This window comes from Pinus tabuliformis, chromosome X (genome assembly GCF_031772625.1).
Source record: "Pinus tabuliformis cultivar Carrire ecotype Pingquan chromosome X, CPIR1, whole genome shotgun sequence".
Taxonomy (NCBI): domain Eukaryota; kingdom Viridiplantae; phylum Streptophyta; class Pinopsida; order Pinales; family Pinaceae; genus Pinus; species Pinus tabuliformis.
The window spans coordinates 1,476,637,184-1,476,709,272 of NC_142308.1; the positions used below are offsets into that span (position 1 = coordinate 1,476,637,184).

Consider the following 72,089-nt stretch of genomic DNA (forward strand, 5'->3'; position numbering starts at 1 on the left):
AGACTGCAATGCTTAGAATTGAGCCTATTTTAGTGTTGACTTTTAGCTTCTCCTAAATATTTGGGAGAAATGGTAGTGCACAGGGTGAAAAATAAAATTGATAAATGCGTCATAAAACCTACAGGAGTAACAATGGAGTTACACATTTACACTAAAATTCTGATGACAATTCATGGTTATTACTCCTCATGTTGAATGCCTTCTAAACTTACTTATTAGACCTCTAGAAAAGCTTCTAAAGAATTTATTTGGGTTAATAACTCTAATGGTAAAGAATTTCATATGACTAATGGAGATCTTTGCTACACTACTTGTGAATATGGTGGCTCGAGTATGATCAAAATTAAGATACTCTATGCCGAGTGGGTGTTAGGGGCCATGAGTAAGATTGAGGCATGGAAAGTATTATTTAGACATTATATGAGTTAAAAGGTTTTGCTAGGTAAAAATTATTGGTAAATTTTATCTTTGAAAACTTTGGTTTTCATGCTAGCTCATGTTAAGATCATTGGAACCTTTATTGTCCAAAGAATTCAGAAGGTTTGGGAGGCCACTAAGCTATTCTTATCATGGAGAGATCTATTTTTGTGATCTAGCTTATCTTTTAATGGTCATTATTTTTGACAATATCCCATGGTATTGCATTAAGGGATGTAGTTTTCATTATGTTTAGCCTCATTGATCTTTAAATAAGGTATCTATATAAACAACTATATTATGGGGAACCAAACAAGGGAGTGGTTCCCTGGGTTCAAGATTAAAATGTAAATTTATACTAGTCAATACATGTAAGTTTATCCCATCCCACAATCCATGTAGAACCTAATTCAAAATATTCTTAATTCTAAGTTGGGCTCCTAAGAACCTTGGAATTTCTAGCTAGATTGGAAATGAAGGAAAGTCATAACATTTTCTAGATATAAGCACTCACTAGAGCTCGAAGTAGAGTAAGGAAAATTTTAGGGGCTAAATTTTGCTCTTGGGCTAATTTTCCATGTTCTTTTAAGATTCTTCTATTTTCCTTTTTTCTTTACATGATTTTCCCAATTGCCCAAACTTTCTAGAAGCTATATAAAATTCTTATAAATTTGAACATTTTTATTAAAAAATTGCTAAACATTTTATGGTTGACATTTGAATAATTAGTAAAATTCACTAATATTTCTACACATCAAGACTAGTATGGGTAGTGTTTGATGAGACTTGAAGATGCACCCTAGAGGATGTGCAAAAAGGGGAGAAAGAAAAATGAAATTATGAAAATGCATGGAGACATAAGCCACGTAGATGAGGAATGTGGACTTTGAGGCAAGCAATAATTTTGAAGAAATGAAATGGAATTGATGGGGAAATTATGGGAATGAAATGATGCAATGAAGAAGACAAGAGAAGACCCACTAAAATGTTTATGTGGGCTTAGAGATAAATGGAAAAGATATAAAAGAGATTCAAGGCTCTCCACTATGTGGGATGAGTGAGTGTAAGAGAGAGTTCTTACTGGCTAGTGGTGTTGGATAGATGCATAATAATAGTCTAATAGTAGTTAATGTTTAGATAGAGGTTAAGTGCCATAGAATAATATAAATAAAGAGTTTATTGATAAAGAATTGAGGCATTGAAGTGTCATTGTGTATTGTATTCCATATTAATAACGAGAAAGAAAAGTATAATTCCCATATGGTTGTATCTTGTGTTATCTATTATGGTTTTGAAAGTATGATTATTGTGGAAGGTTTTTACTGGATAGAATTTATTTTATGAGATATCATAGTGGAACATACACAGTGTATGGTTGTAGATTATGTTATCTAATACGGTTTGTAAAGAATGATTGTTGTGGAATTTGTGACTATATAGAATTGGTTTTATGAGATCTCATAGTGGAACATACATAGTGGTGTAGGTTGAAGAAACAAACACAATGGAAGAATAGTGGGCCATTACCCATGAGGCTTGGAGTGAGGGTTTCCATTGAACAACAAAATAGGTTAGTGTTGTATGTGACCACCATTATACTCGAGGGAAGTGTCATCATATGTTATGCACAATGGGATTAGTCACAAATCTTGGGCCTACCATGCCCTTTGAATCATCTCGGTTACAAATGGATTTGTGTTATACTAATTTTATAAGCCACCTAGAGTTACAAGTCCCTCTAAACAAGATTTGGTCTCTAAAATACAAATATAAGACATGGCTTCTCTGGTTATGAAGCCTTTGAAAACTAGACACAAATCCAAGACGGCTCTTTTGGCATGGTTTCTTAATGTGGGATTGTTCTGGTGTATATAAGACTAGCATACCTAGGAGTGAAAAACTTGCACTATCTCCAAAATATACATCACTAACACCTTGAAACATATTTTTTATTTTTTCCTTAGCCAACTTTGTGTGACTATGCTCTCAAATTTTGTGTTAGCAAGACCTCGCTTCCTCCATTCATAGAACATTATTTTTAGAAAACCATTTCCTTGTTCTTTTGAATTTCATTTTCCTTGGTTGATAGTTCACCTGTATTACTTTACTTCATTTCAAAGAAATATAATGATTTGATTTTCAATACTAAAGATCCTTCTCATAATTCATTTGGGAAAAACACAATAATGTACCCTCACATCACATTTTCCAATGTATACCTTTCAATTGATTTATAAATCCTAAATATTCACATGGATAATGAGCATTTATAATAGTTCTTGAAGTTTTCAGAGCTACATGGTCCACCTAAACTTCTATCATGAAAATTTTGTGGAAGTGCTAATCCCTTAATTGATACCTACCCCCATGACCATGATGATATCTAATACATTGTCATGCCAATTTTTTAATTAAGACTTGTCCACGTGACCACAATGATCCCTAGTACATTATTTGATCTAGGCGAATATCGATGGCCATCCACTTCTTCCACTAATTCAATGATTCTCTATCTTATTGGTAATTTTTCCATGGCTTTTTGGTCCCAAAATTCCAGGATCATTTTGAGGCCTGAAATCATGTTTTTTTTACAATTTGGGGGCTAAGATTTGCCATGGCATGCCATGGCCCCATTCAAAAATTGTAGTCCTTGAATATTTATTTCCAATGACCTACTGTGTGCCTCAAATGGACATTGTATGCAAAATGCGCGTACCTAAGAAGTTGATGTACTAATTAACCACATCAAGGCCCACAAACATTTTGTTGCTTCATCTTCTAGGGTTAGATTTTACACCTCTAGGGTTGACCTCTTTTAATATATTTTTGAATGTGTGTAGTTGTCATGTGTCTCTCTCTCTCTCCAAAGATTAGTTACACCATTTTAGCTAGTTTGTGTTCTACAATATTATATTATTTTATTTATTAATAGAATTTGATTTTGCAATTTATTATTGTACTCTATGTTATATTTATTTGTATATGTGTTGCATTTCCTTTCCTACTGTTAGCACCAAGTTTGTACCTTTCCTAAAGGTCCAAATGTTATTATTATCAATTCATTGTGCAAGGGGTTAGGTAATGGCATATGAATTTTTTATGTGGAAATGCAACATAAGCTTAGGAACATTTCTAAACAACTACGTCACCTAATCCTAAGTGTTCCCTAAGTTTCTGCAAGAAAATCAACCTATCGGAAGTCTACAGGTGGTGCTACGAAAATATTTTGTAGTGCCCATAACAAGTTTAAAAATATGAGTTTCCAAACAACTTTGCAAGTGCCCAAACCATTTTTCAAGAAGATTTACCTGTATTTAACCTTGATATGACATTTGGCATAGTTTTCAAGCCTAAGAGAGGGATTTTAAATTAAACCCTAAAATAGCAGTTTCCAACATTTTTCTTGTTTTAGTCATTATGTTCAAACCCAAATTTCAAACAAGTGGTGATGAATTTCAAAAAACCGAAAGAGGTCTTTGTTGGAAACAATCTGATTTAAAAAAAATTCTCTTTCATATTTTACCCAGACATCATGTTTTGGAAATTACAGACGAATCTTTAAGGCCTATTTTTCCAGATTTTGTAATTTTGTTATTTTCCTGTTTTGGTCACTATTTTCAAATGCAGTTTCCGAACATAGGTATATGAATTTGTAAAAACCAAAATATTTTTTTGTCGGTAACATACTAGTTTAAAGGATCCTTTCTCAATTTTTACCCATCTAGCATGGTTTGAAGGATATGAAGGAATATTTGCAACTTATTTTTCAGGATTTAAACAATTAATTATTTCTTGTTTTAGCCATCCACTTTGGGCGAGGATTTTGAGAATATGAAGATGAATTTTCCAAATCTAATAGAGGTTTTCACGGGGAATGAGCTGATTGAAAAAAACTCTTTCATTTTTTACACAACTATCACGGTTTGGGAGATTTGAATGCATCTTGGAAGCTTATATTTCATAAATTTACCAAATTTTTCGAAATTTTGTTTCCTATAAAAATTCCAAGTCAACAGTTGAAGGCCACCTCATCAAATTTGACTTGGGGATCAGACTAAAGATGGGTGAAGAGTTTTTTCAGATCCATTTCTTTTGGATCTTAATGGTTATTGTAATTAATACTTTCCCAAACATTGTGGATCTTAGATTTATGTATTTTTCCTATATAATGAATGAAAAATAAGGAAGAAGGGTTGGACTTTGAAACAAAGTATTATTTTGTTGTGTGTGTGATCAAATTATTCATCTTTTCAAGTGCCAAGAGGACTAGGATATTATGTTCATGATACAAATATTCTTGTGATGGTATTCTCAGTCAATTTTCTCTTGTGATAGTTTCATTTCTATCTGGTATCATTTATCTGTTATCTTCTAGTGTTTAAATGAGATTATGTGATTGAATTCATTAGTTCAATGCTTTGGTTCATATGATTTAGATATCTGCACTATTTCTCCTAAAGCTTGCAGGATTCATGTTTCATTCCCTGCTATAGTGGATTGTTTTCTCCTTCTACTACCATTCAGATGATGTTTGATATGTTTATAGTTTGCCATCTATCCTGACTCTATCCCTCTTGATTCATACATTCAAGATCTTGATAGCTACATTTGAAACTTGATTTGTTGACCCCATTTCCTAATGGATTAATTTCTTCATCCCAACCACCATACTCAAAATCCAAAATAACACTATTGAAGATCTAGCCATTGTTTGAAGACACAACTAGTCACTAAGATTAGTGATTAGGTTGTCAAAGAGAGCCCTTTATGGATTGAAGGGGATAACCTTCAATCTACAAGCTTGGTTTGAAAATGTTACCTTAGGGATTTTTATGTTACATCCAAGACAACTTGCTGAGTGATAACACCTACCTTTTATTTCATTCCTTATACAACCCAAATCAGTGGTATCAAAGCAATATGCTTCTTGTTGTTTCTTGGTGCATGTCCCCAATAAGGTCAAGGTACAAAGAATTCGGTCTCAAGCTAGTTCACTTAGGAATGATAGCTTTTGGTAACCTAAGTGACCTCCCATGGTGGAAGAAAAGAGAGATGACAATGTAGGAGATCTTGTCAATTTATTGTTTGAGGAATCACTCATGTGATAGAGGAATGAGATGATGGACAAATTTTCCCAGATACTTCAATGACTTCCAACACTGGTTGATACACGTTCAACCAGTGGAAATTTCATATGTGTGACACCCTTCAAGGTTTAAGTTAACATTAATATACCCTTATTTGAAGTCCAAATAGATGGATATGCTTTGGAGAAATGTTTAAATCTATCATAAGACTATTAGCATGTCCAAAAAATTTCAGACAATGAAAAGCACATTTGTACTTTCGAAAGCCCTTTCCCATGTCCAAAATTGGTGGGAAGGTTATTGGGAGAGACACAATGAATATGAGTCTATGATATTTAAGGCAAAACCCATTTGGGAAGCTTTTGTTGATGCCCTTAAGGAGGAATTCTACCCTGTAGGGAACTTTGATGACCAATACACGATATGGACCACCTTATGATAGGAGAGAGACTAGATAGTGTTGGAGTACACTAATATTTCCCATGCCTTTTGCTTAAAGTTGGGTATCATATAATTTGAGTGGCACCCATAGGTACATCCAAATGGATATGGATTTATTGGAAATATCTTCATTGAGAGAAGATTTATTGACATGATATAAAAATTGAGTAGAAATTGAAGCAAAGGAATAAGAAAGAGTTCAGGTCTACAAATCCGTTGTAACATAAGCCTAGAAAAGGTGGCCTAAACTCATAGAATAAGGGATAGAGCAAGGAGATACAATCTCAATACAAGCATCCCAAGTCATAGGCAAAGAAGGGTAATTGGAAGTCAAAAAAGGACCCTAGAAAGTGGCATGAGTTCAACAAAAACCCCTAACACAACACTAATGAATGTTTCTCAAAATAATCATTGTTGGAGGAAATTAAATAAAAATAAAAACACTTTGGCTCTGATTTTGATTCATAATAGAATAAAGTAAAGTGGATCATCATTGCAAACATAGTGCTACCATCAAAGCCATAAAAGATCCAACCAAAAGAGCTAGAGAGGCCTAAAGAGGGAGGGCGCATATTCCATTCATAGATGTGAGTGAAGGGGACCCCACTACATTTCATCGTGTTGACAACGATAGATAGAAGAACTTGATTTTCACCAAGATTATCAAGAGATTAAAGATATTGATAGTGTCACACCCACAAACATACACCATTGGTTGGTTAAGCCATGGAAGAGACATTTGTGTCAGTTTGCAATGATGCATGTCATCCATTCAAAGATGAGATACTATGTGATGTTTACCCACTCAAAGTTTGTGGTGTTATTTTAGGACAACCTTATAGGTTGAAACATCATGTTTTTTTATTAGTCTCATCCCCATAGTGTCATTATTACTTTAAGAGGTTAGCTCTACATGGTATTAGAGGTATTTTTGACTACTGCAATTCCATTTATCTCAGCAAAACAATGTCAAAGGAAATATCTCATACTGCAAAGTTTTTCCTCTTCATGGTTTGGTTATAATCTAAAAGGAAGTTTATTGTGACCACTGTAACCTCAACATGGGGCCTCCCTGCACAAAAGAAGTAGGTGGACAAGATTGGAGAGACTTATAAAGATATTTGTGCTCCACTTGTGGGGGTGCCTTTACTTTGTCAGGTCAAACACTCAATTGACTTTATACCTAGTGATCCTTTCCCTAATGTGCCAATATACAGATTCTCTCTCTCGGAGAATGAGGAAATAATATGCCAAATTCATGAGTTCAACTAAAATGGCCACATTTGACTAAGCTCCTCACCATGTGGAAGTTGAATTGCGTTGGTGTAGAAGAAGTATGGGACATGGAGACTCTGTATTGATTATATAGCCTTGAAAAATATCACTATTAAAGACAAATACCCAATCCCCTAGATTGGCGATCTTCTAGATTAACTTGAGGGTGCCAATTTCAAGATTGATATGAAGTAAGGCTACCACCAAGTTCCTATTGAACAATGTTATGTATGGAAGAGAACCTTCAAATCTAAAGAAGACCTTTTTGAGTGGTTGGCCATGCCCCATGGCTTGGCTAATGCTCCATCAATGTTCGTGAGGATGACAAATGATATCCTGCAATTGTGCACAATTTTTTTTTAGTTGTATAGTTTGATGACATCCTCGTCTTTGATAGAATCTAGGAAGAAAATTTGTAGCACATTCAACAGGTCATATGCACCTTTCAACAACACAATTTGTATGCTAATATGGAGAAGTGCTCATTTGGCATGCAAAGAATTCAAAATTTCTGATATATCATGGATAAACAGGGGGTGCATGTGTCCCTAGCCAATATTCTAAGTCATTTAGAATTGGTTAGCCCTAATGAATCTAGCAAAGCTCTGTAGCTTCTTAGGCCTTCCTAATTTCTATTGAAGGTTTTTGTTGGGGTTCTCTCATATCGCTTGTCCCTTAAGTCAAGTGACCAAGAGTGGAGCTAAAGCAAAGTTTTTCTAGTTTGAGTCACAATAGAAATCATTCAAGGATATAAATCATTTCCTCTAGTATACAACAATCCTCACCCTAACAAGCCTACAATAGTCATTTTATATTGAGACATATGCCTTCAAATATTCCATTGATTCAATCCTCACTTAGCTAGGACATCTGGTGGCCTATCACAATGAAACACTCTATAATACTATCCAGAGATACCCCATCTATGACAAAGAGATGCACTCCATCATGTAGGCATGTCGAAAATGGAAGAATTATATTTTGGGGAAGGAGATGATCATCCACATTGATCACAGGCCTCTACAACTCATACAGACATAAGTAAAGTTGCAAAAAGACCACCATAAAAAATGGTCCGCACACCTACAATAGTTCCACTTAAACATTAAATACAAGAAGAGAAACACCAATCATGTTACAAACTACCTCCATTGGCCCCCAGTTGTGGTGCTAACTATAGTTCTTAACTCTTGTGGGCACGAGATCTCTAAGTGGCCACAATTATACAACAACTCCAATTTTGCATCCACAAACTAGACATTGATCACAAGTAAACAAGTTCCAGAATTCCACCTCTAGTATGAACTCTTGTGTTTCCTAGGCTAACTTTGAGTTCCTTCAAGTGAGCATGCCAAGATGATACTAGAGGAATATTATAGTCAGGTGGCATGACACTTTAGTGTGGAGAAGATAGTAACAATACTTTATAAGTATTTCTATTGGAGGAAGCTTTGATATTAAGATGTTCACTGGTATATCAGATCGTGCACTACCTATGTTGTTGCTAAACTAACCATTAATAAGCAGGGGTTGTACACTCCTCTACTTACCCAAAACAAGCCCTAGGAGTTAGTCTCCATGCAATAATGTTAGGTTTGTCCTTCATCAAGCATGGTAACAATTATGTGTTTTTGGTTGTCAATCAGTTCTCTAAGATGGCCATTTTGACACCATGCAAGAAGAGTATCATAGTTGAAGCCACTGCTAAACTCTTCTTTGAGCATGTTTATGTTCATTTTGGGCTACCTCATACCATTATATTATAAATGGACAACAAGTTTCTTAGTATCTTTTAGTCAAACCTAATGGTATTTGATGGATACCAAGTTAACATAATCGACCATCTTTTATCTACAAATAGATGGAAAAACACAAGTGGTCAACATGATGATTATGTATATCTTACAATGTACAAATCTAATCATTTTCTTATATGGGGCGAAAATCTTCCATATGTTCAATATAACTATAATAGAGCCCTTTACAACTCTATTGGCCACAATCCTTTTCAGGTGTGCTCGGGGTTCCAACCATTGGCCCCAGTTGATGTAGTCATGCCCATTACATCTTCACCGACATAATCCTCCCATGCTCAGGTAAAGGAAAATAAAGAAATCAAATTTGTTGAATGAATCCAACACCTCCAACAATATGTTCATTGTATCATGAATAAAGCCAATGTCAAGTATAAGTAGCGACATGATCAACATAAGGTTCCACACAAATTTCAAGTTGGTGATAAGATGTGGTTGCATTTACAAAAAGAGAACCTGACAAGCCTGCATAGGAAGCTCAAACCACTCTGATATGGGCCTTACACAATCATAAAGTTTGTGGGTGAAAATGCTTTTTAATTGAGTATTTTCCTTTTCCGTGGCTTGCACCTAGTGTTTAATGTGAGGTTGCTTCAACCAAAATTTCTACCTATGTTGGACTACTTAGAGGCATCTCAGCAATTGTACCCAATCGAAATCAATACTAATTGCATTGAATATGCTACAATGGATCAAATCATGGACACTAAGACAAAGGATACCTACCAACAACACATACAACTCTACCCGGTTGTCAAAGTAGAGCAACTTCTTCACCAAGGCAAGTGGCTCACTAGGAGCCAAATTCAACAAAAGTTTTCCCATCTGATGAGAAAATTTGATGTAATGGATACCATTGTTTCCTAAGTGGGAAAGAATGATCTAGGTGGATATTTGTTGTGACCCGCCACTTCCAATGACTTAACATTTCTCTATCTTCTTGGCATTTTTTCCATGGTTTTTGGGTCTCAAATTTCCAAGGCCATTTTGGGGCCTTGAATATTATTTTTTAGCAATTTGGGGGGTGAAAGGTTGCCATATCATGCCCTAGCCCTCATTAAAACTTGTATTTATTTAATAGTTCTTTCCAATAAGCTATTGTGTGCCCCTAACAAAGATTGTATGAAAAATTTGTGCTCTCGGGAAGTTGATGTACCAACTAACCATTTTGGGTCCTACGAACCTTTTAACACTTCATCTTTTAGGTTTATGGTTTTAAACCTCTAAATTTCTTTCTTTATGTTAAGAGGCCATTCTTTCAATCTCTTATAATAGATTTTCAAATGCTTGTAGCCTCCATCTCTCTCTCTCTCTCTAGAGGTAGCTACCACCATTCTAGTTAGTTTGTGCTTACAATATTTTGCATTTGTTTTTGCCAGGTAATGTGAGTCCTAAGATTACTAACACACCTAATTTGTGGCTTGAGTATCCATGACCCAGGGGAATCTAAGATGTCAAAATCACTCAAGGATCATACCCGACCTAGGCCACACCATCCCTTAACATGGCTATATTTTTTCCCACAAACAAAGTTTCAAACTGGTGATCTTTTCACCACGGAGTGCCTTAAAAAAACACCCAGTCACTGTTTTATCTATGCCCCATGGGCCTACTATTTTATTTTATTAATAAAAGTTGATTTTTCACTATATTGTTATCCTCTCTATTGTACTTCTATGTGTGTGTTTTTCATTTCCTTTTCTACTTTTAATTTCATTCCTTGTACAACCTAAATCATTATCATTGTTTCTTATTATTTATGATCACTTCATATGTGTCTTAAATTTTGTTATTTTGAAAACTAAAATCCATCCTTTTTAATTTTGACCATTTTTACTTGTGCTTATGGCAATCATCTTATTATACTTAGTGATAGGTTATATTGTTTTTTATATGCCTTTAACCATATGTTAGTTGCTTGACTATAAATTTGTGCACATTGTATTACATTATTCATCTTTTAATATATATATATATATATATATATATATAGATATATTTAAAATAATTTACTCACATTTTATTAGTGATCCAATTTGAAATCTTATTTTGGAATTATTGACAACCTTCTCAAAATTGCTAAAACTAGATAAAATAATGAAAATCCCATTCTATCATTCCTCATTAAATGAATGGAGATAAAAAAATATGGAAATTGCAACCAAGAAATTATCGAGAAATGGTGACTATCTACTTTGTCAAATCATTACAAATAGCATTAAAGTCACGTTAAATGCATTTCTTACCCACGGGTGTTCCATTACTATTATCACCTACTAAACTTTATAACATTCACATTTGTTTTATTTTGAGTATGTAACAATTACTAGTCCTTGCCAAAGTAGGACTAAAGCATTCGATTTTCTTGTTGACCACTATTAGTTTAGCATTGACCAATACATGTTTTTTTTATAAGTAATCCAGAGTTATATTAAGAAATCAAAAGGATAGATTGAGATATCATTTCGTTGTTGCTACTAGCTTGCCACTGGGGAAACCATACCAATAGCACAACACGCGATTTCTAACCACTGGATATTCATGTTCTCTATAACATTGTTTACAAGCTCAAAAAATGGCCTAAATGACCCTATATTAAGCCTATGACAACTGGCTTGTAGTCGATTTGAAACTATGAAAATCGGCCTATGACAATTAACACGTGGGATAGCAAAAACTAATTGTATCCTATCCATAAACATAAGCATAACCAAAATATTGTCATAAGAACTAAGTTAAACATCATTAATTGGTGATTGAATCCACATGGATTCTTTCTGGGTGACCTACATCCTCTTGTGGGTATATAAAGGTGATATTCATGAGATGGTCGGACATAATGTTGGCCTTGTGGTCCATATTTACCAGTCGATGGTGAATGTCCTTTAATTGCACCTGATTCTCTTGTTGCACCTCCAATTTTTCTTATAGAGATATGCCCAAGACTGATTTTATATCCCAATAAATGTTGACAACCCTCAAGTATTTGGTTTTCCTGGAGCGGGTGGAACTAGTGTTGGGAATCCAAGATTTGACTTGATCCATTATCTTGATATCAAAGGTAGAGTGTCATTGAAGATGAGCTTCATCCTTAATAGACACAATGTGGCTTTAAATGTTGGCTGAAGTGCATTCAATGTACCTGCAGGTAGCCTCTTGTGTTTCCCTTTAAGCTCTGGAAGTAATGGGAGGCGACATCGAGGAGTGTTGGTTATGACAACCCTAGTATTTGTTGTTGATTGTGTCCCTTCTTATATTGTGTCTTCCTTGTGTCATAAAAATGGGCGCAAGTAAGAATGGATTGACCAAAGAAATCTTAATAGTTGAGAGACCAGCCATAAACAAGAAGGAGATTGTGAGATGAGTATTCAACCTAGATAATGAAAAGTGAGTGAATGAGTGAGGCACGTTAGAAAAGGGAAGACCCTAGAGCTAAGAAGAGACAAAAGGAAACCAAAGCATGAGAGAGCATGTAGACTCAGGATAATAGCCACAAGAATGGGGAAAACATTGAGACCACCAACTAACTAGTCAATAACGGAAAGAAAAGGAGGAGACAACATGAGAAAGCCCAGAGTTGGCCTCTTGATAAGCTACAAAAATGACTAGGGGCTCAAAGAAACTAGTCTTTCCATAGAGCTTGGACCTAAGAGAAGCTGACACCCTGGTGAGAGCACACATTCACCCAACTAACCACAAAACCATAAATAGGCCAAAAGGAATTTGCAACCAAAAATTCATAGGTGGTAAAATCATGCAACAGGTGAACTTACCCCCAGATCCTTTGCGCAGTTTGGGCAAGTTTCTAATCAACCATGCTTTTCTGGTCTCTATGATTTCCTCAATCCATGCAGGGTGGAAAAGCTTATTGCCACCTTTAACCTTGTTAATATTCGCACTACCAACCTACATTAATAGATTGTTATGACTTTCCATAATGGGCTTTGGTTTTTGCATGATGAAATTTTGATTGCATTAAGGATTGAATGGCATCAATTCCTTCCAAGAATATATTGCCCCCTGGCTTTGTTTGTTGAGAATGCAACAAGATGATGGAGCTTAGTGGAAAGGAGTCGACTTCACTAAGTGGGCCCGCAGGCTATTTTTGGCGCAAAGTCTATTTTTAGACATATGGATCATGCTCTATGAGTTGCAGGATGCTATTTGTGGATGACTGGTCATGTTGGTAAAAATAGATGGACTTCTATTTTTAGACATATGGGCGGTTTCTATTTTTAGACTGCCGAGCTAAAAATAGAATAGTCGAATATTATTAGCTCATAACACTATAAACATTATCTTATCCTCTTGGAGCACTTCAGTTTGAGCTACAGATGTGGCACATGCAGTTGTCAGAAGGAAATACGCTTTTCTTATGGGTCAGTTGAGCTATTTCATGATGGACTTCAGTTAGAACTCAATTGATTGAGTTTGGTGGAGTTGATTGAGGAGTTGATGGAGTTGTGTTTAGTTTGACTTAGTTAAACTAGTTGTATTTAGTCTAACTGCAGAATACTCTAGTGATGAGTGATGTGAATTAATTTTTAATTAATTCACTAATTATTAACTCATAAAGAAACTAAAGAATACATCAGTTAACTCAGTGCATGGACAGTTCAGTGGAGACAGGTGTTAGAGGTGAGTGAAAGGGCAAGACAACTGTCAGTTGTGACTATAGTTGTGCATGAGATTTGCACAATCAATGGATTGAGTATTGCCAATGAGGATTGTGTGGTTTAGCCAAGAGAAATACGAGTTTGGATCAGCCATTCTCATCATTCTCTTGTAGGATTGCGCAGTGGAGGCAGGCAAGCAGCGAAGGAGATTTGAACCTGTGATTGATTCAGATCTGAGCTAGTTTTGTGTGTAGCAGGTGGAGATAGTACTGAGTACTTGTGAGGAGTATTGTACTATGTATTGTTACATGTTCTCAATCATTATAATATACAAATAGTGTGGGGTTTTCAGCTGTATGCTTTCCCCGGGTTACATACTGTGTTAATGTGCGCATGCGATTGATGTTTCATTATTTTTAATGCTGCTAAATTGATGATCAATGTAGAGGAGGTTATGTATTATGCATGTATTCCACAATAGTGTATAATCGGGATAATCTCTATGAATAAGTGCCATATTATTCAAAATTTATACATGGTATTGGAGTAGGGTTGATCATCAGATCTATTATTCAGAAAGTGATTACATTTTATTTCTTCAGGCAGAGTCTGTAATCGGGCCAGGTAGCCTCTGGATGCATCCTTCCTTTGGAAGGTGAGATATCCAGTAAAAGCCCATGCAGTCAATCTCTGTACGAGAAATAATTTGTTCTCACGAATTTTAGATCAGAAGCGGTTGAGTTTTGAGTTGGTGGAATTCGAATTTGCAGCAGTGTTTTCTTGGTGTCAAAGTTGAAATGTCTTTCAACGGATTGCGATTGGAGTATGCTCTTGAGGGCAGCTCGAATTATATTGCATGGAAAGATAGGATGGAGGTGGTCTTAGATGGTAATGGGCTGAAGGAGTTCATAGAGGTTGAGGTCCCAAAGCCTACTGATGCTGCTGAAGCTGTGGCTTGGCAAAAGAAGACAACAAAGTGTCAAAGGATTCTGTTGGAGGGCGTGAAGGATCACATTGTGTCCAGCCTGCATGGAAAGGCTTCTCCATACTTGATGTGGAAAGCGTTGACAGATCTATTCCAAAGCAAGAACGACCAGAGGAAGTTGGCGCTCAAGAATAAACTCAGAAACATTAAGTGTGAGAATGGAGACAGTATGCCCAGGTATCTCACGAAGTTCACCCAATGCCGGGATGAGCTGGGAAGTGTGGGGGTGACTGTCGATGATGAGGACTTGGTGAGCTTGGCTCTCCTTGGTCTTCCGAAGAGTTGGCATTCCTATCAGGACTCTGTCAATGGTCGGGAGAAATTGCCAGGATGGGAGAGACTTTGGTCAGATCTTGTGCAAGAGGAGATCAGGCGGAATACCAGGGACGGATCTTCATCAAAGGCATCTGATGAAGAAAATTGCACTTTGGCTGCCAAAGCAAAGAAGGGGAAGGAGAAGGGTTCTCTTTCTGAATCCAGTTCTTCCAATGATGGGAAGAAGGTTGAAAAATCGAAAGTGTGATGCTTTCGTTGTCATGAGGTGGGCCATTATGCTGCAAATTGTCCACGGAGGAAATCCAAGAAGGGATCTGGGGAAGGATCTGAATGTGAGGCACTTGCTTCACAGTTCGAGTTGGATTTCACACTCTTCGCATACATGGTTTCATCCATGGTGGGAAGTGGTTGGTTTCTTGACAGCGGAGCTTCTTTCCACATGACCGATGACAAGAGTTTGTTCAGTACTTTGGAGGAGAAAGATCTCCAGATACTCATAGAGATGGGTAATGATGAGAAGTATAGTGTCTCAGGTGTAGGCACGGTTATTTTTCAGAGGGAGCATGGAGCTCGCCTTACCTTGACCGATGTCAAGTATGTACCAGGACTGGAGAGAAACTTGGTGTCGATCGCAATGCTGGAAGACAGAGGCTATGATGTAGTCTTCAGTAAGGGAAAGGTTTTCCTTAGACACATCATCACTAGACAGGTGAAGCAGATTGGTTCACAGGTCAAGAACCTGTATGCTCTTGAGGTTCAAGATGCATGCAAAGCCTTGAGCAGTGAGGCAACTGATGGAGACTTGGTGGTTGAGAGGGAGCGTATATTACCTCTCAACATGCAAAGCCAGAAGAAGTCTCAGACGATTGTGGAGGAGCCACAATTGGTGCAGCAGCTTCAGGAGGTTGTGGAGCAGCCATAACAAGGGAAGCTGAGAGGAGATCGAGTAGAGACATCTACTCATGCAGAGACCTCCAGTAGGGGGAAACTTCGAGCCAGGTGGGCTGAGGGATTCCATGCAGCCATACCTCCAGGTAGGAGGTGGGGTGATGTGGAATGATCGTCCCAAGGAGGAGGGGCAGGATTCTTGAGGTACCCAACCTCTTGGATGAGACCTTGCTACGGGAGCCCCGATGTGGAGTAGCAGGAACTGACTGATTGGGTAGAGACAAATGCGGATGGAGCAGCAGAGAGAGCGAAAGTGTAGGGAATCCCAGGACAACGCATAGCTAGCAGGCTGCAGCAATGCGAGAGGCACAAGTGTTTTGCACAGTGCTAGGTGGCACAGAGAAGTGTGCAATTGTGCGAGATGCATGGAGATGTTGCAGTAGCACATATGTCAGAGAGGGAGCACTTGTCAGCAGCAGGTAGAGCTTCAGCATCAGAGTATGTTCCTAGCCCAACGGAGTGGTCAGTTGGGAGTGTTTTTGTTCCAAGTGTTGTTGGAGCAAGCGGACCAGGCAAATGTGTTGCATGCAGAACATTCCAGAGTTGCAGGATAGGGGTTGCATATAATCCATATCTTGTTGAGAGGGAGTGTTGAGAATGCAACAAGATGATGGAGCTTAGTGGAAAGGAGTCACCCTCACTAAGTGGGCCCGCAGGCTATTTTTGGCACAAAGTCTATTTTTAGACTATGTCTATTTTTAGACTGTCTATTTTTAGACGCATGGATCATGCTCTATGAGTTGCAGGATGTTATTTTTGGATGATTGGTCATGTTGGTAAAAATAGATGGACTTCTATTTTTAGACATATGGGCGGTTCCTATTTTTAGACTGCCAGGCTAAAAATAGAACAGTCGAATATTATTAGCTCATAATAATATTTGGACTATAAACATTATCTTATCCTCTTGGAGCACTTCAGTTTGAGCTACAGATGTGGCACATGTAGCTGACAGAAGGAAATACGCTTTTCTTATGGGTCAGTTGAGATATTGCATGATGGACTTCAGTTAGAACTCAAGTGATTGAGTTTGGTGGAGTTGATTGAGGAGTTGATGGAGTTGTGTTCAATTTGACTTGGTTAAACTAGTTGTATTTAGTCTAACTGCAGAATACACTAGTGATGAGTGATGTGAATTAATTGTTAATTAATTCACTAATTATTAACTCATAAAGCAACTAAAGAATACATCAGTTAACTCAGTGCATGGACAGTTCAGTGGAGACAGGTGTTAGAGGTGAGTGAAAGGGCAAGACAACTGTCAGTTGTGACTATAGTTGTGCATGAAATTTACACAATCAATGGATTGAGTATTGCCATTGAGGATTGCGTGGTTCAGCCAAGGGTACGAGTTTGGATAAACCATTCTCATCATTCTCTTGTAGGATTGCAGTGGAGGCAGGCAAGCAGCGGAGGAGATTTGAACCCGTGATTGATTCAAATCTAAGCTAGTTTTGTGTGTAGCAGGTGGAGATAGTACTGAGTACTTGTGAGGAGTATTGTACTATGTATTGTTACATGTTCTCAATCATTATAATATACAAATAATGTGGGGTTTTCAGCTGTATGCTTTCCTCAGGTTACATATTGTGTTAATGTGCGCATGCGATTGATGTTTCATTGTTTTTAATGCTGCTAAATTGATGATCAACGTAGAGGAGGTTATGTATTATGCATGTATTCCGCAATAGTGTATAATCGGGATAATCTCTGTGAATAAGTGTCATATTATTCAAAATTTTTACATTGTTAACCTCACACACTCTCATTTGCGGAGAAATGACCTTGAATCTCATACGATAACCCTTTACATTAGAATGAGATGGATCAGACTGACCAATTGTCAGCCTCATAACCATTGATTAACACCTAGTTAATATCCACCCAATGTGGGGATTAAAATTGAAGGATACGGGGGTGGGATTTGATCCACTTATGTGTGCACGAGTCACAAGATCATTTAATATAATCTCTCTGGGTGCAACCACCTATTTAACCACTACCTCAAGATACCCCCATGGCTTTAGGTTAGGCCCTCGTGAGAATCGTACCTTGCCCAATAGTGAAAACTCCTTGCTTTCCATTATTGGGTCCAACTTCTTTGGGTAGAACTAATTAATACATGATAAATACAATGTATAATGATTATGTTTGAGAAATAAATATTTTTTTTCAATATTATTAAATACTATTTTTCAAACATTTGATTAGACCATAACTTGAAGGTCTTTGTGCAGTCTCTACACAATACAATGCCATGTAGATAAGTGCCTCATAATTTTTCTACCATAATTTTTGGATACAATTGCAATATTCTTGCCATTATTTTTAGAGACTTGTGCAATGATTTTTTATTATTAAACTTAGCAATAAAATCACTCAAAATTAAAATCATGGAAAATAACTATAAAAATAAGATATAAATAAATATACTTACCCGTGTTACCGACCATTTTTTATGTGTTCCTAAACACTTTATAAATAAAAATACAAACTAACTCTACCAAATTTCTATCCATTATAACTCAAAATAAAATTTGAAGGACTCATTAAATGATTCTAAATTAATTTATATACAATAAACTTATATACCATTTAACACTTGCTATTATTTTATTTTAAATTTTAACTTCTTTATTTATAAATATTATAAACATAATATAATCTAAAATCTTAAAAATCATTTATTAAAAATTAGATCAAATCTTTAGTCTCAAAATTCATTTATAAGACAAAATCAAAAGAATAATTGATAAAACGAAAGTAAAATGAATTTGAAGCTCATATTCTACCTTTTAGTTGTCATATTCATATATTATACACAAAAATGAATCTACAAAATACTAAAAGTGAACATGGAGTTGATATTCTACTTTCTACTGGTCATATTCATATTCTATATGTAAAAGGTTGTTTAACTTTATAAAAAGGGAAAAGTTTAAATATTGTTGATTTGAACCTTTTTATGAGCGTTAATACTTATATATATTATATTAAATTTGTATTTTTAAATATATAAATAAACTATTTTTTTCCTTTTATATTTATATAATATAAATAATTTATTTATATTATTTAGTATTGAGTGAATTAAGTTTTGCATTTCATAAGATCTGATTATTTGTAATGGGATTAATAAATGGCTTTCCTATGGTTGGATGACTTTTATTCATGGGTGTGATCGGAGAAACTCCAAAAGTTGTGTAGCAACGCTTCAATCGTGGTCCCAACAAGGTTGGCGAAGACTTAATGGCCAAATGCCGAGATCAGAGAAGATGACTTTGATACCAATGTAACGAACAAAGTTTGTATACTTGCAATTTTCAGAATACTTCGAAGACAAAGACATCCATTATAGGATATGTAATTGTATATTGAATAATGTATAAAAGAATTGATGAGATGATTTTATTACCATTGAGGGTCTTGTATATATACTCAAGCAGGTACCCTTTCACGAATGGTCATGTCTTTAGAGACATGCTTTTTCATTAACTAATCACTAGTTAATTAATCCTTAATTATGATTATTATTGTTTATATTATTTGTGATTATTTTTCTATAAATTATATTCATAACATTTCCTTCCTCTTTAAAAAGCTTTGTCCTCAAAGCTTACTCATGAAAGGGCTTGATCTTTTTTCTTGTTTCGAATATCTTCTTGTCTCGGGACTTTCATCTTCGTTGTTACAAGATGATATGATCCTCTGAGTGATAAACAAAATTGTTAGACTGAGAATGGATCTGACCATCCTAGATTAATCATTTGTGATACTTTCGAGTAACTCGAATTTTGTAGTGAATTATTATCATAGATTGGATTTTGCAAACTTCAGTGTTCCTTGGAACATAAATTTGTTGCTTTCATTCTGAATGGTTCAAATATGTAGACTGACTTAATTGCCTTCTTTTGTGATTTAGATGTCGATAAGGAGCTCTTGCAGTTTGAACTTGCCTTAATCTGTTTGTGGTTATTTCCCGATTTACTACAACCACTGTTGTTGTTGATTTGGTCACTGAAATCATCACTTGGAATTTCTATTGTTTGAACTGTAATATCTGAATTGGTTTTAACTTCTATAGGTTTCTCTTCTTCTTGAGTTATGATATTGACTGAGTCAATCTTTATTCCTTTATCATCAACTTAGACTAAAACAATTGGAGGCTTCAATACTTTTTTCTTGAAGTTGTTCTAACATGTCATTTAGTGACTTCTTATCACTTTTAAGCTTCTTTATTTGCGTAAGAATGTTTTGGTTATGATTCCTTAGACGTAAAAGTTCGTAATTTTCTGAATCGTTGACTTTGTCCTTAGTATCCTTCTCTTTATCTTTTATACTTTTGATTTGTTCTAATAACCTTTGATTAAGGTTTTTAAAATGTAAATTATCCTCTTCTTGTTCCGATAAGCGCTTCTTCAATTTATTCTTTGTGGTCTTAGCTTTCTTGACTTGTTCGAGTAGTTTTTTATTATGGTCTCTGAGGCATAAAATTTCTTTGTCTTTACTAGAGACGACTTCTTCAAGCTCTTTCTGCTTCCTTGGTATAGTTTTTTTATTATCTTGAAACATATATTCTAAAATATCCTTAAAGTCTTTTGATGAAGGCTTTATTGGCTCTGATTTCATTGTCATGTCTTGGAAGGTGATCATCTTCTTTTTATAAGGAAACATCAACATCTTTTTCTCTAAGTTTGACATGAATGTACCTAATTCTTTTAACCAAGGTTGACCAAAATTATGTCAATCTTTGGGTTAAACATAGTTACGACACAAAATTGAGAGATGCATTCATAATGGTCAATTATTACTTGTAAATCATTAATTTCATATTCTTTGTTGCCAAAAATATTTTTTCTTTCTCCTATGCTTGACTTTGGAATTAATAGTTGATTCGCCAAATTAAAATTGATGTAAATATTCTTGTCACTTGTGCTGATAATGATATTAATCTCCTTCCCTTGGGTATTCCCTTTTAATGTAATCATCCTACAATATGCAATTGGAAGACATTTATAGGAAAAATTTCCTTCCTTCATCATTTTCAAATTTCTTGTATTTGTGTTTGCCTTTAGAAATTTCGAAAGCTCTAGATACTCTATTTTTAGCAATTATAATTCAAAGAATATCTCCCTCATTACAATTTTTTTTTTTTAAATATTTCCTTTTTACTATGCTTGATATAATATCATTTGCATTTTTTTTTCTCTGAAATGTCCTCCTTATTTTTTTAAAAATCGTATATTGCAATGTGCCCCTTTTTTTCCTCTTTTTTAATACCTTAAAAAGAAGCCATGTCACCGAGAGGTCACGAATTTGGAACTTAGTTTTTAAAAGGAATTTGGAGCCTTAATTTTGATTTGTATAAACCTTAATAATGTTATTTTTATAATTGCTTTCCTGGGAAGAGACGTGACTGGACATATGGGGGGTTTCAACAATTCGTATGGATAGAAATGAATTGTAGTGAAATAACTGCAGAGTGGTGTTCGGAAATAATGTCGTCCTGAGAGCTAGCAAACAAAAGTTGGAAGAGAACAACTGACGACAGAACAGAAACATGGTACTGAACTAGGGTCGACTTCAGCTGTTGGCTTGAGGGAGGATGGTCGATGATGGGAGGTGGGTTGATGGCAGACTACAAAGCTTGTGGTGGTGTAGGTGTTGTATGAACTACTGACAACGATGGGTGTAGAGTTGGGTAGTGGCAATCAGGACCACTTCAGGAACAGGCCAATGGAGGCAGTGGCCCTAGCTGGTGAGAGATTCGATTTGGTTACATGCAGTGGAGGGCTCTGGCAATGTTGACAGTGGTGAGGCTTCGAGTGAATGAGGTGGATAGGGCTAGGATCGAGGCTCTGATGGCGGAGACTATCCGACGGCTTGGCTATAGTTGTAACGTCGATGATGGTGTGACAAAGTGAAGAGTTGAGGGAGCAGTGGTGGATATGTGGCCTGGCGATGGTGGTGACGTGCAATTTGAACATGGGTGACTGGTTGGCGATGGCGACAACAGGAGCTATGCAACCCAAGTGTTTCTTCTTGTTTTTCGTTTTGTTAGCGACAGGGTGGGAGATGATAGTCGTCGACTAGGTAAGTTGTGTTTTTTTTTATATAAATTTTAAATAATCTTCTTCTCTTTTTTTTTTAATTTTCTTTTTCATATATATATATAGACCTCTTTTTTTTAATAATTTATTTTTTTATAATGTATATATATATATATTTGGCCAAATAGTGAAATGGAGAACCTCCAATTACTTGTGTGGCTATGAGCCTTAATTGTTCGGCAACAAACTTGAATACTTGATGGCCAAAGGCTTGGTGGTGAGCCAACATGGCTCTGATACCAATGTAATGAACAAAGTTCGTATACCTACAATAAGCTTCAGAATAATTCGAAGATGAAGACAAAGACATCCATTGTAGGACAAGTAATTGTATTGAATAGTGTATAAAAGAATCGATGGGATAATTTGATTACAACTGAGGGTCCTATACATATACCCAGGCAGGTACCCTTTCACGAATGGCCATGTCTTTAGAGACGTGCCTTTTCATTAACTAATCATTAGCTAATTAATCCTTAATTATGATTATTATTTTTTTATATTATTTGTGATTATTTTTCTATAAATTATATGCATAACAAGTGTTGTGGACTATGCGATATCTGATGCCTACGTCCTCCACTGTATTGTTGATTTTCACCTCTTAAATGACCATGAGCTTGACTCTAACCATAGACCTCTCTCCTTAACCCTTAGCCTTCATATGTACATGGACCACATGCATAAGAATGGTGAGAGCCAAAGACACATGTGTTTTGACAAAAGCAAAACAAATCTCTTCTTAAAAGTTCTAACAAGGAAATTAGGTTCCTTAACATATAATGGCAACATTGGTCAGATCTATCATAATTTTACTACTATCCTCTCCACTGCCATCAACAACTTCTCTATGGATGTTTTGTATGATAAAGACAATAGGACTTCCAACCTATGGTATGACAATGATTGTAAATCTACCAGGAAAGTGATTAGAGATGTTGCTAACGAAACTATTAAGGATGAAAAAATTAGGGTGTACAAATCCCTTATCAAAAGGAAAAAAATAGCCTATATAAACAAGAGGCAAGTTCATTTGCTTAACCTCTCTAAAGCTGAGCATAAAAAGTTTTGGAGGAGCATTCTTGTCCATAAATTGAAAGAAAATAACCTGATCCCCTTAAAGGAATGGGATATCTATCTTAAGAACCTTCATGACTCCCTGAACAACATGGGAAACATTAGAGACACTCTTATAGAGGAAGATACATTTTCTTTGGAAGACGTGGAGTATGAGATTAAGAATCTTGCTAATGGGAAAGTTATGGATATTAAAGGACACCGAGCTGAAATGATCAAAATAGGAATCTAGATCCTCACCCCACACTTACACAATCTTCTCAACTTGACGGTTAAACACGACTTCCCTAAGCTGTGGATGCAAAGCTTTATTGTGCCTATCTTTAAAGGTGGCGATAAAAACGTCCCCTATAACTATAGGACTATCATGATTAGCCACATTTTAGCCAAATTGTATGGGCTCATTTTGGAAAAGAACATTAGCACCTGACTTGAAATCCATGGCAAAAGAGCCATAGGGCAAGCTAGTATTAGAAGGCACCACTCTACAATTGACCACATTGTCACTTTTAGGGCTATTGTCGAGGATTTTCATAACAATAAGACTTCTTCTACTGTTTTGTTGACTTAAAAATAAAATTCGACATTGTTCCTTGAGACAAGTTATGGAAAAGGCTCGATGAGATAATGGTTCCTCCCGAGTTAAGGGTTATAGTTATTAGATTATACAAGAATGTTATTGTCAAGCTTAAAACCACCGAGGGTTGGTCTACTGAAAATAAATGCAACATCAGTGTTAGGTAAGGGTGTCCCCTATCCCCTACCCTTTTCGCCATTTATATTGACAAGCTTGAGGAGTGCTTAGAAGTTGCTGGTTGTGAAGAACCCAAGTTTGTTGGTATAGTCATTACTCTTCTCCTTTATGCTGATGATATCGTTCTTCTTGCTAAGAGCCCTAACGATCTTGATAAGCAAATTAAAACCCTCCATGATTACTGCTCCAATATGGGTATGATTATTAATACTGACAAGACTAAAGTCATGATTATTAAATCCAAAAAGATCACCTATGATAATTTCATTTATGATAACAATTACTTAGAGAATGTTTCTTCTTACAAATATTTAGGTATTGACATTCACCATCAACTCAACTGGAACTATAACATTGAGAAAATGATTATAGGAGGTTGGAAAGCTTACTATGAGCTTGAAAACAATTGTAAGATGATTGATCTTTGGGTTTGGAGTAAAAAAAAGTTCCTCTTCGAGACTCTCGTCACCCCTGTTATTTTATATGGATGTGAGGTGTGGGTTGTAGTTTATCTAGAGATTCATGTTGAGAGATTGAAATGATCCAGAAGCAATTCATAACCTACAACCTCAAGATTAAAGGTAATACTCCCTACCCCATTCTCTTAATTGAAGCTAGCCTTTCCACCAATGAATGCACAATTATGTTTAGGTATCTGATGTATAAGAAGAAGTTATACAACATGGAATCCAAGAGACTCCCCAAAATTGCCTCTAACTCTAGGCAAAACCACCTTCGGCTCAAGCGAGGGTGGGATAAGGATGCCAAGTCTTGGCTTGACCATTGGGAGATAAAGGAGGAGATCATCTTGGAGAACAAGGATAATATTAAAAACATCATTACTTCCAAATTTAAGGATAAGTTGTGGAGTGATAAGGAGTTAGAGGGGAAAAGGAATTTAAAATACTATAAAGAGGTAATCAACCCCACATTTGCGAACCAGAATTACCTTTCTATCTTAACCAATGCTAAGAAGAGAATGAATATTGCAAAGATTAGAACTAACTCTCATGAGCTTTGGAGTGAAACTGAACGTTGGTCTATTCCCAAGGCACCTTGGGATGAAAGAATATGCCTCCTCTGCGATACTAAGAGAGTCAAAGATGAAAAACACTTTCTCTTGGATTGTCCAACCCTTACTCACATCCATTCTCATTTCCAAAACATTTGCCTCACCACCAACCTCCTTGACTTGTTCAGTTAGTAAAATACAGTGACCTCAAAACACATCTTTCCTTCCTTTTTGATCATAGAAATAAAATTTCCGTCATTTTTGATCATATAAATAAAACTTTAAATAATCTCAATTAATCACTTCTTTCTTAAGGTCCAGTAGACCACCATATCAGTGTTGGTGAACTCTAATCATTATTATATATTATTTTTTAAAATTTTAAAATATGTAACATTTTAAATTTTAATAGGTATTTCAATTAGAGAATTGGTATGTCATACGAGAAGTGCTTTTAATGAGAAATATAAATTGGAAATGTTCTAAATTTTTTAATAATGATTTTGTGAATAAAAAATTAAAATTATAAATATTATGATTAATAAATAGATTTAAATCTTATATTTAATAAAAGTTATTAAAGGTGTGAAGTTGGAAGATCTTAATAAATATGAATATAATAAACAATGATGTAATTATATTATAAGAAAAGATAAAATATTTGATTTTTTTAATAAAATATAAAATATTTTTTCATTATTATATAGTAAAAAATAAAAACGATAGAATTAATAAATTATTTAATTAAAATTATGATTAATAATAATAATTATAAAAAGAATATATATTTATTTCACTTTATTATGGAGATTTTGAACTTGTAAATATATTTTTTTTACAATATTATGAATTAATATTATAGCTTACTAATATTATACACTAAAAAATCATAACTCATTTTTATATCACAATCTTTTAATTTAGCTATTTTATTTAATATGGTCAATTTCTGTATTTAGAGTTCTATGATCCATAATGAATTAAACAAAGTTTTTCCGTAAAAAAGTGTGGTTCATCATGAAAACGAGATGAAGCACGACAAAGGCTTAAATGGTCAAAATACAATAACTTCATGTAAAATATTACTAAAAGTATTTTGAAATATTTGATAAAAAATAAATTCAAATTCAAATTTTAAATATTTTGAAATATTTGGTAAAAAATAAATTCTACTTTTAAATTAAATTTTTAAAAATATTGTGCATAAGGTGATGTAATTGGTGATCAAAGTGATGTGAATAGGTGCAAACTAAGATATGCAAGGTTCAATCCCTTGATCATGACCCGATTTACTGAGAGGAGGACAAGTTCTATGCCCTCAGAGGGTATAGTGGTACCCTGGAGAACTTGTTGCTAATTCCTCTAGATTGCCAAAATGTAGTGGTACCCTGGAGAACCTGTTGCTAATTCCTCTAAATTGCCAAAACCAAACTTTTCCGAGAGGAGGACAAGTTGTATGCCATGAGAGGCTATAGTGGTAACCTGAGAACCCTGTTGTTAATTCTTCTAGATTGCCAAAACAAAACTTTTCCAAAAATATTTTTTCTGCTCAATCCCTCAACAGGCTATAGTGTTAGTGGCTAGAATCCACAATATTTTATACTTTTACCAAAAACCATTTTCCCCATTATTTTTTTTCTCGATCAATATCTAAAAAGAATTAGTGAGCAACACGTTTTTTTTTTATAAATTGATTACGCATCTTTAAATTTTGATATCTAAAATTGATTCGTCATAATCTTAATGTTTGGTATAATCCCATGCGTTATTATTATTATTATTTTTTATAAATTAATTAAAAACCCCTAAATTTTGATGTTTGAAATGATTCACTATAATCTTGATGTTTAGAATCGATTCGCCTTAATCCCATCCGGATTGTACACACCTCCAATAAAATTAGAACAAAAGAAAAGTGAAAGACGTCCGGCCAAAATGTTCGAATAATTAGATCACACTCTCTTTAAGTCCCTCTCGATTCGTCAGCAACCACTTTAATAGCTGCGCTAATGATACAATTTACCATCACGTCGAAATGAACATTTTCTACCTCACCGTCCGACTTAGTGGTTTTCGTGTTTCAAGAAAGCAGCAAGAAGTCGCGTGCCAGTTGTTATCGTGTTCCAAGAAAGTAGAAGGTCGTGCCAAATCCCCCAAGGAAACTTCCAAGGAAGCAGAAAATTACATAAAACCGCGCGTCAGCCTTCCAAGCAGAAAATTACATAAACCTCTTTTGACCCAAGCATGCAATCAGTCAGCAAATCCGACGCGGTGCAAGAGACAGAGAACTGAAATTGAAATCCATGGCGGATGCGGGCGTGGACAGCCTGATCGATTTCAATGCTACTGGACCTAAAAATATACACGCTAATTCTCCTAACGTGAAACGAATAGGCATGGCCTGCCTGGTGAACGCAGCCTATATCTTGGAAATCTACAGGCAGAGAGCACTGGGGCCGAACACACCGGCCGCTTCCTCTTGGTGCGAGCCCTTCAATTACAAGCTGAAGCACCTTCTCCTCAGTCCCGCCGATGGCTCCATTTTCGGCGCGGTCTTCGTCTGGAGCTGCCTCTCGGCGCTTAGGCATTTTCAATTCCACCGCCCGTCCGTCTTTCCGGCCATCGTCATCGCCTTCAGAGGTACGATCTTCTCACCTGCAAACGTCATTTCCGACCTGCGCGACGATTTCAATCTCATCCTCCAACAGATAAACAAGGTTTCCCGTCTCGACGAAGCTCTCCGGGTTACTAAACAGATGGTGAGGGAATACGGGGCTCAGAACGTTTCTCTCGCCGGCCATTCCCTTGGAGCCGCCATTGCTCTCAAAGTCGGCCGCATAATGGCCGAGGAGGGTCTTAATATGGATGTCCATCTGTTCAATCCTCCTTTTTTTTCATTGATTTCGGTCAAGGATGAGAAATTGGGCATTTTTATTCATAAGATCCGGGAGAGTGCCGCTGGACGTCTGGCTAGAGGTAGGAAGGACGATGGCCAGGCTCAGGCGACCTTCATTGCCCTCCAGAAATGGTTCCCCAATTTGTATATTAATGTCTATGATCCGGTGTCTTGTAATTATTTCTATTATTTCAGAGCTCGGCGGAGCTTTACTGCTCACAGTTCTATTATTAATTCATTATTGTATTTATTGGGGCGAAAGCCTGAGCCCCAACATCTGTTGCCCTCTGCAAATCTATTTATTAATTCCACTGGTCCCAGGGAATTCAAAGTAGCTCATGGACTTTATCAATGGTGGTCAGAAGACACACAGCTACAAACAGAACAGTACAGCTTGAATGTGCAGGAGTTTGCAGACCTTGTGAACAAATTTGAGGAAGTTACAGTTTCTGGTAGCTCTCAGCACTGAGCAGTACAGCTTGAATATGCAGGAGTTTGCAGATGTTGTGAACAAATTTGAGGAAGTTACAGTTTTCGGTACCTCTCAACATTCTATGTAAGGTTTTCTAAATCGAAGGAGAATAGTTGCAACTGCCTTTACAAATATGAACCCTGGTAATTCCATGCTTATTGGGTATTCATGTTTCCGCCATGACTTCGGAGGAGGTCCACAGCAGCTGTTTATGAATTTTCAACCATGAAGTGAAGGAGTGCTGTTCTCTCACAGTGCTCTAATATTCCACGAATCAAAATTTTAATCAGGCATACAATTAAGGACAATTTGAACCCTGTTCTGATTTCATGATTATTTTTCCACGATTTGAGAAAACATATAGAGTTATTAAAGGATCGGCAGAGACATTGAGAGACTCTTTATGATGAAGTTTTGGCAATACTCTGATAATGGATTATCTTCATTCTTTCATATGTTTCAGGCATTTTTTCCGTCTTTAAGCTGCTATGTTGGAGTTGAGAACATAAACCTGCCGCCATGCTTCAAGCACAGGGTATCAGCCTTCGCTGAGATTGTAATACTTTGTTCACCTTATTTATCCACCATTTTTGTTTCAGCTGTTTATTATTTATATAACATTTTGCTTTTATGTTCATTAATTGCCGGTATTTCATTGAAAGGCCATTGTACTCATCTCTGTTTCATTCAGAGGCCATTGCACTATCTCCCTCTCTTCCATGGGCATTAAGTTTCAGTGTTACATATAATACATGAGATTTCTCAAGCTTGCCTGTCATTACCTTGTTGAAGGGAATACTTATTTTATTAAAAAAAAATTATGCTAAACTATAAATTTCACCAAAAAATTGGTGGATCTGGAGCATGGCCTATACTTTTGTTGATTTTTCAGATGTAAGGTTCACTAGGTTCACTCTTAAATGCTATGATAATTACCAGACTCTAGCATACCACAACTACATTATTGCTTAGCTTGAGTCTATACATATCTTGGTTTTTGGTTTACTATTCTAGAAATAACATTAAAAGCTAGTTAAATTTGTTGCCACCAGATGGACATAGGAGCTTTGGCTTACTATTCTAGAAATAATATTGAAAGCAAGTTAAATTTGTTGCCACCAGATAGACATGGGAGCTTTGGCTCTTAAAACAGCATTAAAATTCTAGTGAAATTTGTTGCCACCTGATAGCCAAGGGAGCTTCGGCTTACCATTCTAGAAATACCATTAAAAAGCTAGTTAAAATTTATTGCCACAAGATAGACATGGAAGCAAGGCAAGGTCAGTCCTTGGAGACGAAGGAGCGTTTCCTCTTGACATTCTCGAGGTTGTTCTTCTTCAAACCCCCTCGCGTATACTTGATCTTCCTTAACCTCATTGACATTAAAACACTCAGGAATTTCATCTGGGCTGTATGTTTTTGTACTTCCATTAATGGCCTCTAGGAACTTACCCACTTTGGCCTTTCCGGGTTAGCTGAGACTTCTGAAGGTCATGTTTAATTTTTCACAGATGATTCTAGAATTGATATATGTCCTGTTATGCTAAATTCTTAGGTTTTGGTTCATTCTTTACTGGTACTATGGAGGGCTTTTTTGTGGAAGCTTTTGCTGAGGTGTCCATCAACAAATGCACGTTTGAGGAAGTTGGGCTTTTCTATTTTGTTAGTGTAAATCCCCTTAACTCCGAATTTATTAAACACCAACGAGAAAAATTACAATTGGAATGCAAATTTCTCCATGCTTAAAAGATCTTAAATTAAGATGGATCTATGCTGTTTTGATTTATATCTATATTAAATTAAGATGGATCTATGCTGTTTTGATTTATATCTATATTAAATTATGGTATCATGCATCTCACCTTTATTACCATGGATTCATGAAAAACAGTTAGACTGATGCCAAATAGAATTCTGTCAAAATCCTCCTTCCAATAGATTTATGTTATATTGGGTTGACATATACTGATGACAGCGTTACCCACTGATAGGGTAGATGTTACAATGGGATGGACATTACAATCTCTTCATTTCTTGGTTGTTGAATGCACCTCATTTCTCTAGGTACAGTTAAGCAATGATCTCCGCTATCTCTGGTTTTATGTGCGGTGGCTGTTGAAATTTTGGGTGGTTGATATGCCATAAGGTTAGTGCGGGACTTTGAAAGTCGACTTGTCAGTGCTGGCCCATTGGTAAACGGCCATTTTGCAAAGGATCCTTTCTGACTTTTCTCAAGGACCAAGTTTATTGAAACAACATGATGTAATGCCTTGATACATCTGTAGTTCTATGATCAAACATTCAGTGGCATGAAACACCGTGTTAATGATAGAGTAAATGTTTCGTTTTGGGTTGGCTACCTGCTCAGACTTGGTTGGCCCGGTTTCAAAAGGAGCATGTTTTCAAATTTCTCAATATTCCCTTTCCCTCTGGCATCTATTGACGATTTTTGGGAATTAGTCGAAAACAAAATTGACAAAGTCACAATGTCTCTGGCCATAGCAGAAGTTCCAGATCGTCTCTAAAAGTTTGGCGATGATTCATGAAGTTCCAGGTCTTCTCTAAAATTTTGGCGATGATTCATGTTTATTACTCCTCAGGTTGGGTGCCCTCTAAATTAACTTAATGGTCCTAGAAAAAATTTCAAGAATTTCCTTTGAGCTAATATTCTAATGATGATAGAAGCTTTCATGGAGCCAGTGGGGATCTCTGTTGCACTTTTCGTGAATTTGGTGGCTTGGTTACTATCAAACCAGGATTTAGGATAAGGTTCTATGTGCTTAGTGGAAGGTGAGAGTCATGATTATGAATGAGGTATGGAAAGTATTAACATGCATTGTTTCAGACAAGGGGTTCGGCTGGGGGAAAATGCCCAGCAGGGTTTATCTTTGCAAACTTTTGTTGTTACCCTTGCTCATGATAAGGTCACTAGGGCCTTCTAGATTCAGAGTACCTAGAAGCCTTGGGAACAACGTGTAGGGATCTTTCCTTGCCGTCTAGCTTTTCTTTTAACGGTCATTGTCTACGGTGGTCTCTCCTGGCTTTGCATGGAGGGAAGTTGGCCTAGTCTGGTGGTTTTCGCTTTCGCTGCGCTTTAAACAAGGTGTATCGAAACAACCAAAACCGTTGTTGATATGAAAAAATGAATTGGGTCCCCCAGTTGGGATTAAAGGTAATTTCACAGATAAGTTTATTGTAGAATGCATGCAGTGTTTAATTCTAGATAATCATATTCCTAAGTTTGGCTTCAAAGTGCCTTTGGCTTGTGGAGGAATTGGAAATGGGGCGAGGCTTGACATTTACCAAATATGTACCTGTTCCAGGGTACAAATGGCTCTGCGCCACCACTGTTAAAAGGCCATTTGAACTAGCTTTAGCATTTGAGGTCCAGGCAGAAAGCATGGTTGTTCCTCTGGTAAGCTTTTGGAAACAAAGGCTTGGAGCCGGGGAAGTTCCCTTGGAATGGTTTCTTATTGCAGGGTCTCTTCCAGTAGAGTATAAATAAAAGGCTAGCATATAAGCTACATCGGCCCTGGTTTAAAGGCATGTTGAGACCTTAAAACATGCTCAAACATCGTGTTAAGGATATTTCCTTGCCTCCATTTCATAAAACATCGTTATGTTAAACAACCATCTTCCCGGGGCTCTTGAATTTCATTTTTCCGTGTTGATAGTTTAATGTGAAGTGTTTTACTTCATTTGGAAGAAACATTAGTTGATAGTTTAATGTGAAGTGTTTTACTTCAATTAGAAGAAACATTATTTAATGATAAAGAAACTTCCCTCACTCTCTAATAGTATGACGTTGCTTTCACATGTGATCATTTTGATTATAGATTATTATGCAAGTGTCAAAGATTCACATCATCACTGAGCGGGCAAGTAGGTTCGAGATTATGAGGAAGGTGGGTGTGACTGGTCTCCTATATCAAACGAGGCGATAAACAGTGTCTAAGCTTCCACCATTTTAGAATTTCCGAAGTCCACTGTAGCTTTGTCGTTTATTATCATTGTTTTCTAATCTTAATGATTAAGTTTACACACGGTGACAGACGCGTCTGGTGTGTTGAACATTAAATTACGAAAACTCGTATATTTAATTGTTAGACTTTTGATTCAGTCATCAAAATAGACTTTTCCACTTGACCTTCAGGTTTCCAGAAAAGAGAAAGTCTGGCCCGATGGATGTTGGCTCCACCAGTTCAACTGAGCTTGTGTCGATGCGGGGAACTTCCAAACATAAAGTTACGTTAACCTCCTTTTTAACCAAGAATGCAATCAATCAGCAAATCTGACGCGTTGCAAGAGAGAAAGCCCAAATTGAAATCCATGGCGGTTGCGGGCGTGGACGGTCTGATTGGTTTCGATGCCATCGGACCCAAAAACATACACGCAAATAGTCCCAGTGTGAAGCGAATATGCATGTCCTGCGTGGTGAAAGCGGCCTATATTCTGGAAATCTACAGGCAGCGAGAACTGGTACAAACCCGCCTACAAACCCGCCGGCGGCCTTCTCTTGGTACGAGCCATTTAATTACAAGCTGAAGCGCCTCCTCCTGTGTCCCGCCAATGGTTACATCTTCGGCGCCATCTTTGTCTGGAGCTAGGTCTAAGCGCTGTTGCATTTTCAGTTCCACCGGCCATTCGTCTTTCAGGTCATCGACAACGTCTTCAGAGGTATGATCTTCTCACCTGCAAACATCATCTCCCAACTCCTCTACGATTTTCATCTCATCTTCCAACAGATACAACAGGTTTTCCGTCCCGTTGAGTCTCTCGGAGTTAGTAGCCAGATGGGGTGAGCGTACGGGGGTCAGATTGTTTGTTTCGCTCATCATTTTCTCGGATCCGCCATTGCTCTCTTAGTCGGCTGAATGATTGCCGGGGAGGGCTTAATGTGGATACCCATCTCTTCAATTCTCCTTTTTTCTCATTGATTACGGTCAACGATGAGCAATTCGGTGTATTTTATCACAAGATCCGGGAGGGTGCCGCTGGAGGTCTTGGCAGGGGCAGGGAGAATGATATCGATGCTTAGGCCGCGTTCATTGCCCTCCAGAAGTGGTTTCCCCATTTGTATATTAATGTCTATGATCTGGTCGCTTGTAATTATTTCTGTTATTTCAGAGCCCGGCAGAGTATTATTGCCCATAGTTCCATTGTTAATTAGGTATTGCATTTTTTGGGGTGGAAGCCCGAAGACCATCATCTGTTGCCCTCTGCGCATGTCTGTTAACTTCACTGGGCACGGGGAATTCAAAGTAGCTCATCTTCTCTGTCAATGGTGGTCAGAAGACACAAAGCTACAAGCTGAGCAGTACAGCTTGAAAGTGCAGGAGTTTACAGATCTTGTGAACAAGTTTGAGGAAGTTATAGTTTTCGTTAGCTTTGAACACTCTATGTAATGTTTTCCTAATTGAAGGAGAACCGTTGGAACTGCGTCTGGAATATGTTTTTCTTTTTCTTTCAGCTTATAGCTCAAAGGGTATTCCATGTTCCATCTTCTCATTATGGCTTTGGAGGTCACACTGGCTATTTATGAATTTTCAATCATAAAGTGAATGCCATTGATTCTTGCAGAGTATTGTTCTGGTATTGTGGTCTGATAAAGTCCGAGCATATGCACTCAAATATTGTATCAATCTATTTCATAGATGTAGATTTGTCAGTCAGTGAATGTAATTTTTAACTATTGTGTAGATGCATGTTAAGCTCCACTGATGCAGTATTCAAGAATCAAAGCCTTTAGCAAGCATACAGTTAGGGTAGTTTGTGTAGGATTCGAGGAAACAGACAAATAATTGTTACAGGCATCGAGGGAAAAACATTTTGTCTTGAAATTTTGGCAATACTCTGATCATTAGATTATCTTTATTGTTTAGATGTCTCAGGCTTTCTTTTTTTAAGCTACTATGTTGAAGTTGAGAATATAAACTCTCTGGGACCCTTCAGGTTCAGGGTACCGGCATTCTATGCTTAATGTCTTTGCTGAGAACACAGATTCCTTGATATACATGGGAGCAAGGCACAATCAGACCCATGAGTCCTCAGTCGAAGGGGCATTTCCTTTTACCATTCCTGAGGTTGTTGTTGTTCATATCCCCTTACATAATCTTGATCTTCTTCAACTGTGTTGACATTAAAACACTTAGGGATTCCATCTCTGCCTGATTATCTTGTACTTGACAGTAAAGGCCCCTAGAACCTGACACACTTTGGCCTCCAGCCTCAGCTGAGACTTCTGAAGATCACATTTTCCTTTGTCAGATCAATCAAGATCAATAGATCTTCTGCACGGTCTTTTTAATTTGTCTCCAACCCCATCAAGATGCTCCTTTACATCCTCCCTCAAAATTACCCTTTCCCGCTATAAGAAGTTAGGATGTACTTCCCTTTTGTCTTCAACGATTGGCAGGACCATCTTTGGGTGGATTTAGAGTCAGCTTTGGCTGTATGTAGAGCTCCAAAAATATTAATGACAAGTACTACACACACCAAAAACTTTGCCAGTCCAAAAACAGGCTCGGGGGTGCAATTGCCCTCTTTGATGTGCTAGCATCTTTCCTGCTACGGACATTTTTTTGTGGACCTCCTTTCCTTTTGGCGGGTTGCCAATGAGATGTTTTTCTTAATTGCAATCTTATTATTAAATCAGATTGCGGTATGTTCCTCGTTAAGCATTGTAACCAATGTTCATATATTATCTACTACTGCCACTAAGAAAGCCTGCCAAATTGGAGATATAGATAAAAGCTTGTTGGTGATAAATATCCCACACAGCAGCCCATCCATGTCTGATCAACCACGACACTATTAATTGATGCCATCTCATCGTTAATAATCAAGGTTGGTGTTGTCGATCTTCTTAGATCTTTCGAAGGGGCTTCAACTTCGATCAGGATTAGTCCAACCTCTCAGCTCTCCATCTGAGAACAAAGTAGAGAGACTTCAGTTATTTCTCTCAGTTCTTTCAAATGTGGTCTTTTGTTGTTGTGACCAAATTGAATTTCTTCACCCATATTTGGTTGATCTTTAATGACAACCCCTTTTTTGGCGTGAGTTCTACCACCTTTTAGTAGTCCTCAGAGTGTTAGTTAGTGACTTCATTTCAGATTTACAATTTAATGACTAAAGTCTTAAGATCTTCAACTTCCCTGTCTAATTTTGATACTAGCACACTTTCTGTCCACTATAGAATAAGATAAAGTAGAAGTACTAAATTTAATTCCCTTCATTATCTGAGGCATGGCCCATGTCAGTTTTTTTTTTAAATCCCAAAGGGAAAAAAACCTGTAATTATATTCGACTTTTGGAACGAAATTACATTTTGTAGATGCTATCTGCATACAGTAAGTGCAGTCTCTCGCCTTATGTGTATTAGAAAAAAATAACTGAAAAATTGAAAAATAACATGAGAAGTGTTATAGTAATCACATAACTGCTCTTTCTTCCCGCTCTTTCTTTGGACCTTCGGCCATCCGCCTGGGTGGGGGTCAACTGGAACCATTGCCATATCGCTCATCGTTGTCTCTGGTGGGGGTTCTTTATCTGACTTAGAATTTTCCGAGACATGAACTCTCTTTGAGCCCACTGTCGTGTTCTCTGTGTGCCACAATTTTCTGTTGTTGTGGTTCATGAATCACTTCTGTTTTTGTGTCAGTTTGAATATGGATTGCATTGCCAACCTGTTCTTGAGTTCTCGCTTCTTCTTGGTTTGATGGGTTCTCTGTGATTTCTCCTTCTTCATCCTTCGTGATGAAAAGATCGAAAGTCTGCGACCCTTTTGTTTTGCGAACCTGCCCCTTCTTTTTTTGGGTGTTTTGTTTTTGGTTTCTTTGAGGGCATTTGTCTTGCAGGTGCCCGGTTTGGTAACATGAGTGGCATTTGAATTTTGGGTCCACTGAAAGGTTTTATGTTTCAACTGAATGCAATCAAGTAGATCTTTCCTTAGGTCTATTTCTACACAGATTCTGGCAAAAGTAAATAACCCTTTCTCCATTCTTTCAGAGCAACTTTTTAAATTACCCCAGAGTATTCTCAATATTCTCAAGAATCCTGTGATGCCAAAAAGGAAGGGGGAGATTTGGTAACCTCACCCATACTAGCATTGCTGATACCACCATTATTGTGGAATCAAAATCTGGGAACCAAGGGGTGATGAAGAACCCAACTCTTCCCCAAAACCAGGGCCCATTTTTCAATCCTCTCTCTAGATCTTCTTAAGTATCGAACTGAACAATAAAAAAACCTTTTGAGCATAGGTAGATATCATAGTTTTTGGTCTAGGTTGTAAAGATTCATTGGTGCTGTTATGAACAAAGTTCATAAATGCAATAGAATACTCAATAGACCTTTCCTTAGGTCTATTTCTACACAGATTCTGGCAAAAGTAAATAACCCTTTCTCTATTCTTTCAAAGCAACTTCTTAAATGACCACAGAGTATTTCCAATATTCTCAAGAATCCTATGATGCCAAAAAGGAAGGGGGAGATTTGGTAACCTCACCCATACTAGCATTGCTGATACCACCATTATTGTGGAATCAAAATTTGGGAACCAAGGGGTGATGAAGAACCCAACTCTTCCCCAAAACCAGGGCACATTTTTCAATACTCTCTCCAGATCTTCTTAAGTATCGAACTGAACAATAAAAAAACCTTTTGAGCATAGGTAGATATCATAGTTTTTGGTCTAGGTTGTAAAGATCCATTGGTGCTGTTATGAACAAAGTTCATAAATGCAATAGAATACTCAAAAGATCTGAAATATATAAATATCCATGATAGGACAAATATATTTATATAAGAAATGTACAAAAGATATGACATGATTACGAGAATGTTACAAATAAGGGTCTGCTTATATACCTATGCCACTGCCCCTTCATGAACGGTCATGTCTTTAGAGACTTGCCTCTTCACTAATTAATTATTATTTGATTATTATTTATTTATATTTTATTTATAACATTGCCTTCCCCTTCAGAAAAGCTTTGTCTTCAAAGCTTATTTATGAGAAAGCTTGATATCTTTTTATGTCTTGTAATTGCTCTTACGTCTTTTCCACTTGTGGAGTTATCATCTTTAATGATACGAGATGATATGAACTTTTGAGTGTGGTACAAAATTGTCGTACTGTGACACGATCTAACCATCCAAAATTAATCTTTTTTGGAATCTTGTGATTACGGAAAACTTGAAATGAATTTTTATCATAACATTGAATCACGGTGACATTGACATTCTTTGGAACATAAGTCACTTGTCTCTGGTCTGAGAGCTATGAATTTGTAGACTGTCTGAGATGTCTACTTTTATGATTTGGGTGTAGATAAGGAGTTCTTATGATTTGATTTCCCCTTATCTTGTTTGTGTCGATTTCTTGATTTACTTGAAGTATTTGATTTCCTTCATGAATTGAAGTCGCTTGGTTAAATTCTATATTTTCAACTGAAATTTCCGTTGTTTGAACAATGACATCTGAATATGTTTTTACTTCAATTGGTTTGTCATTTTCTTAGAGTTGTGATATTGACTGGATCGGTATTCATTCCTTTGTCTTCAACTTGGACCGTTACAACTGGAGACTTTGATACTTCTTCTTGGGTAAGTTGTTCTAACTTGCCTTTTAGCGACTTCTTGTCACTTTTAAGCTTCTTTATTTGCGTAGGAAAGTTTTGATTATGATTCTTAGACGAGAAAGCTCTTCGTTTTTGAATTGTTGATGTTATTCTTAGTGTCCTTCTCATCTTTTAAACTTTTAGTTTGTTCTAATAACCTTTGATTAAGGTTTTTTAAGCGTAAATTTTCCTCTTCTTGTTCTGATAGGTGCGTTTTGAGTTCCTTCTTTGTGACCTTAGCCTTCATGAATGGCGCAAGTAATTTTTTATTATGGTCTCCAAGGAGGGAAATTTCTTTATCCTTTTTTATTACTTCCTTATAATGCATATCCTCAAGATCTTTATATTTCTGTTGTGACACTTTCTTATTTTGTTGAAGTTTGGCTATTTTGTTTTCTAACTTTTTAATATGTAAATTCGCTTGATTTTCCAATTGCAATTTGTCGGTATACTGGGTTACATTGTTTTGTAGGAGCGATGATGGGTGTTCAACTTGCATTTTGGATTCTATTTTCTTCAACCTTTAGTAAAATCTGCATGTTGTCGCTCAAGTGTTGACATTAATTATTATTTATTTATATTATTTTTATATATTTTATTCATAACACGTGCAAAGCATCAAACATGGGCCAAAAGCCATTGAATCTGCAATCACTGCCCTGGATTGGAGAAAATAAAAAAGGTGTTTTACCTCTGTTAGGTTTACCTCCATGGTAGGCGCTTGCTTCATTTGTTCAACAATGTAAGGTTTAGGGTTGTATTATGGTATATCCGATAGATTGGAGCCCTTCCCTTGCGCCACATCCTTGTAAGATACGGAACCTCCGGGGTTCTTGGATCCCAAAGCACCTCCACGTAGCCTCAGGTTCAAGATTATGGTGGAGTTTCTTGAAATGCGATAATCCTTCATATGGGATAGATCTTGAAGCTGCTTTCCTTCATAAAGAAGACCCATTGCAAGAAAACCTAGCTGATTCTCTATACGTTGCTTCATCTTTGTCATTAGGTATGAATCCACGACCCATTAAAGGAAAAACATCCCATTTAAGGACTCGATGAAAAACTAGAAGTTCTCTTGTTCAAGCTCATCCTTTCCTCCACCCAACCTAGGTCAGCATGAACGGGAGAATTTTCTTGGTAGATTTGCACCATACAAAGAGCTGCAAGGGCTGTAAGTGCATGGATATAAGATTTCGACCTAAAAGGATTGGAGAAATGGGATTGCACTTGCTTGATCCAATGCAATAACAAATATGGGCTTAGAAAATTTGTTTTCCAGATCTCGTGGTATACCTGTCCAGACCAAATCGTCAAAGGGCCATCACCTACCAGGCTTAAGAAAACCCTTCTCATTACCAGCGAGGAGAAGAAGGAATGGACCAAGTGATCCCCCTTTGACCACCATCTCAAACCCCTTTGTCCTGCCATCTGAGGCCTTTGGAACATTGAAGTAGCTTGAGGAGAAAGATGGCTAAAACGTTGCCTAGAACACCATGATCAACTGTCGACCATCGCTTTGGAGGATGTTGAGCTCTACATCTCCATTCAATAGCAAGTCTCCTCTGCATATCTCGAATTCATAAGCACAGTTGATGCATGGTGAAAACCCACATATGGTTGAAACCCTAATACGTTGAGTGAGCTCCATTCTCAACTTCGCGAGTCTAGTAATTCCTTCATTCACTCAACTGAATGATCACATGAATGATGACCCATGTCAGATACATAAGGTTCAGACTATTTTCCCTTTATTGTCTATTATGATTCCTCCTCTCCCGCCTTGACACGGGTTTATAAGAAGTTCCCCAAAATTCAGCTTGAAGAATGGGAAAAGGATTTGATTTGGTATATGATTCCTTAGAAGAACTTACGCTGCGAAAACAATGAGTTCTCTAATGAGGTTATTACTATGACCATTTCGTAAATCTTTTGGTAGTTAAATATAATTGTTGAATTTAAGCTTCTGTGATCCATATCAAGTTTAATGAGAAGATTTTTCGGCGGAAATCACATTATAATATTTTTGTCGACGTGTTTCGAACCAACGAGTGTGGTTCATCGTCAGGACAAGTTGAAGAACCAGATCATGGCTGCAGGTTAAATAGGGAGAGCAGATCTTCCAACGGCTATATTTGACTAGGAAACAGCTATATTGGACCGGGCAATTTGACTGAGAAACGGCTAAATTTGACTGCCCAGCCTGACTGGACTGAGGAAGAGGAAAAGTTATTTTTGTTATAATTATTACCAAAATTATTGTTATATTTATTTTTTGTTTGCAGTGTATTGACCACCCTGTTCTTTATTTAAGATATGCACTTTAAGCAATAGCATATACTTTTTCCACTCCCAATTGTTGTCCTTCCTTGCTTCCTACTTAAAAGATCAAGGCAATTCAGGCATTAGGAATCTTTAGGGATGGAGGATAGTGGATCTTACAGTTGAAAGCTCAAAATCGACTGAAGTATGATATATAATTAAGAGGATTCTTGTTTATTAATTTATGTTATAATTATGTTACTTTGCCTGTCAAATCATTTGTTTATTGTTAATGATAGTGGGTGTCAACGTCTCTAAGAGATTACATCGTAGATTGATCAACAGTTTTCACATGGGCTGCTAGGTGTAATAAATAGGATTCGAGTATATTAGTTTTTGTTTTGTTTTTTTCTGCCATTAAACTGGCTCTTGCACACCTGTCATAAGATTTCTTTATTTAGAGTTGAATTGGATGATTTCAGAACTTCCAAGAATCGCCTGTGCAACAAAAAGGGCATAGAATACACCTTGCACTATTAGTATCTGTTAGAAATACACTGTTTACCTAGAAACAAAATTGTTTCATTACAGAACTGTAATGAACTGAGCATTGCAAATCTGTCTTATTATCTTATATCTAGTATCTAACTGAAAACATTGAACGAACTTGTCATCTATGGACTGACATAAAAAGGAATATGTCAAAGTGTGTTCCTAGGAGCCTTGAATAAGATATCAAGGTTGAAAAGCGTATGATTGTGTTCAGCATTTAGGTTACTCTGTGCTTCCCAATAGCAGAGACAACACAATCTTCATTTTTGTTTGGAACATAACAAGCTCCTGATCTATTGGTGTATATGTCATTTTAGCTAGTGAGGTGGAGCAATATAGTGAGTCATATGCCTACCTGCATTTATTCGTGGAACTTCAGCGATTAATATGTTATATCAGCGTTTAAGTGTTTTAGCTGTAATTGCACTATCTGAGATTGCACTTCGTGTTTATGCTTGGCTTGGCTTGATGTAGAGTATATCTAGTGGTTAAGGAAGCTTTATGTCTGATGTAGCAGAAGTCCTATCAAATATTTCAACAGCTTCCTTGGCCTTGAACTTGCAGTATGTTTTGCATTATACTCAGTAAAATATTTTTCTATGTTTGACTGATGCCCATGGAAAGGGCTGATTATTCAGATTAGTGTCTGATAAGCAATATTTGACATGACGTTGAAAGAATAACAATAAATACATAGATACATATATCACATTCTAGTGGAGATCATAATCATGATGTCAAGATCATTTGCCTTGTTCATTGTAGGGAAGCTTCTACTCAAGTGTCCTTGTTGGACACATCGCCACATCTTTTCAAGGGAGGAATTAAAGCCAAAGAGCACTCCTAGTGCTCTGAAACTCTTTGAATTGCTACTAAATAACCTCCAGATTATTTAGCCGACTTTAAGGTGATTGTGGGGTTCTAAGTTTTTAGCCATTGGATGTTGGATCCTAGAGCTTAGAAAATAACTGAATGCATTATAAAGTGTATTCAACATCCTCAGCTGCAGCTATAGGATTAATCTGAAAATCGTGTGTTGACCATCTACTGGTCAAGGAAGAGTTTAGGCTTCTCTAGAGGCTAAATTCCCATTGTTTGCCAAAGTGTTTCTGGTTTTTCTGGTGAGTTTTTCGATTCTTTCTCTAAGATATTCAATTGCCAAAGTGTTTCTGGTTTTTCTGGTGAGTTTTTTGATTCTTTCTCTAAGATATTCAATTAAAGATTGAATAATCTTAGAGATAAATATAAAGATTAAACTGTTTTTTCATTGGTTTTGATCTTCTACCGCCATCTGAATTTTGTAGCAAATTTATAGCATACTGAAAATATTAAAAGCTTCTCATCTTTTATTCTTTGAATTTATCACCATTGATGAAATGCAATTGTGAAAGCCTAGAGTGTCATTGTTATAATGTCAATCACATAAGTCACACATTCTGTGGGATTTTAAGGAGTGTTTTAGCTCATGTACTTTGTCATTTACTTCCCCTCAATAGCCTGTTTGGAAATGAAAAATTATTTACATGCGATTGGCTTAGGAGGCAACACACCACCTTTTGAATTTCTTTAAAAGTGAAAGTAACCTAATGGTGATGGAAAACCGAAGAAAGAAAGGAAAGCTGTTACAAATGATCTCATCTTTGGCATTTCATGGTATTTTTTATTCAACTTTGTTCTTGTTTAGCAGTTGGGAGTGTTCTTTGGCTGGATATTGATCAATTGCAGGCATTTGGAAAATTTCTATGCTTACTATATTTTGTTAACCACAGAGTAGCTGAAGATATCAAACAGTTTCGATATCTGTAGTGTTTTAGAGTAATTTTTTCTTGCCCCAGGGTTTCTTATTCAGGCGAGGGTTTCAGACAGAACTGCAATAGAATACACATTCATACATCAGTGGACATTCATTTATGCAATATACAAATATAAAGATCATTCAACAGTAACGGTACTCATGCATGAATAATCTAACGACTATCAACAGAAATATGCTTCTCCTTAAATCCACAATGAATAGGGCTCACTGCCCAAATGTAACAAAGATAGTATCCAAACAATAGCTTCACCAATAATGGTTTCGGAAGGTCACAGTCTAGTAAACCATGTGTAACTGTACGTAAACTATGTCAATCCAAAATTCCTACACTGGTTTACTGCCTACTGAACAGAGCCTAATCTTACTGCCTCAGGGCCTGATTTCCTTCCTGTAAGTAGTTGCAGACGTAGTGACCTTAGCTGCGTGAGCACCTTTTCCACAGGGACCGAAACCTCCTTCCTGTGGGTGGCTGCAGAAACAGAATCCAATTGCCACCCACCCCAGGGTCCGAACCTTCACTTGCCTCAGGATCCAAACTTCGTTCTGTGGATGGCCGCAGAAGCAAACTGTGTATTCAGCAGCAATGTTACCTGGTTATGGGCACCAAACCTCCCTCCTGTGGTAGCCACAGAGCCTTTATTTCAATAGTGGATTACTTGACATGAGGGGCCGGACCTCAGATCATGCCCTTACCGCCTTAACAAAATTTGAAGTTAATCCGACAGGTTGCAGATTGTTTTAGCTTTACCAGGGATCAGGGCTTCCTCAATCATCCGCAGATCTTCCTAAATAAGCCATAAAGCTGCACTCTTCAGCAGAAGAAAGGACAACTCTATGTGCCAAAATCAGATCAGAACTGCTCCACGAATTACACTGTGCCAGAACATGAAATAGGTGTCGAGGTAGGATGGGATCAGCGCCACTAAAACTAGACAACAAGGTTAGATAGGGTGGGATCATGTCCACCAAACTTAATCAAGAAGGGGTCTTAAAGAGGGGTCAAAATTGAACATGTCATAACCCTTCAAGAGGGGTCTAGCATGTCCTAGACAATGTTTTAAAACTCCGACTCCGACTCCGACTTGGCCGAGGGTCGACTCCGACTTGGCCGAGGGTCAACTCCGACTCTGACTCGGCCGAGGGTCAACTTCGACTCCGACTCCGACTCTGACTCAGTATCGACTCGGCCGGCTCGATTTCAATGATTCGGTCATTGTAAAAAATACATTAAATATTTATTTTTTATAAAAACACATAATTTTAAAGATTTTCATTCATGTTTCCAAACACACAGCATTAGAATATAGATAGAAGACAACATATGATCAAAGTAGGCTCATGAATATATCCATTATATCAAAATGGCACCCAGTGCATTGTCCAATACATACACGATGATGATATAGAGATCAAAACAAAAACACATAACCAAGGAGGCTATAAATGGCCTCTACAACAAAAGTTTGTGACCAGTACTACTGGCCACTGCTAGAGTTGCCAACATCATCTGGCTCAGTGTTACTTGGGAGCAGGAGCGAAAGTGGGGAGCGAGAGCGAAAACGGGAGCGGGAGCGACATTTTCAGAAGCTCCTGGTTTGGGAGCGAATCCCAAAGGAGTTCAACAACCAATGTCACTAACATCAAGGTACATAAGGGATTGGTGCTCTTGATTAAATACGAGTTCCATACCCTAATACATGACAAAATTCAATGGAAACATTGCAATCCTCCAATCCCGAAATCCTGAAAAACTGATAACTTTGCTGGTTTTTGAAGGAAATCTAAAATTCTACTTTCTCCATATGAAATCCAATGAGGCCGAAACCACTCTCAAACATCCTGAGTCATTTCATCGTAATGTTAAAAATTTAAGTAAAAGGATAAAAATGAAGATTAAGGAGAATGTCACATTTACTTTAAGAATTTAACATTACCATGAAATTTGAATAGCATATCAATTGTAGAGAGCATTTGAGTGTGTTAAATAGGGTTTGGGAGGGGGAAATGGACCCCAAATAACATTTAACTAATTCATAAAACACATTGGAGTCCAAACCAATCAGCAAACACTTCAAAATTTCATTAAAAAATGTCAAATCGCTGTTTTGATGGGGTTACAGGCCGCTGGTTATGACTCGGTCGAGTCAATACCGAAACGGCCGAGTTGGCCGAGTCATTGAATGACTCGGCCTACTGAACTGTTTCCTCCACCGAGTCACATTTCTAGGCAATGAAACGGATCAACTCGGCCGTTTCCGTTTCGAATCGGCCGAATTTTAAAACTATGGTCCTAGAAGTGCGAAGAGAAAATTAGGCATAAAAAATGTTAATTTTTATTTATACTCGTTTAAAAAATAAATTAAATAATATAACAAAATGGCTCGTGAAGGGCTGCCAGAGAAATTTCCGGATATCCTCTTGTTTCCTTGTTCTCATTTCTAAAATTGATTTAGCGATGTACAAACTTTAGAGTACTCCTTTACGTAAATACCAAAGTTTCACCATATTCTTTATGCAACGGGTTACAAAATGTTATGACGATTGGCGAAGGGATTTAATTGAATGAACTAGTGGCACTTACACATGCTTGTTGGTGTGTGATAACTCGTATTTAATGGGAGGAGGGAGGATGACAATATGTTAGTGCGTGAGATGATGGCTCGATGGGCACAATTTGTAGGCAATTCGAGTTTGCATTTACATTTCACAGTGTTGGCGTACAAAGTTACTGCTGAGATGGTCCTTTTCCTCCTGCTTGTGTGACAACCAAATCTCTAGTCACTCAGATATGTTGGCTTGGAAAACTATTTTGGCATGTATATATGTGGGGAAAATAATCATAGATCTCTATGAGAGTGGGCTCCACGAAGCCATGACACCATGTGTGTTCAACGATTCGATGACACTGTGAATTTTTTTTTTTGTACAAAATGGATCTGTGTCCGTTGGTGAAGGTTTTGGTGTTGAGAATCCCCGTGGCCTCCAAACCCACCAGAGCAGGGATTCATTCTTCAATATTTCCTTGTTTTTGTGAGATTAAATTCGATAAATTCCCGGTCTAGATAGTGGTGGTTCCTCTCATTTCTATCATGCACCCACCCTTGATTTCCAGAACTTGGTGGCAAGCATTTATCTACAACATTCAGAGTTGGTGAAGCTTTCCAAGAATTCTTGCCTCGGGGTTTCGAATCTGTAGCCGAAGATTACAATTTACACGTTCAAACTATGGTATGAACTTGGGAAAGGCGCTGGGTAAATTCTTGGTTCCTTTGGACTTGGAGGGAGCCCACGAGACGCTAGTCATGTTCCATAGTGGGTAGGTGTCTATTGGGAAAAACTTGTCCGGAGATTTGAAAGCAAGTCCTCAGTGCACTTGAACGTCTAAGTGGAGCCTAACCTGAGCTTCGTTTTCTAGTTTGATGACTTGCTCGAGTACAATTCGTATGTTTTGCAGATTCAAGGCAATATTCATCAACCAATATTCAGCTACAAGTGTAGCAGCGACAATAATTTCAGATCATGGTTGGTGCTTTGACTCTTAACTCTCACCTCATGTTGAGAAATCTATAGGGCAATAGTTAGGATGATTTCTCTTTTCTTGATAACTGCTTGAGATGTCTTTTTACTTTTTTCTTACTTATTAGCTTCTTCACTTATTATTGTGTTTGTGTATCATCAAACAATTACCAAAACAAGAACAATAGTACACAAGAATACATAATGTAAGCTGCATGTTAGGGCTAAAACCTATCCACTTGAGAGGAAAACTTGCAAATCTCTTTTGTTCTTATAGATTCTTTAATTGACGAATTCCAAGACATTTAGACCAAGACCAATACCCTCCAAGACCAAGTCCAACCCATTCGGATGATGTGCTTCCTTTGTCCAAGTCAAACCCCATTAAATCTCTTCCAGCAACACAAATTCGATCCCCAACTTTAGAATTTCGACCTCTATTGCAGGTTCGAAATTTTCATCCCTCCTAGCAGTAGTTGCTGCCACACGTGTGAGCTTATTTTGGCCTCCCAAGGCTTCTTCATACCTTCGCTTGGCTTTCTCCTTCTTATGGTGTTTGAGGATGACCTAATGTGACCTTCGCTGACCTTCGTTCTCGCCTTGCTTCAAGATCGAACCAGCGACAGAAAAACCCTAGCCTTCCTTTGCACCTGTGAGAGAGAAATAGCCTAGAAACAAGTCTTCTTCCTTCTTCGTTGCCTTCTTTCTCTTCTTCTTCGATTGGATGAGAGAGTGAATGAATGTCTTCCAAGGAGGTCGGGTTCCCTCCTTTATATAGGCTTCTAAAGGTGGATGGGGCTCCTCAAAATAAGCCAGCTTCCCAACTACCAGGCCGACTTGGTCTCTAAAATAAGAGACCTTGAGCACGAAACCCATGCTCCAAAAATAATAATAATAATTTTTCTTTTATTTTACAATATACAAGAATAAAAAATACATTTCATATTTATGAAGATCAAACCTAGTTACACATTTTTCAACATTCCCTCTTAATTAGGGAGGTATTCATAAATGGTACATGGACATTCTTAATCTGAAGAGATCTCATAAGAAGAGCCAGATTGGTAACCCATTTGTATAGCATCATAACAACCAACATTGTCATATAACAAGGCCTTGACTAATAACTCTATCTCTTCACAAGATCAGAGCACAATGTTGGCAAGACCAATATAGACACCATCATCATTGTTTGTCAAGGCACATACCCCACCCAGGTGTTCACAGAGTATGTCCTCCTTTGGAGCTATTCTTATCGTTGATAGCTAGTCCTCAAAGAATATTAGTCCTCGACTACTCTTATCTTGGATGCCCTACCTCATCCTCAAAGAATATCGGATGTCAGATGCTTATCCAATCCTCCATTCTACCTTCCCAAGTGAAGACAAGAATGATGTGCCTATCTCTCCCTCTCAACCAGGGAGGATATATCAACTAAACCAAGCTTCTCTCTCAAATGCACAAGCTTCTTATTAGGAAGAGATTTTGTCAATATGTCAGCTACTTGCTCATCGATGGAAATAAACTGCACATTAGAGAATTTTTGAGGTCTAAAATGGGTCTCCTAAGAGAAATGTACAACCAAAATAATCTTTATAAGAACCAATCAGATTTAAGATGATGATGTCAACCATGGGGAATGATTCACTATTTTTGGGGTAAAAAAGTAAAAAGATTAAAAAATAACAAAATAATAAAACTATTTTTTCAACTTATCTCCCTAAAGTTTTACTCAAATTTCGAGGAGTACTCATTGGATGCAAAATTTAATTCTTCATCCAAGGAGTATCCATATTGCATACTTTTGATGAACCCTGCTATACGAAAAATGAGAAATACATGAAAAACGTGATTGCAATTATGTTTTTTCATGTATTTTTCATTTTTCGTTCGTATGGTAGGGTTCATCAAAAGTTTGCAACATGGGTACTCTTTGGATGAGGAATCAAATTTTGCATCCACTGAGTGTTCCTGCTCGAAATTTGAGTAAACCCATAGGGAGATAAGGTGAAAATATGAGTTGAAAAAGTAGTTTTTATATTTTTTTTTTCCTTCTAAAATTTAATGATGTAATGTAATCTTATTTTATTATTTCCACCATTATTTTATAATTTTTTTAGGAGGCCCATTTTAGACTTCAAAATTCCCCTAATGGTTGCAACACACCATCTTATACTAGCTTCCGAATGTAGTGATACTTGTTGTTTATATGCTGTCTTTCCATGAAACACTGAGTCTTCAGACAATCTTATACAACTGGTGTTATCACAATGTATCACTGTAAGGTCAATTGGTCCTTCGAAGAAGTCGAACAACAACTTCCTCAACCAGAGAACTTCTCTGCTCGCTTCACAGGATGCAATATATTGAGCCTCAACACTACTCAAAGCAACCATATCTTGCTTTCTATTCATCTATGAGATCATGGAGGATCCCAAATTAAAACATCCCCCTGTAGTGCTCCTTCCATTCTACTCACTGCGTCCGCAGTTAGAATCTGTATATTCAATCAAGTGGACATCATTCCTCCTATCATATTTCATGCAGTAGTGGATTGTTCATTGCAGATATCTAAGTATGTGCTTGGATACTATCCAATGATCATGCTTTGGCTCTACTTGGAACTGACTGAGAACATTCATTGCAAAACATATGTCTGGTCGAGCATTCACCAAGTACATCAGTGAGCCAATCAGTTGTCTATACTTGGTTGGATCCACTGGGCTAGATTTATAACTCCTTAGTCTTGCAGGTTTGTGATCATCAGGGTTGTCATTGGTTTTTGGATCCATCATGTCAAACCTTTTCAACATCTTGATCACATACTTCCCTTGACCTAGACATATTTCATCAAGTCCTTGCCATACTTCTAGTCCCAAATAATAGTGCATCAGTCCAAGATCCTTGATATCGATTCTGCTGCTAGCTGCTTCTTGCATTCTTCAATTCGACCTTCTACACATGTCAAGAGAATACCATCTACATACAAAAGAATGATTACAGGCTCACCCTCTACAACCTTGAATTAAAGGTTCGAATCAACAAAACTTTTTGTGAAGACCAATCTTTGAAGGTATGCATCCATCCTTGCATACTATGCCCTTGGTACCTACTTAAGGCCATATAATGCTTTCTTCAACATGCAAACATATGCCTCTCCGTCTTTGACTTCAAATCCCAAGGGTTGCTCTATATAGACTTCCTCATCAATTGTGCCATTCAGGAATGCAACCTTAACATCTATTTGATGTATATTTCATCCCATTGCTGCACAAAGAGACCAATGATTGAATAGTTGAATACCTTGCCGTTGGAGCAAACTTCTCTTCATAATCGATGCCTTCTTGTTGAGAGAAGCCCCTAGCCACAAATCTTGCTTTATACTTGTCAATACTTCCATCTGCCGCATGTTTAATCTTGTATAGACACTTGGAAGTTACCACAGACTTGTCTTCAGGCCTAGGTATGATCTCCCAAACCTGATTTTTCAATATCGATTGGTATTCTTCGTTCATAACATCTTTCCATTCTTGATGATTGATGACTTCCTTAAAAGTGGATAACTCTGCTTTTATTAACTTTGTCATATATGAGGCGTACCATGAATATATTTTGGGCTTCTTGCTTTCTCTAAATGTGCCATTAGTTGCTTCATGACCCTCTCCATCTAATAGGGCGGATTTCAACCAATTAGGTCTCTTTCTAGTCTCGAGGATTACCACAGGTTGTATAGGTTCACTGGAACCCTCATCTTCATGATTTGACTCTTCCTCCCTAGCAACTTCCTCTTCAAATACCAAAATTTCTTCATTATAAGAGTCCATAGGGAGATCTTTTGATTTTTTAAATGCAATACTTTCGTCAAATATCACATCTCCACTGACTTCTATTCGGTGTCCTTTTTTTATGTAGAACCTATAGGCCTTTGAAGAATTACTGTAGCCAACAAATGTTCCTTTCATGCCTAATGGTATAATGTTCCCAATTTTTGCGAGTGCAAAATTCATTAAGGAGTTTTGTCAATTTTGGTGATATTAAATAAAAAGGAGAAAATATTATTTTGTGGGAAAAAAATGGAAATTATTATTTTAATGAAGAATGACGGCAAAGTAATATTTTATTAGTGGAAGGTGGGGACCACCAAGGGAGAGGACTAGCAATTATAAATAGAGCTTGGAGGCCTCCATTTGGTATCTTTGATCATTTGACAATTCAACATTAGTTCTCTTGCGCTGCTTAGCCAAGACAACTGTGTTGTTCAACACGAGGAATTTCCGAGTGGGGATTCCACCCTCATTTCGAAGAACTTCGAGTGTCTCCCTAGTGAGGCAATTTGGGAAGCTCAATGTAGAGTTCCCATTGGGCATATTTTGCAAGTTATTTCAACTGGTACGTTTTTTTTCCAAGGTGTAGAAGTGGTTCAAATTTCTTGTGGGGAGATCAATTACGAAGAAGTAGAACACCGAAGGATTTGCAGGGTTTTTCACCTAATATAGTCGGATATTTTGTGGTGATTAGTAGGGTTGAGTTGAGAGAATTCTTGGGGCCGAAATTCTACGTTTCTGGAAGTCCATAGGGGTTGGAGGAATAGAGGTTGAGGAGAGTTAAAGGTCGGAGATTGGAGGTATTCTTCAGGGGGGAATTTAGCCAAAGTTGGGAGAGATTTCTAGTGGTGAATTTGGGCTTAGTTCAACAGTATTAGTTTTGTGGGGCATTTTCTAGCCAAATTGGGCAATCTGCACTTATTGGGGGTCATCGGGTTTGGTGGATTCAGCCAAAATCCTTTCTGGGTTTATTGAAGGGAGTATAGAGATAGTTCAGCCAAAATCCTTTCTGGGTTTATTGAAGGGAGTATAGAGATAGTTTTACAAAATTTTTCGGGCGATATTCGGACCTGAAATCCTAATTCTTATAGCAAGGATTATTGCTAGTTAGCTGGGGAATTTGCACCATTTTGTGGGTTTGACTTTGGCTTGGAGATAGGCCAAACCCTTTCTGGGTTTTTCCTGTGTTTTGGGCAAGGAGCACTCTCCTAATTTTATAGAATTTTCTGGGCACTCTAGAGTGAGAAAATCAGGGGGTGAAGTCAAGCAACAATGGAGTTTTGGAGCAGCGACACAATTTTCTAGAGGAGCTTGCTATTATGGTTGTTGAGCTTTCTTGTATTCATCACCTTGTGCTTGTAGCTTGCCTTGTGCAAGCTCAGGTGCATTTTCTCCAACTCATTTGTACCACAACACTATTATTAATAAAATTCTTGCTAGTTTGTGGATTTGGAGATATTTCTAGTTTATGTGTATTCATTTTTGAAAAATTATGTGTTATTATCTTTGCATGACTTTGTTATCATTGTAAAATTTCCATTAGGAATATTACGGATGGATCCAACTTATTTCTCTTGTCTTTCGGTATATGAATATAAACAAGACAACCAAAAATTCAAAGATGATCTACACTTGGTTTCTTCCCAGTGAATACTTCTTCAAGATCCAAGTTATCTAGTGACCTGTGGGGACTTCAATTTTGTATGCACACAATTGTCTTTGTTACTTCACCCCACAATGATTTCGGCAAATCTTGATCATATAACATTGCTTTCACACTTTCTTCAATGGACTAATTCTTTCGTTCTGCAACTCCATTTTGCTTGGGATTATATGGGATTATCAACGCCCTCTTAATCCTAGACTCCTTACAGAAGGCTATAATTTCTTTGGAAGTATATTCTCCCTTATTATTAGATCTTAATATCTTGATTCTTCTTTTTGCAGGGTTCTCTACTTCTACTTTGAATTCTTGAAATTTGGTAAAGACTTCATCCTTGGATTTCATTAAGTAAACCCAAGTTTTCCTTGAATGGTCATTTATGAATGTGGCATAGTATAAATGATCCCCAAGTGACTTTGGATTCAAAGGACCACAAACATCGAAATGAATAAGATCCAATATTTCTTTTGACCTTGAAGAACTGCTTCCAAATGGTCTCTAATCATTGAAATGAATAAGATCCAATATTTCTTTCGACCTTGAAGAACTGCTTCCAAATGGTCTCTTGGTGTTCTTAACCAATGCACATCCAGTGCTGCACGAAACGCGCCCCCCCTCAAAAGGATCCAAATCGGCAACCTCATCTCGTATGGATCCGCAGTTCCGAAATCAGAAACCACATATCGAGCCGTCAAAGACAGTTCCTGGAATTTCAGAACTGTACCAGCTCGATTTGCAGTGCTAGATTTCCAAATTGTGGATTTGACAGTGCATCCGTGACAGATTGGGCATGGATCTGTATAGATCCCGAGCAGATCTGAAGGGAGACAGGCAGTTCCACAAGGTTCTAAATTTATTTGTTTATTTTTTCTTTGATTTAAGTTGGGTTGGGGCTTCTCGGACACTCCCAAGGTGCTCCCTTGATGCTTCCTAGATGCTCTCTCATGGTAATGTTAAATTCTTAAAGTAAAAGGGGCATTCTCTTTATCTTTCATTTACATCATTTTGCTTAAATTTTTAACATTACCATGAAATGACTTAGGATGCTTGAGAGTGGTTCCAACTTCATCGAACTTCATATAGAGAAAATAGATTTTTATATTGTATTCAAAATTCAACAAACTTAACAATTTCCAGGAATTCAGGATCAATGGGATTATGGAATTTCATTAAATTATATCATGTATGAGGGTATGTGATTGACATTTAATCAAGGACATCAAGCCCTATATGTACCCTAGTGTTGGTGGTGTTAATTGTTGAACTCCTTAGTCATGCCCTTAGCAAAAAATTACCTTTCAATCAAGTCAAAATCATTGATCAAGCATGTTAAGCTTTTTCTACCATATTTTAAGGCTTGGATTAGGCAGTTTGATAAAATTGGGAAATGTTGACTAATATCCCTAGACAATCGAGGTAGAGACAAATGCTAGACAAGAGGAGAAGAAGCTAGATTCTAGATGGTTGATGCTCAAATAACTAATCATTAATGTACAATGGATGCCTTATCTATCTTGATTTATGTACAAATATGCATGTTTCCATACCTTTTACAACTAATTTGGTTTTTTGGATGTTTTTTAAACATAAATGCAAAATATAATATATATATCTACTATATATATAAGAGACTCTTTTGAGACGCTTTGCTTCCTACATTTTTGGGAAGTGATGCTTCCGCAGACCCGCTTCCAAAAATCATCCCTGCTTTGTGCAACATTGTGCACATCCCTTACAAATTCCTTCATGATCTTCTTTCAGTTTGAGGATGCCATTTACTATGGTATTTAGGGTTGGAAAGATTTTGTAGTGGAGATGACCAAATATTCCATGCCACAATTCACATGGGCTAACTTCACTATGAACCAAAGCTTGAGAGAGGGGAGATATCGATCTATAGAGTCTTCCTTAATGAATCCCAATCATTCTAGCATCTTCTATGCTTTAGTTTTTACCCCATGCTACAACCTTTCCATCAATGCATGCAACTCAATCACCCTTTTTTTCTAAGCATGAAATGGAAAGTAAATTCTATTGCAAACTTGGAACAAATAAGATATTGTTGAAATGAATGTTTCTTCCATTTTTGAGCTCAATCGAAGTTGATCCAATTCCTCTTACATGGTAGCTTTTATTATCACCAATTCTATGGAGTAAGAAGACTTCCATTTTGATAATGTATTCAATTTCTTAATGTTGACCAGTCATTTGGCTTGATGCTCCACTGTCAATCACCCGAATATTCTCATCTTGAAATGTGCTAGTGAGTGCTGAGACTAATCCTTCATCCATTGTAGATGTCTTGGTCACTTTCTTCTTAGATGAAAATAGGAGATCCCATACTTCTTTGATGCCCTTCTTGAGTTGACTTTCCACCTTCGTACACTTCTTTAGGAACTTCTTCAGTGTGGTAGAGATCTTCATTATACCCTTAGCCAACCTTAGCTCTGATATCATGTTGAAAAATCTATAGGGCAATAGTTAGGATGATTTCTCTTTCCTTGATAACTATTTGTGATGTTTTTTTTATACTTTTTTCTTATTATCTTCTTCCACTTATTGTTATGTTTGTGTATCATCAAACAATTACCAAAACAAGAAGAGCAATAGTACACAAGAACATAGAATGTACGCTGTAAGCAAGGGCCAAAACCTCTCCACTTGAGAGGAAAACCCGCAAATCTCCTCTTCTTATAGATTCTCCAATTGAAAAATTCCAAGACCTCTAGACCAAGACCAATACCTTCCAAGACCATGTCCAACCCTTCTGGATGATGTGCTTCCTTTGTCCAAGTCAAACCCAGTCAAACCTCTTCCAACAACTTCGACCCCCAACTTTAGAATTTCAGCGTTTACTGTAGGTCTGAAATTTTTGTCCCTCCCAGTAACAGTTGTTTCCACACATGTGAGCTTATTCTAGCCTCCCAAGGCTTCTTCAGACCTTTGCTTGGATTTCTCCTTCTTCTGATTCTTGAGGATGACCTAATGTGACCTTCACTGACCTTCTTTCTCTTCTTGCTTCAAGATCAAACCAACAACAAAAAAACCCTAGTCCAGTAGCAAAAAGATTAGCCTTCGCATGTGTGAGGGAGAAATAGTCGAGAAACAAGTATTATTCCTCTTCTTCCTTCTTCGTTGCCTTCTTGCTCTTTTTCTTCACTTGGATGAGAGAGTGAATGAATGTCTTTGAAGGAGGTCGAGTTCCCTCCTTTATATAGGCTTCTAAAGGTGGTCGTCTCTCCTCAAAATACGCTGACTTCCCAACTACCAGGCTGACTTGGTCTTGAAGGGTATTTTGACACTTCTAATGACAAATATTTTTCTTTACAAGTTACAGTGTGCTCGATGGGGTTTTCAACTTATGACAATGAATCTTTTGATTTCTTGACTTAAGACAAATCCTAGAAGCACTGAATGGGGGCTTGACCTCTAAAATAAAAGACCTTGAGCATGAAACTTATGCTCCAATAATAATAATAACAATTTTTCTTTCATTTTACAATATACAAGAATCAAAAGTACTTTTCATATTTATGGAGACTGAACCTAGTTACACATTTTTCAACACCTCATTTATTCATTCATATATATTTCACTTTTTTTTGGTTAAAATAAATCCTAAGAAACTACACCCTGGGACTAACACTTGGTCTCATCCCTTCGAAACTCATGTCATCCTAGTAGGACAGACAATGCCACTAATGGAACCCTGGTCAATGGTTCACTTTGATTTCACTCTGTCGACTTCACTAGTGAAATCAAAATTAGCGAATGACTTGCACCAACTATCTTTCTATTGAAACCTATTCCATACGTTGGGGTAGACCATAGCTAGAATGGAACCATTGTGGATGGATTAACATAGTAGACCTCAACCTCAATGGTGGATCACTATCCACCTCAAAAGAAAATCAAAATCGACACATTGTGATTTCCCTTTAAAACTCATGGCATCCAGGTGGGGCCTATGACATACATATTGAAACCTTGGTGGATGACCTAACACTCCATAAATGTAATGATGAACAAGTACCCTATTGGAATTGGTCTATATTTCACTTTCCATCTGCCTGGAAAATATTGGTTCAATTCCATTTATAGTCTAACTAGGTTCTCTTCTATTCCTATGTTTTTTGTAGATCTTTTCTTGTTGCTCTAAATTATAGATCCACAAGGCTGCTACAAATTGTCATTCTATTAAATAGAGAAATGCAAGATTCTAATAAATGGGAGCCTTCTATTTCCACTGGTTAGAGATAAAATATTAAAGAAAAAATAAAAAATAGAAAAATGCAAAAGTTTGATGATGGGAGTCTTCTATTTATGCTATTTGGATATTAAATACATAGAGTTTTGTATAATTTTAATTTGTATAGTTGTATAATTTGAGTTATTAAATATATATAATTTGAGATACATGGAACATGATAAGGAAAATCACTCAAGTACACCTTCATTTTGGGGGTAGAACGTACTGTTTAATTTTGAAATAATTAATACAATTATAAAGTTTGTTATTATGTGAATGTGTATTTTTAGATTTGACTATATTATCTACATGATGTTGTCATAATGTGATATTTTCTACCTGACATTTAATTTTAGAAATTTAATTTATTTAATAGAATAAATTTGATTGAAAATGAAATGTAGAGATAATATAATGTTGTTGAAATGAATATATTTTTTAAGATTTTCAATATGGAAGGACTGAACGAATATATACATTTCTAATTGAACTTAAGGCCAACCCTTCATATTCGTTCACTGGTCTTAAGACCCTCAAAGCTTTAGGTTCAAGAAAACCAAATATATTCTAATCCAAATCGATGATTCAAAATGACAACTCTTTATTTATAGATTTTCTCATGGGGTTCACTCTCATGTGAGAGGTTGCAAGTGCAACCCCTAATTTAGGCTTTTTGCCCCAACCAACCCATAATTTACCCAATGTTTCCTTTCCCTTTTATCAATACTACAACTCATTGGGTTGGATAGGCTACTTTGTGATTCCATAAACAATTAACTCATAGGGGACATTACAATATCATTGTAGGTGGAGGATCTGACCTTGTTATTGTTAGAATGTTACTCGATTTCTCTAAAGTATTCTCCTTTCAACATGGTGTTTGTTAGGTAAACTTGACTCAGTGAAGGAGTTAAAGTTGTTATCTTAATAGTTGTGGTTTTAGGCACTTGGTAGTAGTAGCGTGTGGTATTGAGCCCACAATATTACATGTGATGAAGCTTTTAAAACGCTTGGGGATTTCCCATTGTAATACGCCGAAGTTGAATGGTGAAAGCTCACTTGGCCAAGGCTAGGATGTTGGCCAACTTGACTATCTTTAAGTCAAGGATAATAATAGATCTAGTTTGTTGTTTTTTCCCTGATTGGGGCTTTCTAGGGTAAATCATGGTTTATATGTGTTGTTATTGTATGCGTGGTCATTATTATAATTTCTCTTATTTTAATTTGAATCATAACAAGTGGTATCAGAACTATGATAAGGAGTGTATGTTCACATTCTTGTTTGTCGGGCTATTGCACATAGCTTGAGGTAGAACCACACCACAGGAGGAGTTTGTCCTTTATGCGACCTTCGTGCATAGGACAATTGGACAAAAGAGAGCAACCAAAAACCTATCTTGCTCGGTTAGAAGGGCAAACCATCTCCCGTGAAAATGGCATGAAGTTCCTTTGTGAGAGTATGGACATAAAGGTTCTTTGGAAATTCATCGCGGAAAAAACGTTACAACACTCAGGGCCGAGATGTAGCTAGCGCCATCGAGTTTGTCCCGCTGGTTTTTAGAGATTCTAGAGGGTTAAAATGAGAAGGTTTTGAGAAAAACAAGGAGGAGTCAGGGCTTGTGGACTAGAGATGGGCCTCTTCTTTGTCGCTATTGTTGTAGTGGATATAAAGAAAGATCATTTGTTAGGTCCTTATAATACTAGTGTATTCTCTTATTATTATTGTCATTGTAGCCCCTTATTGTTATTGTTCTGCCTTTACATTATTATTGTTATGTCGACTCTGATTATATTGTGACCCCTTAGACTCCTATATATAGAAAGAAGGTATTGTCATTTGTATCATTCAAAAATTGTTCATTTGTGTAATTTAAAGGAGGTTGCCCCCTTGAAGAGGCTATGTTTTAAGTCGTTGATCTATCTCTTTCTTCTATTTTGTGAGCTGGTTGCATAATAATTGGTATTAGAGCTTTGGCTTTTAGGGTTTCGCTGCTTCAAATAGGACATCGTGGCATTTTCACTATAACTGTTTTTTTACGATGTTTAAGACGCTGAAATTAAAACCCATTTGAGTCAAAATCCGGATGAACCTTATGACCAAATTTCAAATCTTGTGTCACTATATTTTCGGAGTTATGAATTGAGGAAGTTAGGGTTTTTGCAGACTCCCGAATTCAATCTCAAATAGGTTACTTTGGGAAAATAGTCATAAATTTCTTTCTGAGCACCGGATTCCAATTTCGTAAAAAGTGACAAAAAGAGGACAAACTTTAGTTTGTTGGGTAGCATTTTTAGAGTTGAAGGTCGAAATAGTGACATTTGGCACTTCGTACAAGTTCGCTCTATTGAACTAGTCTATAATTAGGTCATCGTGGGAGATTGGACATAACTCTTTCTTGGAGAATCCAATTGCGATCAACTTATGGGGTTGGAAAGAGGACTCGGAGGGTTATAACAGAGCAAAATTTCAGAACTTGTGGATTCGAAATTACAGAGTTACAGGTGTTTCAAGATCGATCTCATCAAAAGCGGGAAAAACAAAGTGTGTATTTTATTTATTTTTGTTATTTATTATTTATTATTTTTATTTTTATTTTCTAATTTGTAGAAGTTTTGTTTGATAAATTAGTTTGAAGCGATTCAAAGGGCATTGTGAAGCATAATTATCATTCATTGATGACTCGAAGAAAGAAAATAAAAAAACCTAGTAAAGAAACTGAAATCTCTACTATGACACATGAAGAAGAGGAAGAAATGCAACATTGTAGGTTTTAACCCCGTACAGAAATTACTTGCATACAAATTTTAAAACACAGAAAATAAACAATGCGAGAGCATAACACATAAAACACATATACACAGAGATTTTCCCTTAGATCCCAAAACCGGGAGTACTAGATTGATTTTTCATTATGTTCCTTTCAATGTTAAAATACATATATATATATACATGCTGAAGAATCCAATACCATGGACCGAAAACCATCACGCCCAAAACCATGTGCGAGAACCATGCACAAAACCATGGTATGTTCGTCCCACCTAATATAGGGTCCAAAATGTTTTTCTCCGGGGCGCTACCCCGGACCTCATAGAGAGGGGCTACTCACCCCCCTGGACAGGGGGGTTGTCGCCCCCCTGTGACCCCCCCACTGTGCAATCGACGCAACGAAAGGGGGAACTCTTCCCTCCCTCTAACCCTCTGATTAACTAGGGGGGCTAGTCGTGGAAAGAATATAACACAATCCAACAACACATGATATATCAAAATGACGAGAGAAAATATAACAAATTTCACTCTCACAAAAAGTAACTGAAGCCAATATAGATGGTTTAAATAATGGCATGGAAGCTAAGATGGATGGTATAGAAGAAAAACTTAAAGGCAACATAGAAGATTTGAAGATAGATTTGACAAAGTTGCTAAAAGAAATGCTTACTAATGGCGAAATGGTAGTAAAGGAAACTCATGATGAGAACAAAAGAAATGTTAGTCATGATTGCATAGACTCTAACGTTGGATTGAAGATTCACCATGTTCCAAAGATCAATATGTGGAATTTTTATGGCAAGGATCACGTAACATGGAAACTATAGAAGGAACAATATTTTGATCTCCATATTATGTAAAACACACAAAAACGCATTGCAACTTTATATTTGGAACCCAATCAGTTTGTATGGTATCGATGGATTTTTTCTCGTAAACAAATTGTCACTTGGACAATTTTTACAAAAAAAATGATAGCACATTATGAGGATACAAAAAGAAACACTTTTTTTTAGCCAATTGATAAATCTCAAACAAAAGGGTTCAATGGTGGAGCACATTGAGGACTTCAAAAAATTGAATATAATGGTAAAAGATATTTCAGAGGAGCATATGATTGATGTGTTTATAGGGAATTTAAAGGATACGTCCAACATGAGGTTTGCCTTTGAGAGCTTGATTCATTAGAAAAAGCATTCAGGTTGGCAAGAAAAATTGAAAGAAAAATTATGGCAACAAGGAGCTTACCACTCACAACTATAAAGATGAAAGTGTCATTGCCCCTAGCCTTCCACAACTTACAAGGTTGGCACCACAACAATTGGAAGAAAAAAGAGCAAATGGGGTTTGTTACAGTTGTGATAGGAAATACACTGAAGGTCATAAGTGTGTTGAGAAGAAATTATTTTACATAGATTGTGAAGAGGAGGAAGAAAAGGAACGTGAAATATCAAAAGAAGAGGATACACACTAAAAACAAACCCTAGAGAAAGAAAAAATGAACCCAACCATATCTTGTAATGCATTGGCCGGAATTACCACTCCTCAAACTATCAAGATAGAAGGACGCATCAAGAAGAAAAAGGTAATAATGTTGATTGATTCGAGTAGTACCCATAATTTATCTCATTGTAAGATAGCCAAGGAATTGAATTGCTTCCTATATCCAACACCAGAGTGTCAAGAGATGGTTGCAAATGGAGGAACCATAAATTTCTCTTGAAAGTGCCATAATATCAAGCTATCCATTGGAGAATATGTGTTGGATAGTCCAATGCTTTCCATTCCAATGGGTCGTGCTGATGTTGTACCAGGACTCCAATGGCTACAATCTTTGGGTACGATAACTTTCAATTTTCAAGAACTTTTCTTGAATTTTTTTTCGGAAGGAAAGGAAGTTGAATTAAGGGGTATCACAGGAAAACCAGGAAACATAATCAACTCTAACGACATGACAAAACTTTTAAATAAAGAACAATGAGGCATAATTGCACAATTATGTTCGTTAGAGGTTCTCACATCGAAATCATCTATTTCTCTAGATTTCCAAAAAGCCTTGGACAATCATTCCAAGGTATTTGAGACTCCCAAAGGCCTCCCACCTATTCATTTGATTCCAGGGAGTGTTCCTCCAAACATCAGGCCTTACAGATATCCCTATGCCCAAAAGAGTGAAATTGGATGTATGGTGGCAGAAATGCTAGAGGCTGGTATAATTCAACCTAGTTAAAGTTCTTTCTCTGCTCTAGTAGTATTGGTGCACAAGAAGGATGGATCATGGCGCATGTGTTTGGATTATAGGGAGCTCAAGAAGCTCACTATTAAAGATAAATTTCCCATTCTTGTCATTAATGAATTATTGGATGAATTACATGAAGCAATTTACGTCACCAAGTTGGACCTTCATTCAGGATATCATCAAATCAGAATGATGGTTAAAGACATTCCGAAAAGAACATTTAGAACTCATGAGGTTCATTATGAATTTTTGGTCATGCTTTTTGGCCTTACCAATGCACCTTCTACATTTCAAGGTTTGATGAATTCCATTTTCAAACCCTTCTTTAGAAAATTTATGTTAGTATTTTTTGATGATATACTAATCTACGACAAGTATTGGAAGGATCATGTTCAACATGTTAACAGAGTTCTAAAACTATTGGAGGAGAAACAATTATATGCAAAAACCTCCAAATGTTTCTTTGGAGTACAAGAGGTGGAATATTTGGGAGGATCATGTTCAACATGTTGATAGAGTTCTCAAACTATTGGAGGAGAAACAATTATATGCAAAACCTCCAAATGTTTCTTTGGAGTACAAGAGGTGGAATATTTGGGTCATATTATATCTCATGAAGGTGTTAAGGTAGACCATAGCAAAATTAAAGCCTTTAAGGAATGGAAAATCCCCACATCCATAAGGCATCTGAGAGGATTTATCAGGTTGACAGGGTATTATCGCAAGTTTATTAAGAATTATGAGAGAATAGTAGCACCTCTAACAAAATTACTGAAGAAAGATGAATTTTCTTGGACTCCAGAAGTAATGAAGGCCTTTGAACATATTAAAGAGGCAATGTGCCAAGCACCACCTTAGCTACACTAGACTTCAAAAAAAACTTTATTGTGGAATGTGATGCCTCAGGAAATGGAATTGGTGCCATTTTAATGCAAGAAGAAAGACCCATTGCTTTTGAAAGTCGTCCAATCAAAGGAAAGTATTTACACAAAGCTATTTATGAGAAGGAAATGCTGGAAATACTACATGTACTTAGGAAATGGTGACCTTACTTAATGGGAAGACACTTCAAGGTCAAAAAAGATCATGATAGTCTTAAATATTTTTTAGAAAAGAGATTATCTTCAAAAGAGCAACAAAAATGGGTCACAAAGATGTTGGGTTATGACTTTGAAATCATATACAAAAAAGGGAATCAAAATATTGTTGGAGATGCACTTTCAAGAAAAGATGAGGATGTGGAAGCATTGCTTTGTGCCATTTCTATTATCCAATCAGATTGGATAAACAAAGTAAAGGATGAATGGAAGAATGATGAAGAAGTGTGGGCACTCATTCAAAAGTTGCAGCGGGATCATAGTATATCTGATACATTTAGCTGGAAAAATGATTCATTATGGTATAAAGATCGCTTATACCTATGTAAGAATTCCCAACTCAAACAAAAGATTCTTCTGGAATTGCACACCTCTCCCTTAGGACGGCATTCAGGATTTTTAAAAACTTACCACAAGGTTAAGAAGGATTTTTTTTTTGGGATGGCCTTAAATCTGATATTCAAAAGTTTGTGGCGGAATGTTTGGTTTGCCAAAAAAATAAAGTTGAGACAATTAAGACCCCAGGTCTATTAAAAGCTTTATCCATTGCAATTCAACGTTGGGAGGAGGTTTCAATGGATTTTATCACAGGTTTACCCAAGTCCGAAGGAAAGAGTGTCATCATGGTGGTAGTTGATAGACTTACCAAGTATGCACACTTTTGTGCATTATGTCATCCATTTAAAGCCAATATAGTTGTTACTGCATTTATGGAAACAATTCAAAAGCTACATGGAAACCCAAAAAATATTGTAAGTGACAAAGATCCTATTTTCATTGGGAATTTTTGGACAAAATTATTTTCTTGTCTGGGTACTCAGTTAGCTCATAGCTTATCATGCTCAATCTGATGGGCAAACTAAGATAGTGAACAAATGTTTGGAAGGATATCTTCGTTGCTTTGTATCTGATAAATAGACACAAAGGGTCAAATGGTTACCTTTGGCTAAATGGTGGTATAACACTTCCTTCCATACTGCAACGAGAATGACCCCATTTATGACACTTTATGGATATCATCCACTGTCCATCACATCATATTTAAGAGAAAATTCTTAAGGTTCAAGCAGTGGAAGATGAGATCGATCATCAACAAAAAGTTATCCAAATATTAAAGGATAACTTCACTTTGGCGCAGAATAGAATGAAACAACAAGCAGATCAACATCGCAATGAAAGAAGTTTTGATGTAGGTTATCCCTCAAGCAAGCTAAGAAGGATAATAAATTATCACCAAAGTATTATGGTCCGTACAAGGTGTTGCAAAAGATTGGTACTATGGCATACAAATTTGAACTTCTTGCATCTTCTTGAGTGAACCTAATTTTCCATGTTTAAAGAAGGTTATAGGTGAGAAGCTCCCAGTTCAAACAATATTCCCAGAACTTGACAAGGAAGGAAAAATCTTATTGGAACTTGAAGCAATCACAGAAACAAGAACCCGACGGCTACGAAATCGATCAATTTCAGAGTATTTCATCAAGTTGAAGAACTTACCCACTGAAGTTTCCACATGGGAGGATGAGAATTTTATACAGAAGCATCCAGAAATAATCAAGCGTTGAGGACAACACTTTTTTGAAGGAGATGGGCATGTTAGGTCCCTATAATACTAGTGTATTCCCTTATTATTATTGTCATTGTAGCCCCTTATTGTTATTGTTGTGACCTTACATTATTATTGTTATGTCGGCCCTGATTATATTGTGACCCCTTAGACTCCTATATATAGAAAGGAGGTCTTGTCATTTGTATCATTCAAGAAATGTTCATTTATGTAATGTAAAGGAGGTTGCCCCGTCGAAGATGCTACATTTTAAGTTGTTGATCTACCTCTTTCTTCTATTTTGTGAGCTAGTTGCATAACATCATTTATGTTGGCAACTTATTGTCAGAGTTGACAAAGCCAAAATGGTTGGAGTTGATGGCCAATGGTGCTATGCACATTGCATCTTTGAAAATGCCATAGTGCAAAGAGAGCAAATGATCTAAGTGCTGCATGAGATTTTCCATGGAGAAATCAAATTCTACCAAGTTTGAATTTTCATTTGTGAGTCTATATTGTTGAAAGAGCATTAGCGGTTGTAGACTTTTCTTAGATCTCTCAATTTAATTGGTGGAGTTTGGGAAGGGATTCAAATCCTTGACCACACCCATAGTAACGATGCAAGCTGAACTTTGCGCAAGTGAAGGTTCTGCTACCAGAGAGGGCATGGATTGAGAGGAGGTTGTGAATCAAGTATTTATTGCAAAGCCAATTCCATGGGATTCACTACCGAGTGGAGTACACCTAGAGTGTGCATAACAAGAAAGAGGACATGATTGCCTCAAAAAGTCATTTGAGGATGCTGATGGTATGGGAGAAACTAGGGCTAGGGAGAACTAAGAAATAACTGCTTTAGCCCCTGCAAAATTACCCTTGAGGAAAATAGAAATAATGAACTTGTGAAATTACAGGAGCAACAACACTATAATTGTTAAATTTTGTTATTGATTTTTTTTTGGTAGCCTCGATAATTAGGGTTTTTTCCCATCCTCCAAAAAAATTAGGCAGTGAATCAATCTCGTGGTCTTGGGAAACGAGATCTGGTCCTCTTTTTGTAGTGGTGAATTAGTGGAAATTATTAATGGATTGTTATGACCACTGATGGATGCCTCACTAATTGGGAGTGCTATTCAACATCTCAACAGGATCTGCGATGACGGGGGTCAAGATAAGAAAAGATGTGACACAATTAGAAGGCCAATGATGTTGATTCACCACAAACACTGCATGTTGGAGGAAAGGATTGTGAAGAGGTAGGAGTAAAGAAAACGTAATGTGATATTTTGGATATCAATGATTGTAGGTTATTTTCAAATTAGTGAAGTATATGATGTCCATGAAACATTTGAATGAGATGTAGCATCTCAGAGTGCAATGATTTTAGCATATGTTCAGTTTGAGAAAGGCGGAGAAGGAATTCATGGTGATTTTATTCTTCAAGCAACAAGAAAGCACATATCTCAAAACAATGGGATGGTGGCTTAAAACATGAGGATGGTGACTTGGATAACAATAATGAAAACAAAAAAAATGTTATAATGGAGCCAAAAATTTTACATAAATATGCATACATCTGTAAGACTTGGTAAGGAATACACTTAGGAAATTATTGGTAAAGTTGTAAATTAGACCTAGGTGATAGGGGGCATGTCAAAGTTACAAATAACTTGGACATACAATTTTAGGGGGTTAGGGACTAAAGTTGAGCGGTGCTGGTTCACTTCCCTGGTTTGGCTAGATTTGGTCAAAGGAAACCCCAAGTCAAGGTTTAAGGAGAGGGGGTGCAGGGAGAGGAGGGGGGTGGTTTAGGTAAACTTGACTCGATGAAGGAGTTAAGGTGTTACTATTTAGGTTAACAATTGTGGTTTCTGGCACTTGGTATTGGTAGATTGTGGTATTGAGCCCACAATATTACATTTGACGAAGCCTTTGAAAGGCTTGGGGATTCCCCATTGTAATGTGCCAGAGTTGAGTGGAGAAAGCTCACTTGGTCAGGGCCAGGATGTTGGATGGATTATGCTTATTTCAAGGATAATAATAGATCTATTGTTTGTTGTTTTTTTCCCGATTGGGTTTTTCTAGGGTAAATCATGGTTTACATGTGTCGTTATTGTACGTGTGATTGTTATAATAATTTCTCTTGTATTAATCTGAGTCATAACAATGGTGATGGGTTGAAAAATTTCCTCCACAAAAATAGGCAACATCACCCGATCAAGATCCCAATTAGACCTATACTAGTTTGGTATAACAATATACACCGTTATGTTGGCCCAGGTGCCATCAAATGGTTTTGAAATCGACTTAAAAGTTGATCCAATTTAATGAAATGAGACAAATCTAAACTAATCCTAACCTAGAATGATCCAAATGAAAATCTAATTATTATTATATTTAATTACATATCCTCTAATAAGTGAAAAACTAAATAATATTAAATACAAGACTACAGTTTAATCCTTAATTAAAACAAGAATTTCATTTTTTCCAATAATGTAAAGTACACAAAACAAATTTTGTTACTTTTTCAAATACATGAGAAAGTAAGATCTTGTTTCCTTATATTTAAAACTTGCATCCATTAAAGCATGAATCTGTTTATGCTAAAGAATTCCACATGAACACATGCAAATTATTTCATAATACTATCATACACATTTCATCATTAAAACATGTAAAATATGCTTCAACAAATGCAAACTACAAAATGTTAATTAAGTCTATAGGTGGAATACATAAGACATAATTGAAAGTTTTATAGTTTTTATCAAAACATTTTTTTGTTGTTGTTAAAAACAACAAGAATCCAACAATAAAACGAGAAATCATTTTTCACAGCTCTTGAAAGAAAATATTCAACTCTTAATAAGAATTGTATGACCAATGCAGTATGAAGATTTGTACTTATGGATCAAGCCCCTCTTTCCTTAGTTGATATTCCTTATAAACATTTGTTCTTCTAACTTGTCTGAATTGGTTGAATTGGCTCCTTCCAACTTGCGTAGTCCAAGAGAACTATTTGTTTGAAATCACCTCCAGAAAGAGAGGATTTTGTTTCCCTTCAATTCCCTTGTGCCTTAAAATAGTCCTCCTATTGACTATATAGATTCAAATCTAAGAGATATAAGGTGGATTTAAATTGTCCAAAATAATTTCACATTAGCAGATCCTTTAGAAATATTAGATTTTTTACTCCTATATTAAGAAAAAAGTTTGGAGATAGATTTGGTGCATTCCATTGATAGATTGATGAATTCTTTGACATTTTCATGGTTCCATATAGCAATCTAATATATATATATATATATATATATATATACTTGCTCATTGTTTATCTTATAGGCCTTCAAGGCATAGTTTAGTAGGTAATATATACTTGCTCATTGTTTATCTTATAGGCCTTCAAGGCATAGTTTAGTAGGTAAAGCGCGTTAAAGATCTCCAACATAAGGCATGCTATAATTTCCATGATGTTTAAGGCTAGATCCCATATTTTATGCACCATTGATTTGCTTTTTATGCACTCAACATTTGAATAGTCAAAGGCCCAATAAATGAAAGATACTTGGATTTGCTTTTATGCTTTCTTTGTAATTTAAATAATATTTTTCGGGTTCTCCTTTTTCTTTGAAACAATTATTTTATCAAATCTCTCTTAAGAAGACTTTTTGTCATCTATTTGAATCTCCACTCTATTAGTAAATCTGAGCAAATCATGGAAAATTTGGTAGATTTCACTTGCTTATTTTGAAGAACTTCAATTAAGCCTGTTTCAGTAAATTGTTGATCATGATGGCTTCTTCCTTGAGGAACTCTACATTTTTTCCACTAATTCATGTTTCATGTTTGTTCCAATTGTGATTGTAAGGAGTTAACCTATTGTTGACAAGCAATGGAATTAGTTTCTACATTCATTTCATTTTCCTTCCTTTTTACCTCTAATTCTTTCATATGCACTTGCTGCAAACCAACAATCTATTCACTATATTTCCTTTTAACTTAAGATACAATACCATCAAATTGCTACCACAACCCTGCATCCTTATGCTTCTTTTTCACTTCAAAGTTAATGAGTTGAGTTCCTCATTAAGCTCTAAGGTTTTCATTCACAATTCTTTTTCCAAGATTATCTTTTGGTTACTTAACTATGCTTCCAATTTAGTGACTTGAGTCCTTTGTCCAATTGATTAGTCATGTTGTCGCTCAAAATGTATTGACACCGCGACAATGACTCAAGTCGGGGGCTATCACTCTAATCCCCAACCTCTCCATTTAAGTTGTTTCCCAATAATAGACCATGGGGGGTAGACCTTATGGAAATAGAATGAAGAAGGACAAGTTGAGAAACAACTAGTCCGAGAGACATAGTTGAGTGGCATAACACTTGTTTAGATTTAGCAAGATATTAAGGATTCGATTGGATTTGAAACCAGTGTCTTATGGAGTCAACACTCTTGCTTTACAAATTTTAAGACCAAGTACCATATGGAAAACTGTTGCTTTAATGCGTAACTATCCTATATGAAATGTAATTCCTAAGACTTATGTGAAATGCAAGAATCTTGGTTGATTTTACTTAAATGCCTAGTCTAAGTATGACCTTTGATCTTTATCTATATTGAACCTAAACTCTATAGTAAATGGCAGAGTGAATTCAAAGTGAAGCACACGAGGGTGTGATTAATGGTCCCTCTCCTTGAAATCTAACGTACCCGATGCCTTTGGGGCTGTAGAAATTGTGGCTCTGGCGACTGCAAGGTCACCGTTCTAGATATTAGAAAGGCTAGACTTTTCAAGAGAAGATGCAAAGGTGTTCTTATCTCTATCAACCAAGCTTATGCTTGGAGATAAATTTTTATATACAAGACTGGCTTAGGATGCAAATGCAAGGTGAAATTAGAGAATGATTCTCAAGACGAGATTGTTAATGTTTAAGTACTTTATTTATGGTATTTCTTGTGTTATACCGACAAGTACTTGCAGACAAAATTCAAGATGCAATATCAAATATAATATCAAATGCCAACGTACTGGCAATAAGTATCGCAAGAATGAAATTAACCTCTTAAGAACAATCACCAATATGATAGATATGAATTTCCACCCAAAAACTATTCCTTCCAATGGCAAGAATCACAAGATCATGGATAATCAAAACACTTTAATAACAATGATCCATGATTACTTGAATGTACTTCACTTAGCAATCATGGAAATTTAGAGAAAAAATATTTTCTTTTAGAGTAGAACTATAAGTAAACTAGATGAGATTGCCAACATTGAACTTGTGATTCTAATCATACATGTATGAAAAGAAACAATGAAATGCAACTACGAAAGGTGAAATTTGAGAAGAGATGATGGATACACACAAAAGTTGCCCCCGATAATATTTGAGTCAATAAACAAATACCAACCTTATACCATTCTGCTGTCCTTATTTCTAATGATTGACTTTTTAAAATATGCACTGGAGTATACCAATGTTAATGATAGGATAAGGACCCTGTGTTTATTGTCCACTTAAGCCAAAATCAATTGTCAAATACAAATGACGAAGAATTCAATGCACAATATGAAAATGTGGGATTAGGAGCGACAAATCATACCACTGAGATGCTACTTCAGAAATAAGTCAGACCTCTGCCAGTTTAAGCTTGAGTTAAACCAATACTGCTAGATCAAAGAATTATTTTCCAAATTTAATGAAATCAAACCTTCTTGAAAATGATAAGAAAACTCTATAAAATAGTGAAGGTTAGATGTTCCTAGAGCTAGGCTTCCAGTTATGCTTGCTTTCTTATGAAATATTATCAATCAATTTAAATCAACCTACTACAAATATGAAACTTCAACCCCAAATCTCAAGAAACCACTGTGATAATTATGTAATGATTTTTTTAGGGTGTTTCAGAGTTATTATTATGTGTTTAAACTTGATATTAAAGTTTGTGATGATTTTGCCTCAGATCTGAAGTATGGGCAACCAAAAGGCTACGATGGAGAGAAAATAGGCCTTGAAGACCTGTGATCCATCCATGAGTGCTGCTATATCAAGATGGGCATTCAAATCTCAACAAACATGGTTGAGACAAGTGCCAAACCTTCCCAAATTCTCACACTGCTCCTGCAATTAAAACATAATTTAGCCCTAGACTAAATGTAATGCAATGACACTTTCAGATCTGAACCAAACCCTTAATAAAAATCTAATTTCCAATGACTTTTAATTTATGAGAGTGGATAAATAAGATAAAAATGAGGGTTCAAGGAAAATTTTCAGAGATTGGAGGCAACCTTAAGGCCACAGGAAAGGTTGAGAGGAGGGGATGAGAAATGGTAGAGATGTCGCAGGCAAGGGTGAAGGGAAAGAGGAGTTGCAAAGGAAATAAGAGGATGCTACAAGTAGCAGGAAGGGAATATTGGGGCAGCGGATAAGGATAAGGGAGGTAAGGATGGGCTATGTTAAGCCTTAGCGGAAGAGTGGAGGGTTAAGGGAGGTTGCAGCAGGTTGGAAGGAAGCAACGACTGAGGTGAAAGGGTTGTCGAGAAGAGGAAAGGGTTGCAATAGCAGGAGAGGAGGTAGCAGAGCTCTTGGAGGGCTGAGCGGAGGAGCAAGGCAATAGAGGAAGGGAGTTGTAGAAGGGAGAGGAGGCAACGATAGGGAGATGAGGGTTCCAAGAGGGAAAGGAGTGCCACAAGGGAGAAAGGAGTTGCGACAAGGTTATGGAGATGGTTGAGAGGGAGATAAGGGTTGCGACAGGCTTGTGGAAGGAGTGCCACAGGGAAAAAGGCAAGGCCGAGGATGAAGAGGGCATTGTTAAGCCCTAAGGGCTTTAATTTTTTTTTCCCAAATCTCACAATTTTTTTCTAAACCCTTGATCTTTTCCTCCACTTAATAATATTGATTTATTCGGCCCTGCAAATAAAAATTGAGACTAGATCTTGCCCTCCAAGGCCTAGATCTGTCTCAAATCCCAAATCTTTCCTTGAATAACGTCTGATCTTTATCTACACAAATAAAAATAAAACACCAATGACCTAATATATATACAATTTGAAATAAAATCCCAAAACCCCAAGGAGTTAGAAAATCTAAATTATTTTACAAATTAATTAGATCTATACAAATAGAATGTAAATCTACTGGATATGAGGAGTATGAGTTCAACTCTGCTCTTAGATCAGCAGAATTAAGCTCTTCCTAGCTAGATCTGTTAATTAAATACAATATATAAAAGATCAATAATTTTAAATGAGGCACTAGCCAAGAAACCATGCAAGAGAAACTTCATTAGATAAGTCTTGAGATTTAATCAAGAAGGCTCTCCATTTCTTATGCCTTAGGAGTTGGTTGGTCCAACAAATGACTTCCCCTCACGCCCAAGATTTCGAATATAAAAAATCTCCGTACATTCAAATCAAATTGTCAAATCAATAGAGATATAAAATAACACTATAATCCTAATAAAATAGAGATACCTGATAATTTAATTGAATTAAAAAGCTATCTTAGATCCACTAACTTAAGCAAGGTACCTGTACAATAAGTTATTCCACAAAGGCTAATAATCGATAGATTCTAAAATATACTTCAACAGAGCATTATGAACAATATTACCATAATAAATAGGAGAGAAACACCACCATCAATGAAAACCCCAAAGAATTTTGTGTTATTATTATTCTAGAAAAGTTAAAAAAGAGCTTCGAGAGCTAGTACATGATTCAAAGATCAGATCCTTTGTGAGACAAATGATCTCTAATTTATAGACAAATTCTCCAAACGACTAGTTGGCTTGACCTCGTCAAAGCATTTATAATCGTTGATAAAGATTTGATTATCTTTTAATCTCCACTGTCAAAATATTTATTTTTTGAGGAATTTTCGAATTTATCTTTTAATTCATTGTTAATTGGCTCAAAATTAATTATTTTGAGCTAATTTCCTAAAAAAATTGACTTTGACTTAACCACTAAGGCCCAAGGGTGCAAAATTTCTTGAAATTTTCAATATTCCCTTGGTGGGGGACCTCCAAAAATTAATTTATGTAGGATCCATAAATTTTTTATTAGGACTCTAATTAATTAAATTTCTTGCTTAAGATTTTTGATTTATTTTTGCTAGAAAATCTAATTAATTGACACATGAGGGGATTAATAATTTTTTCCAACCTTATATTATTTTAGCACTATGGCTAAAATATTATTTACATATGATAATTACATTTCAACCCTCAAAGGGGGAAAACCCATTTGTTATAAAACCTCAATTATTTTACCAAATTCTGCGACTCTATATGATCTAGTAGACCAAGTGGTTTGTAGTAAAACAATTTAGCCAATTAGCTAAAATTATTGCCAAATTCCTTTTACAGCGGACTCGATTAGAACATTAGGACATACTTAAGATCTTGACAACAAAATCTACCCTAGATTTGTGGTGATGCTGGAGGGAAAAACTCTGCCGATCATCTGTGTTTAGAAACACAAACGAATCAGTGAGAAACAATAGGCTTACCTACGTTGTTACATACATATGGTCTTACAAAGATAGTTTACATTACAAACCGCAAAATGGGTTTTATAACTTTGATATACTGAATGACAAATGATGATGAATCTGGGATGATTTGAATGCCCGAACATGATGAAATTCCTTTGCGAAAAAGTGTACTACTATAGGGTAGTTGACACCGAATGGTCAACATATGTCTCTACTTGGGGTCACGTCACTTAAATGAAGGAATGTGAGAAT

General features: G+C 36.5%; 1 protein-coding gene and 1 long non-coding RNA gene across 5 annotated transcripts; both read left to right on the top strand.

Moving 5' to 3' along the window:
- Positions 1-26,882: 26,882 nt before the first annotated feature.
- LOC149145584 (GDSL esterase/lipase At4g10955-like) lies at positions 26,883-28,646 on the top strand. Its single transcript, XM_089447419.1, has one exon. It carries the CDS (start codon positions 27,116-27,118, stop codon positions 28,175-28,177), a length of 1,062 nt encoding a protein of 353 aa, XP_089303545.1. The 5' UTR covers positions 26,883-27,115; the 3' UTR covers positions 28,178-28,646.
- Positions 28,647-31,278: 2,632 nt separating this feature from the next.
- On the top strand, positions 31,279-41,915 carry LOC149145585 (uncharacterized). 4 transcript variants are annotated; one of them, XR_016264203.1, is made up of 3 exons: positions 32,021-32,857; positions 37,702-37,786; positions 41,377-41,908. It is a non-coding gene; the product is annotated as an uncharacterized LOC149145585 (long non-coding RNA). The 4 variants fall into 4 exon arrangements; XR_016264206.1 differs by lacking the exon at positions 37,702-37,786 and having other exon boundaries at positions 31,279-32,857; positions 41,377-41,915; XR_016264204.1 differs by lacking the exons at positions 37,702-37,786; positions 41,377-41,908 and adding an exon at positions 32,926-33,677 and having other exon boundaries at positions 31,279-32,857.
- Positions 41,916-72,089: the final 30,174 nt, after the last annotated feature.

Bases quoted from the DNA above. Each gene is read 5' to 3' on its own strand.
- LOC149145584 (XM_089447419.1), top strand. From the start codon at position 27,116: ATGGCGGATGCGGGCGTGGACAGCCTGATCGATTTCAATGCTACTGGA.